This window comes from Mastacembelus armatus, chromosome 18 (genome assembly GCF_900324485.2).
Source record: "Mastacembelus armatus chromosome 18, fMasArm1.2, whole genome shotgun sequence".
Taxonomy (NCBI): Eukaryota; Metazoa; Chordata; class Actinopteri; order Synbranchiformes; family Mastacembelidae; genus Mastacembelus; species Mastacembelus armatus.
Window position 1 is genome coordinate 19,339,921 of NC_046650.1, and position 60,948 is coordinate 19,400,868.

Below are 60,948 nucleotides of genomic sequence, written 5' to 3' on the forward strand. Positions count from 1 at the left end.
GAAGCTGTGTGGAAATGGATGAAATGCTGTAGTTTGTCTCTGTGTTGAGGTGGAGCAGTGATCCTGCAGAGTCCTGTCCTCCCTGTAATGGAGGGAGAAAACATCACCCTGATCTGTAGAACCCAGACATCCTCCGACCTCCCAGCTGATTTCTATAAACACGGCTCCCTCATCATCGATCGGCCTACGGGTCACGTGACCATCCTCCATGTTTCCAAGGCCGATGAAGGCGTCTACAGGTGTAACATCAGGGGCCATGGGGAGTCTCCACCCAGCTGGATCTCTGTCACAGGTCAGCAGCTTCACTTTGATTGACACTCTGATTTCAGCTACATGTTCACCTGACCAGGTGGGCTTCTGTCTGCAGGAACACCTACAACCACAGCCCCGCCCCCTGAACCAACTACGGGCTCTTCTGCAGACCCCGCCTCCCTCCAGCAGGTATTTAAATACTGAAAAACTTTTCTTTACCTGTAAAATGCAAAGTTTTGTTTTGATGTTTAAAAATACTCAAATTTACTTAAAGACAAAATTCTTAAGATTTTTTAAAAATTTTTGTCATTTAATGAGAAAATACAGCAGAAAATGACTAAATTTAAAGGTTTGAGAAGTAATTTTAAAACCTTTTCCTACAGACACATTCTGCTTTTATAATGTTTCTACAATTTAATATTATAAAATATTAACGTTCCTTTTGATCAGTTCCCTGTTACCAACATTGAACTGATCACTTCATCTGCCAATGTGATCAGATAACAATACTTTGGTGTCGCTTATAGAACAGATTTTAATATTTTTAAACCATCACCTGTTCTGACTGCAGGAGATGGACTACCTGTCTCCATGGCAACGCTCCCACCCACCTGTAACCAGGCACAGAAGGACTGTGATGAAGTCAGGTAAAAACTTGCAAAGTATTTTCTACTATATATAATATTTTTCTGCTCCCAGTCATGTCTCTGCAGGTAAATAAGTATTTTTTATGTTTCTGTCTGCAGAAACCCCCCTACAGGTGTTCACAGTGGTCCGTTACCTGGTGGTGTTCTGTCCCTACGTCATCTCCACTGTCCTCATGGTGTCTCTGTATTGACACAGACCCACAGGTAACACTCTGAATCAATCAATCAATCAATCAATCAATCAATACCAGCTGTCTCTGACTCTTCTTGTGTCCAATGTTGATAAATTCTCCATTTTCTTTCTCACCTGCTCTGACTGCAGGAAATCACCTGTCTGTCTCCATGGGGATGACCCCGCCCACCCATGCTGAGCAGGGATTGGACGATGATCATGATTATGTCACCACAGAGCATCAGTTCTGAGTAGTTCTAAGTACTTTACTGCACAATAAGTACTTTTACTTTACCGCTCAATAAGTACTTTTACTTTACCGCTCAATAAGTACTTTTACTTTACCGCTCAATAAGTACTTTTACTTTACCGCACAATGAGTACTTTTACTTTACTGCACAATAAATACTTTTACTTTACCGCACAATGAGTACTTTTACTTTACTGCACAATAAATAGTTTTACTTTACCGCTCAATGAGTACTTTTACTTTACTGCACAATAAATACTTTTACTTTACCGCTCAATAAGTACTTTTACTTTACCGCTCAATAAGTACTTTTACTTTACTGCACAATAAATACTTTTACTTTACCGCTCAATAAGTAATTTTACTTTACCGCTCAATAAGTACTTTTACTTTACCGCTCAATAAGTACTTTTACTTTACCGCTCAATAAATACTTTTACTTTACTGCACAATAAATACTTTTATTTTACCGCTCAATGAGTACTTTTACTTTACCGCTCAATAAGTACTTTTACTTTACCGCTCAATAAGTACTTTTACTTTACTGCACAATAAATACTTTTACTTTACCGCTCAATGAGTACTTTTACTTTACTGCACAATAAATACTTTTACTTTACCGCACAATGAGTACTTTTACTTTACTGCACAATAAATAGTTTTACTTTACCGCTCAATGAGTACTTTTACTTTACTGCACAATAAATACTTTTACTTTACCGCTCAATAAGTACTTTTACTTTACCGCTCAATAAGTACTTTTACTTTACTGCACAATAAATACTTTTACTTTACCGCTCAATAAGTAATTTTACTTTACCGCTCAATAAGTACTTTTACTTTACCGCTCAATAAGTACTTTTACTTTACCGCTCAATAAATACTTTTACTTTACTGCACAATAAATACTTTTATTTTACCGCTCAATGAGTACTTTTACTTTACCGCTCAATAAGTACTTTTACTTTACCGCTCAATAAGTACTTTTACTTTACTGCACAATAAATACTTTTACTTTACCGCTCAATGAGTACGTTTACTTTACTGCACAATAAGTACTTTTACTTTACCACTCAATGAGTACTTTTACTTTACCGCTCAATAAGTACTTTTACTTTACTGCACAATAAATACTTTTACTTTACCGCTCAATGAGTACGTTTACTTTACTGCACAATAAATACTTTTACTTTACCACTCAATGAGTACTTTTACTTTACCGCTCAATAAGTACTTTTACTTTACTGCACAATAAGTACTTTTACTTTACTGCACAATAAGTACTTTTACTTTACGGCTCAATAAATACTTTTACTTTACCGTTCAATGAGTACGAGTTCCAGACAGATTCAGAGGAAGATAAGAGATGTTCAGACTCTCAAGATCCTCTTGCTCTGAGGAGAAAGACTCTCAGAACCAGCTACAGGAGAACCATGAGGTAGAGATTGTTTTCCTGCCCAGCAGAGGAGAAGCAAAGACATCCTCCCTGCATGTGGCTGTCCTCCAGCCGACCATCTCGCATCAACCAACTCCATGAGACGACCCTGCAGCGGCCGAAGGAGGGCGAGAAAAGGCGACGAACGGACTCAGGCCCGAAGCCCAAGACTCCGGGGAACATCTACTCTCTCCTACTCCTGCCGGCAGACTGCAACCGGACCAGCCGATGGACAAATGGACCGAGTCTCAGTAAACCCGAGGTCAAACCAGTAACCTGTGGCTGTGCTGGTTGTCTCACACTGATCTCAGCTGGTCTCCATAATTACTAGAGTTTCCTCCTAAACTGTGTTTAGACCTCAGACTAAATTAATCTCAAGATCTCTTTTCCACCCTGCAAACCATCTAGTGTTCTAGTGTTCTAGTGTTCTCATGTTTTATTGGTTAATTCATCTAGTTTCTCTGCTCAGTTCTCCCTCTGTTCCCCCTATGTAAACATCCTGTATCTACCATGGAAATAGTTGAATAAATCTTAAAAAGCATCTGTGACTGGCATCATTGATGTTATTTCACACAGTAAATATGTCCCTGAATCTGGAAACTGTCCCTCAGATTGTTGACTGGTTTCCTGTGTTACTCATCAACTGACTGGTTGATCTGCCATCAGAGGATCTGGTGCCCTGAAATGAAGACGGTCTATGATGTTCATAATTCATAAACTAGACATAATAAACACATGACCCATGTTTAATACATGTATATGTTTAAATTCACTACAATGCTCAATGAGGACTTTTAATTTACAATAAGTACTTTTACATTACTGCTCAATGAGTACTTTTATTTTACTGCTCAATAAGTACTTTTACTTCGCTGCTCATATAAGTACTTTTACTTTAAACACAATAAGTACTTTTACTTCTGTGGAGTTTTTCTTTAAGATCATTTTTACATTCTTGTACTTTTACCTCAGTAAACCTATTCCAGCTCTGTCTCCAGGCTCCAGCAGGGGGCGCTGCTGAACCAGAGTAACTTGTGACCTTTGACCTGAGCGTCCTGCAGCGTTTCTTCCCCTGGGACATTTTGGTTCCACCTGTGTGTCTGCACATAAACACCAGCGATGAGACTTGAGGCTTTTATTTTGCTCCCACAGACACAGACTCCTTCAGACTCACCTGTCCACACAGGTACGTGGACTGCACCACTGGTCTGTGTCCATCAGCATCTTCATAGTGTTGAAGCTGAGCTGCAGCATCGTCCTGTCAAACATAACATGGACTACAGACAGTGTCAGTCCTGGATCACAATGAAGTCATGAAACTGGAGGCTTTTAATTTGAAGGACTAATGAGGAGCTCACCTGTGATTGATGAGAGGAAGCAGTGAAGAAGAATCAGCAAAGATGGTTTTAATGTGTCTTTGCTCACTGTGCTGGTCCCAGAGCGATGACTGGTGACAGTGAACTGGTTCCAGTGTGGGGTCACAGGAAGTGGTGTCAGCACACAGAGACTGTGTTGGAACCATAGGCTGCTGCTCTGACTTTGAGTCCACTTCAGTCTGACACACGTATCACTTTAAAGACACATTAAACCACATTTCCAGGACCAGTCCACAGGCTGGACACGGTGTATCTCCTGTGTCGGCTGCTCTACACAAATCTGGTATTTTCTGAAGAATTACGCTGCTTGGATCCAAGATTTCAGCCACGATGGACAGGACTGAGGACGGAGGACAGGAGGAGTCTGGCTGCGTTAGTTAATGTCAGATGGTGCAGACCAGGACTCTGTACAGTGAGGGAGCAGCTGTGCAGCAGAGACATTAGCAGTCAGCATGTGGACACACTACCTGCCACGGGAGTTTACGTACGTCATTGTGACAGCAGTGTACGTGCCCCCTCTGCTGACGCAGACACAGCACCCACAGGCCCTGTTCCTCATCCTCTTCCTCATCTCTGGAGACTTCAACCACGAGTCTCCCTCATCTGCTCTGCCCACATACACACAGTCACCTGCCCCCCCAGAGACCATAAAATACTGGACCTGGTCAATGCCAACACCAAGGAGGCATATTCTTCATCTTGGGGTGAAGGGGGCACTCCTGAGGACCTTCTATGACTCTGTGGTGGCATCAGCCATCCTGTACGGTGTGGTCTGCTGAAGCAGCAGCATCACGGAGAGGGAGAGGAAGAAGCTGGACAAGGTCATCAAGAAGTCCAGCTCTGTCCTGGGCTGTCCTCTGGACTCAGTGAGGGAGGTGGGGGACAGACGGGTCCTGGCTAAACTGACATCTATGCTGGACCATGAGTCTCACCCCCTGCAGGATGTCCTGCAGGATGCTTCAGTGACAGACTGACTCACCCTGGCTGTGTGAGGGACAGAGTCCACAGGTCTTTCCTTCCTGCTGTCAGACTCGACCATGATCAGACTAACACTGTCCATGTGTCATCCATCTGCTGTGACCATGTCCAACACTGTATTATAAGGTGAATCCCATCAGAGCAATATACTGTAGTCACTTTACCTGCTATTTATTTATTTATCCATAGATGTCCATATACTGGACAGACCCATAGGCACATATTGGACACACTTAGAGTTTTTGTAGCTTCATACTTTTATTCCACTTAGTGTTTTAATTCAATATTTCAACAAGACAATTTCCTCATTGTGGGACAAATAAAGGTTTTTTTATTCTTATTATTCTTATTCTGTTCAGTCCACATCTTTAACTACAGATTTCTCCCAGGTGCCTCAGGACTCGATGCCTGGGGGGGCACAGAGCACTGACACATTTCATCACAGTAAAAAACTGCTCAACACACCATGTTAATGTGTCTGCAGCATGAATTCAGTGTGTCCATCAGTCCTGGTCCCAGTCTGGTCTCAAGTCTCTAGGCTGATTGTGTTGGACTGGTCCCTGACAGCAGCAGGACCAGAGGCCAACTGGTCCTGGACGTGACGGAGTTCACTTTGGGTTTATTGGTGTTTGTTCAGAATGTGGGTTTGGATTTTGGTCTGTGGGTCTGGATCGTTTTCTGTGGAACATAAAACCAACAACAGCAGCAAGAAGAAAAATACCAACTGTCAGACCCACAGCCAGTCCAACATGTCCATGACCTGCAGGAGAGAACAGGTGTGAGGTGTCAGGTAGGTGATGACTGAAGAACAGAACAAACTCCTGTCAGACATTATCTCCTGCACTTTGACCACATCACTCATCCAGCTGTTTTCTACAAAGTCTCATCAACAACATCTGGAGAAAACACAAACATCTGGTCTCACATCAACAACCAGGAAGCAGCTTCAGCTCTGCTGCTCAGACAAACACACACTCACCTGCTGAGACTCTCAGGTGGACGATGCTGATGGGTTCACGTGTTCTCTTCATGCGCTTTGTTTGACTCTGGAAGACATGACACTCGTATGTCCCAGTGTCAGTAAACGTCACATCCTTCAGAGTCACAGACACGTCTCCATCCTTCATGTGTGAGTCCTTCAGCTCCACCCGCTCCTTAAAAGATGGATGCTGGTTTTCTGGAAGAGACTGCCCGTTCTCGTACACAAAGAGATATTCTGGATCCAGATCAGGTCTGGTCCACTGTAGAGCTAAGATCTTTGTGCTGCTGGGAGCTCGACATGTCAGAGTGACAGTGTCTCCAGGTTCAGCTGTGATGGTTCTCTGACCTAAAGAACAGAGGAACAGACAGAGACCAGAGAGGTTAGAGGGTCCGGGTGTAACTTCCACAATCAGAGTGAGGGGCTGTCAGAGAGGGGACACTGGTCTCTGCTGAAGTCACGGGGGGCAGCAGGGACTGGATCTGGATCTGCATCATTCAGTCTGACCTAAACACCAAACCTGATGCTCTCACTCCTTTTACAGGTGTGTGGTGGAGAGCACCCTCGCCTCCTGGAAGGCTCTGGAATGCTCTGGAGCAGGTGGGGAAGTCTGCTTGTGGATGATTGGCAGCAGCTGCAAGACTACGGCCTCATGTTTCAGGGCAGATGTCACCCTGCTAACAAACTGTCAGCCATCAGCATCCAGACCTGCTGTGTGTAAATGTTACATGTAAATCCAGCTTTAGTGTAACACCTGGACACAGCTGTCCTAAAGAGGCCCACCTTAGGTAGAATACTAATGCTAACAGCTATACCTACATAAGTGGGGCCTGGCACAGTACATCCTGGTTGGATCCTTTTATTCACATACGTCTAGTAGGTGAATTCTCTATGGGTCAACCTTATCTGACCATGTAGGTGTTGGCAGCAGGGTTTAAGTAAAGTCGAATGTTTACTGGCTTTATCCAGGAACATTATCTGTGACAGAGCTGTTGAACTGTTCCTCTCTGACACTGGAAAAAAATCCATGGTTCCTGTGCTTCTAGAGACAAATGTCTGAGTAACAGCTGCTAAGAGATGCTGGTGAGTGTAGAGACATGAACTGTTGCAGGGGAAGGATCTCTGCTCTATGAATGATGCTAATATACGGTCTCTGATTGGAGGCTGGAAGCCCCATTATAGGCACGGAGGTAGGACATGAGGCCTGGGTGTAGCTGGGTTTCATGCTCAAGCCACTGACCTATGGAAATAATGTCTGGTAGCTGGAAGACCTGGACAAGGCTCCGTGTTTGAGTATGGGAACGGTATCAGTGCAAAATATAGCTGAGCTGGTTCCTTAGCTAAAAACCTTAATGGAGTCAGAAGTGTGAATAATTCAGAGAGTCCTTACCAGGAACTGTGGAGCCTGTTTCAGGTGTTGACAACACAGCAGCATCATTACTCATTAAAAAGTTACGTTAGTGGCCCTTCGACACAAAAATGTGCAGAGGTACATCAAAGGGTTAATTACATTAAACTTACTGAGGATTTTATTGGTAATTAATGCACAAAGTTAACAAGCTCTTAAGAAGCCAAATAACAAGCTGCTGGCTTGGATCATCTCCCATGAACATCTTAGAAACTCATCACTCCTCTTTCTGCTTTACTGGCTGTTCTAAAGGATAAGTCTCACAGGCTTAGCAGCCTAGTTAACTATAGACCCATAGCAGTAACCAGCATAATGTCTAAAGTTCTGGAAGGAATTCTGCTTGAGAACCTGAAGGGAGTCATTGATTCTACTGACAATACGTTTGGCTGTAAATCCAAACTTGGCACAGATTTGTGCATATTTGCATTGAAGGAAGTAGTAAACAGATCAAAGTCATCCCGTGTTTTATCGAGGCACCCTGGGAACCTACTACCCAGCTTGGGTGCTGTCTGGACCAAGAACACCCTGTTCTGTTGAGGAACCAACATCTATCTATCCATCCACTGTTACCTGAAAGTCTCTGTTTGATTCCAGGTGAGCCTTGCATGTCTGCTGCTGAAGATGAGCAGTGCTGCAGTTCTATGGGTCATCAGTGAATGTCCAACATGTCCAGGAGGTAACTGATCTGTCCTGGTGAAACTCTGAACCCAGAAACCTCCAGGGGCGTTTTTCAGTGTTAATTCACTACTGACGTGGAGCCTGATCTCATGTGTTCCTCAGGTTACTTCACGAAGAAGTACTGCACTAGAAACCTCAGCAGCATGGTGGGAATCCAGTGCCAGTGGACTGCTCAGGTAAACATCCATCATCTAGACCCCCTTAGTCCTAACCAGGGTCCCAGGGATCTGCTGGAGCCTATCCCAGCTCTCTTTGGGTGAAAGGCAGGGGTCCACCCTGGACAGGTCCCCAGTCCATCACAGGGCCACATAGAGACAAACAACCTCACACACTCACACTCACTCCTATGGGCAATTTAGAGTCACCAATCAACCTGACATACATGTTTTTGGACTGTGGGAGGAAACCAGAGGACCTGGAGAAAACCCACACAAGCACAGGGAGAACATGCAGACTCCACACAGAAAGGCCCCTGATGGGTTTCAGACCAGCATCCTTCCTGATGTGAGGCAACAGTGCTAACCACTATTCCACTGTTCTGCCATGGAACCAACATTCTAAAATTATTTACAAAAACTGTTTTCCAGCAGCTCAGATTGTAGTATCCCAATAAACCAAGACAGATGAGTACTGTTTGTGAAAAGTCCTGTCTGACTAATAATAAGGCAAAGAGTAAAGTCCATGTGTGGATCGTCCTTCAGGGCTGCAGGACTGAACCGGACTCACCTTCAGTCACACAGACCAGGATCCAGACTGAGACGCAGAGACTCAGCACTGACGCAGCATCTTTAACAGACATCTTGTCTTCTGTCGTCCCGTTGATCCACAGACGGTCCCTGATACCGACGCTCTGAGCCTGGACAGGAAACACTCGGGTTTATGTTTTTATGGTTAATCCGAGTCTGTGGATGAACCTTTGGTAAAATCCTACAGCAGGGAATCAGGGAGGGACCGCGGACTGATGGAATGAACCACTTGGAGACAACTGGTCTGAAAACGACTCGCTGCTCTGACCCAGTCAGACAGCGACACCTGCTGGTTGTGTCTGAGACCTGCATGGGGATCGTCCTGACGAGGATTAATGGCTTAAAGGCTGTAGTGGATCTCACCATCCCATCTCTCTCTGAGATCAGTGACTCAGACCTTTTAAAGTCTTGACACGTAGAAACCTCCAGCTCCCTCTGCTGGACCCATCAGACCAGTATGAAGCAGCACAGACTAAATCCACCTGACCCCGTCTGGGGCAGTGAAATGACTTTGGTACCTACAGATTTACAAAACCCTGCCAGGGTCAAAGGTTACCCTTGCATTGACTTACAGGTGAAACATGTTGAAACTGTTTTGTGTTTTTAATGAAAGTCACTGTATTTCAAAATAAAAGCCTAATAAACCCTGATCAGTGTTTCATGTCTTTAACGTGTCTTTAATATGGGATTAATAAAGTTTATCTTTTCAAATATGCTCAGGCCAAATGAGGCAACAATATATAATATAATATAATATAATATAATATAATATAATATAATATAATATAATATAATAATGAGTTTATTATATGAGCAGTCTGACTTAGTGTCTGTATGATGTAATATTTGACTATGAGCTGCTACCAGATGCTTTGGGCCATTGGACTGTACTTTAATGTACTTCAATGTACTTTGATGTACTTTGATGTACCTTAACGTACTTTGATGTACTTTGATGAATAGAAACTTCAGCTTCATCCAGCACTTTTCCATCTGCAGCCTCCTGTTAGAGAAACACAGTGTGGTCAGTGTGCAGAGTGAAGCTGGTGTTTTGGGAAGATTTGGTGTTTGTACCCGGAGAAGAGAAAAGGCCTGAGACACACAGGAAGTGGGCGGGTTCCCCTGGTGTCACTGAGACAAATGTAAAAAGCTGATCAGTGATCAGGGAACAGGACGATGAAGGAGACGTCTCTGCACTTTCTGCTCTGTAAGTCCAGACTTTGTCTGTTTTACCTTCTGCTGCTCACAGCTCGGCTGCTGCTGCTGCTGATAATTATTGTCATTCTGACAAACTCAAGGCGTCACAGTGTCGTCTCTGTTAAAGGTCTGAAATATTCAGGTCAGTCTTGATGTTTCTGGGTCAGTTTGGAATAAACTCGTCTGTGTTGTTGAGAAGGACGTTCAGACTTTAGGAAGATGGTGAAACCGGTTTGTCTGTGAGTTCAGTTCATGTCATGACGTTGTCCCAAACGTGGAGACCTGGTCACCTTCAGACCAGCAACATTTAGCAGGTCTGGACTTTTCTACTGTTCAGTTGGATCAGAAAGAAACTGATGAGTCGACGGCAGGAAAACAGGTTTTGAACGTTGGTCACTTTGATTCAGCAGCATCATAAAGCTGCTTCCATCTGACTTTGGTTTTGACCCGGGCTCTGTGGAGTCCTGCTGGGTCTGAGACCTGATCCAGATCACTGAAAATAATTCACAGTAGGTGCTGATAAACTGCAGCCCGACCGCACAATTTCAGCTGAGAAGATGGAGTCAGCTCTCTCCACCTTCAATACCATGACTGAGGTGAGACCCTTGAGCAGGGCACCGAACCCCCAACTGCTTCCTGGGCACCGCAGCACTGGCTGCCCCCTGCTCTGGGTGTGTGTTCATGGTGTGTGTGTGTTCGCTTCAGGTGGGTTAAATGCAGAGGGGAGCATGGGTCATCATACTTGACAAAAATAGTCACTTTCACTTTCGTCTGTTGACACGAGTCAGTAGAAAATGTCTCAGTAGCTTTTTGTCTTTTTGTCTTTGAGGTGTAGCAAAGAGACAAAGCTGCAGTTTCCTCCAGTCTCAGTGTGACCCCTGTACACAGCCATGTTGACTGAGGCTGCTCTGACACACAAACTGGTTCTTCATGCTGGATCATGTTTGTGTTTTTGTGTTTGTGCAGAACTGACTCCCACTGACCTGACTCTCATTTCTCTGCAGCTGTGCTGTCAGTGCTGAGCTGCACAACAGACCAAGGTCAGTGAGCTGGTCCCTTCTGTCTGATCCTCACAGGTTTCTCCTCTATTTCAGTTTGACAACAATAAAAAGGATGATCAGTGTTTGATTCTCACCCTGACAGCTCGTCTGACTCTGAGTCCCAGCAGCTCCCAGTTTTTTGAAGGAGACTCTTTGTCTCTGAGCTGTGAGGAGGACGACAGCTCTGCTGGATGGACCCTGAGGAGGAACACAACCAGACAACAGAGGACTCAGTGTGGACCTGACTGGGGAACATCAGCTGGTTCTTCCTGCACCATGAGCTACGTCTTCCCCTGGGACAGTGGAGTTTATTGGTGTGAGTCCAGAGAGGGAGCAACCAGTCAGAGCATCAACATCACTGTCAGTGGTAAGATGAGCCTGTGGAGTTAGTATTGATGAAGCTGTGTGGAAATGGATGAAATGCTGTAGTTTGTCTCTGTGTTGAGGTGGAGCAGTGATCCTGCAGAGTCCTGTCCTCCCTGTGATGGAGGGAGAAAACATCACCCTGATCTGTAGAACCCAGACATCCTCCGACCTCCCGGCTGATTTCTATAAACAGGGCTCCCTCGTCATCGATCGGCCTACGGGTCACGTGACCATCCTCCATGTTTCCAAGGCCGATGAAGGCGTCTACAGGTGTAACATCAGGGGCCATGGAGAGTCTCCACCCAGCTGGATCTCTGTCACAGGTCAGAGGTCACAGACTCCTCATTCAGTTCAGGTTCCTGCTGATATTTTAGCTAAATTCAGACCAAAAGAAGTGTTTTCAGTTTCTCACTTTCTAAATGTCTGAACAGTTGATTTACAAATTGATTTTCATTCATATTTTTGGTTTGTTTTAGAGAAACCAATGACTGCACCTCCACCCACCTCTCCTCCTCCTCCTCCTCCTCCTCTTCTCTATGTGTTGTTGCCTGTAGCATCAGTCTGTGGTCTGGTTCTCCTGGTGTTTCTGGTTCTACTGGTGAGACGACATGTTCAGAGGAAACCTAAAGGTCAGACACAAACTTCTGGATTTTCCACTGAAGCTTTTGTTTTTCAAAATAAAACATGGACGTTGTGTTTAACATGTTATTTATGTTCCTCAGGTTTATGGTTCTTCCTGACTGTGTATGAATTTTTCCACTGAGCTCAAATGTCCATAACAATGTTAGTGAGTAGATGATGATGTGGATCATTGTGGTTGGTTGCAGCTGGAGAAGATCAGATCAGTGACGTCCGAACGTGTCAGACACGTCAACAACAGCAGCCCGTCAGGAGGATCACGGGTGAGTCTGTATTTGTGTGTGTGGCTTTGGATCTTATCAGAACCTGGTTCGGTCCTGAAGCGTCACAGTGAGTCCAGACCCCAGGACTCCCCAGCAGGATGGATTATACAGTGGATTGTTAGGACGTAATAAAACTGTGACGGTGAAATGTGTCGTATTTAAAGCAAAGACATTGGACTCATTTGATTTGACGCTTTACGACCTTGACTGATGCTTTAACATCAGTGTTGTGATGTTGGTGAACCAGCCTGAAGCTTCTCTTCAAACCTGTTGTTCTGTTCTGGTCTCACTCTGGTTTCTGACCATAGCATGTTCCACTGTGGGGGATGATTCTGTGAACATGGTGTGACAACAGGTTTTTGTTTTGAATCATGTGGTGAAAAGTGTCAGTTTATTTTAACACCAGTGAGCAGCTCTGTGGTCGTACAGTTTCCTGTTTCTGTTCAGTTCCCTCCACCTCTGGTTGGTCTCACTGTGTTTCAGCAGAGGTGTGAAGAACAAACAAATACTTAGACCCTGCTGCCATTTATGAAGTAGTACTGCATCTCTTCATATCTGTACCTGAGAAATAACTTCATGTTCCTGCATGAGTCATGTGACCTCCATGTGCTCCCTGTGCAGACAGAGATCCAGCTCCAGTCTACTCAGCAGTGAGAACTGAAGACGTCACTTATGGACAAATCGTCATCAGACCAAACAGGAGCAGAGGTAACTGTGGACAGAGCCAGGCTAACACTTTCCCCCTGCTCCCAGTCTTTATGCTAAGCTAAGCTAACTGCATCCTGACTCCAGCTCTGGACTTCACACACACGAAACCCGTGTCCCGTCAGTCGTCTGGTTTCCATCCACCTGAAGCTCAAATTGGAACCAAAGTCAGAGAAAATCAGCAAAACCAAATGTGGATCATTCAGGTCTTAATGTGCACGTTGAACAGGTGGATAGTGGCTCAGTCCAGCCTTCACAGTGACGTGTGCAGTGAGTAGTGACTGGAGTCTGGACAGTTCACTGGAATCCAGTTTGTTAAAGGAGCCTCTGGCCCATAGACCAGACCCAGATACACAGAACACATGAATGAAGGTGAGGACACATTAGGACGCTGTCTCTGATGGTGGATATGGTTTGAACTGTGTGTGTGTGTGTGTGTGTGTGTGTGTGTGTGTGTGTGTGTGTGTGTGTGTGCAGAGTTTCAGGCAGATGTCGTCTACTCGTCCTTGAGGTAGAGCTTCAGACCTTCAGACCTTCACACCTTCAGACCTTCAGACCTTCAGACACCAGTCCACCCACTGACGTCCTGCTGGTCTGTAACTGGTCCCCAGAGACTCTCACACCAGACTCCATTCATTTTTTCAAACATTTTACAGGTTGTGTGTTTTGTTGTTGTTGTCTCTTATTTTTGGAAACGTTTAGATGCATTTTTCAGCACAAACCACTGGAACTAAAAACTAAACCAAAGATTAAAGAAACTGGTATAAAGTATTTTTAAGTCCCTCAGCCTCTTTCAGTTTTAGTTTGGTGCACGACAACATCAAGTTACTTGTTTTGTCAGACTTTGATTCATATGAGCCTGTTTAACAGAATCTGATGATAAAATCCAGCTGTTTTGTGGATAATGTCCTCAGTGACTTTACTGTTATTTATATTTTATTCATGGTTTTTGGACCATATTCTTGTTGCTGCAGCAGCGATCTGGTTTCTCTGCAGGATCATTAAACTTTGGTCTGGTCTCGTCGTTGTTCTCGTGTGGTTCTGTGGGTTTCATAAAGGTGTCAGATGGAAAATTTGACTTGTACCTGTTTGGTTGTGTCTAACTGATCCACACCTCTCTGCTGTGGACAGACATAAAAAACACGACCACAGACTGATCTTACCAAAAGTTACTGTGGCCACTTTGAAAACGAAGCTGAAGACGTCTCTTTTTTTTTTACAGCGTCACAACTAACAGGCCCCTTTAAATTCTGAACGATGTGAAGATGAAAACATGACAATTGTTTTTCATTTTAAACTCATTTCCATCTCTGTATCTGTAGTTTTATTTTACATTTTATCTTTTATCCTACATCATTTTATCTTTTTGTTGATTTGGTGATGTTTATTCTTGCTTTATGTGAAGCTCTTTGAATTGTCTTTGTCTGTGAAATAAATCAACTGCAGCATTTTGTTGTTAGACAGGTGAAATAATGTGCAGAGGAATGTCTGCCAGCTGTGGTGCTGGTCCAGCTCAGCTCACGTCAGCTCTGATGGTTTCTCCTGTAGCTCCAGTGGTTCTGCTGTGGTGTCAGGGGAGGTCCAGTCTGGTTTTCTGTAGTTTAAGCCTGATAACAAAGCACACTAAAACATACTGCATTAGCACAGTAAAGGGGACCAAAGACTCAGGACAAAGTCATTTTATCATGTAGGGACTGAGACCAGATGTTAGAGTGTGTGCAGTCACCTGGCAGAGACACATGCACCTGTTCCAGGAGGCCGTGGGTCGTTGGACACACGATAGAAGAGAGAACACGGCCGACAGTGTGGAAAAGACCCAGAGTGTCTCTGACCTCTGCAGGACAGTTACTGTCAGTACAGCAGCACAGAGCAGGACTGAGGGATCCAGGCTCACAGCAGGAGACTTTGATCCAGATTCACCTTCAGACCAAGAAGATCCCAGTAATCAGCTGCACACATGTCCAGAGAGGTGCTGTGGGCAGGCTCAGGTCACATCCTCCATCTTTGTGGCAGCTGTGTGAGTGGGTTGTCAAGCTGCCTCATCTGTGCAGGGTTTAGTTTTATATGTTTTATAGTTTTAGTTCTTCTGATGTTCGGCACTTTGGCAGCAGCTGCTGTTGTTGCAGGTCCAGAGTGACAGGACCAGCAGGACAAAGACATAAATGTTCTGTTTAACAGGTCAAACAAGTCGCTCTCAGCAGGATGAGGAGAAGTGAGTTGTCTCTGGGCCACAAGTCTCCTCTGCTGCCCCCCAGTGGCTGGGCCAGAATCCAGCACCACACAGTCCACAGTTACACTAATCCCAAGGTGGATTTCACATTAGAACAATGTTCGTACACAAACACAAAGTGACTAGATTCTGTGTGGATCACACTGTGTTTAGAGTCGTCTCTGTTTACAGGTTTATGTGTTTGTTTATATGTTGAACCCACAGCTGGTTCATTTGTGCTGAAATGTAGTTTGAATTTATTTTTATGGGAATATGATTTTCCTTTTGTTGTTTGGTCTTAGGAAATAGAAGCACGTGCACATTCAGACTGGACTTTGAGGATTCACTGTTGGTTTTGGTCCTGGTTCTTATGACATTTAAAGAACAGTACGACTTCTCACTACATGAACCGTTTGTAGGAGACACTTTTTCATTCTTGGTTTGGATGAGCAACAGGAAAACCTGGAGACAAACTGACATGATTCACCTGAACGCAGCCGCAGAGTCAAACACAGGTGACACCAGGTGGTTCTTCAGGACAGGACACTTGGTTTGGACCGTCCTCTAACCACATGTTCTTCCACCTGGCCCACCGCCTTAGGACTGAGAGAGAAGCTGCCTCCTGGAAAGATCCAACCCCAGTCGGCCACGTCCGGACTCCTAAGGAGCCTGAAAACGGGTCCAGATTAAGGTGAGAGGTGGTTTGACCTTTAGAGGCGTCAGGTGTTAGTTGGTACCTGTGGCGGCTCAGGACCCAGTTTAACCATGAAGCTTGTTGGTCAGGAGATCGAGTCAGACCCGTTTTCATTGTTTCTGAGCCAACATGGCCGTTATGACAAAGAAATGTGTGACCTGGAAACTGGACTGGTTCTGGTTCTGGTTCTAAACAGGTGTCCATCATGAGCTCAGGGACTTTGTCTCTTTCTATTATTAGTTATGACAAACAGTTGGTTTCTGTATTTTCACTGTTCTCAGGTCAGATTCCAGCTGCTGTCAAATAAACCACCCTGCTGGACTGTTTCTGAAATCAGAACCAGAACCAGAAAGACTTTATTAATCAGTTGCAGGAAAATGTTAAATAAGCTGCAAAAGGAAAAAACAAAAGTGAAGTTAAAAAAATAAAATACAATAATAAATAAAAGTCACATGAAACGAGTTTAAAGTCCGATCTGTTCTAACCAAACAGTCTCTGGACCATCAGTCTCTGGACCATCAGTCCATCAGTCTCTGGACCATCAGTCTCTGGACCATCAGTCTCTGGACTCCTGAGAGAAACCACAGGTGCAGCTCGTGTGGACTCACCTGTCGACCAGTTCTAGTAGCTTTAGATGCGTTTACCCATCATGCTCAGCAGCATTGATGAGGGGGAGGAGTTTGTCACAGGGCGAACAGGCCTCAGGTCTGTCTCAGGATTTATCAGGTCAGTCGGACTGTGGGTTAAATCAGGGTTTTGTGTTTGCTGCCTGATGTCACAAACATCTGATGAACTTTGTTTGCACAGGAACATAAACATGTGAGGAACCACCTCCCTGCCGGTTCTTCGGTTTAAGGGGCTGCTCTGGTTCCTTGTTGTTCTTAAAATCCATGTTTTTCCTATGGACTTCTGTGTGTGTGGCTGCCTGACAGTAAATCTGTCCTCCTCCTGCTTGTGCAACGTGTTTACTGTCAGCTGCTGTGTTGTTGTTGTGTTGTCCCCACAGAGCCATCAGTCTGACTCTCTGATAAACACGTCGCACACGGACAAAAGTATGTGGACACTGGGACAGTCTGGAGAACACCTCAGAACAGGTAGTCCTGTATTCAGGTCCATGTCAGGAGATAATGGAGACCTTTGACCCCTGACCCTGGTTCCTTCAGTGAACGGTCTCGGTGTGTTTTCCACAAACACATTCCTCACATTGTTCCCCCACGTCCGTATAAATCAGCTTGTTTGTGTTTGCGTCAGTAGGTGGGGGGCGGGGCTGACAGGATGGTGACACTTCCTGCTGAACTGACAATAAAAGACACGGACCAGAACCTTCAGGACCCCATGACCAGGAACCAGGACCGACCTGCTCCTCCCGGTTTGGACCAGTGTATTTCCAGGATGTGGATGTTCGTGGTGCTGCTCGGTCTGCTGCACCGGAGCCCGGCCGCTCCCGTAAGGACGGGTCCTATTGATCAGCTGATCAGTTATTGATTAGGCATGTGATCGATGACTGACTGTTGTATGTGCAGGTGACAGGTGAACACAGCGGCAGCCTGCAGCTCGTCCTTCAGCCTCAGCTGGACCAGCCCACGGTGAGTCCACCTGGTACACTCTGCAGTACTTTGTACAGTAAATCAGACTCTGCAGTACTTTATACAGTACACCACTCTGCAGTACTTTATTCAGTACACCAGACTCTGCAGTACTGTGTACAGTACATCAGACTCTGCAGTACTTTATACAGTACACCAGACTCTGCAGTACTTTATTCAGTACACCAGACTCTGCAGTACTGTGTACAGTACATCAGACTCTGCAGTACTTTATACAGTACACCAGACTCTGCAGTACTTTATTCAGTACACCAGACTCTGCAGTACTGTGTACAGTACACCAGACTCTGCAGTACTTTACTCAGTACACCAGACTCTGCAGTACTTTACTCAGTACACCAGACTCTGCAGTACTTTATTCAGTACACCAGACTCTGCAGTACTTTATACAGTGCATCAGACTCTGTAGTACTTTATTCAGTACATCAGCCTCTGCAGTATTTTATTCAGTACATCAGACTCTGCAGTACTTTATACAGTACACCAGACTCTGCAGTACTTTATACAGTACACCAGACTCTGCAGTAGTTTATACAGTACATCAGACTCTGCAGTACTTTATACAGTGCATCAGACTCTGTAGTACTTTATTCAGTACATCAGCCTCTGCAGTATTTTATTCAGTACATCAGACTCTGCAGTATTTTATTCAGTACATCAGACTCGGCAGTACTTTATACAGTACACCAGACTCTGCAGTACTTTATACAGTACACCAGACTCTGCAGTACTTTATACAGTACATCAGACTCTGCAGTACTGTGTACAGTACACCAGACTCTGCAGTACTTTGTACAGTACACCAGACTCTGCAGTACTTTACTCAGTACACCAGACTCTGCAGTACTTTACTCAGTACACCAGACTCTGCAGTACTTTATTCAGTACACCAGACTCTGCAGTACTTTATACAGTGCATCAGACTCTGTAGTACTTTATTCAGTACATCAGCCTCTGCAGTATTTTATTCAGTACATCAGACTCTGCAGTACTTTATACAGTACACCAGACTCTGCAGTACTTTATACAGTACACCAGACTCTGCAGTAGTTTATACAGTACATCAGACTCTGCAGTACTTTATACAGTGCATCAGACTCTGTAGTACTTTATTCAGTACATCAGCCTCTGCAGTATTTTATTCAGTACATCAGACTCTGCAGTATTTTATTCAGTACATCAGACTCGGCAGTACTTTATACAGTACACCAGACTCTGCAGTACTTTATACAGTACACCAGACTCTGCAGTAGTTTATACAGTACATCAGACTCTGCAGTACTGTGTACAGTACACCAGACTCTGCAGTACTTTGTACAGTACACCAGACTCTGCAGTACTTTATACAGTACACCAGACTCTGCAGTACTTTGTACAGTACACCAGACTCTGCAGTACTTTATTCAGTACATCAGATTCTGCAATACTTTATACAGTACACTAGATTCTGCAGTACTTTATACAGTACACTACTCTGCAGTACTTTGTACAAAAACTACAGACAGTATGTGTTAACAGGCTACAGGTTAAGTGTTTTCAGCTCAGGTGCCTTCTCATGTGTATTACAGTACTTTTCATAGATATACTCTGAATACTGAGTTATACTGTATCAGTAATTATAGAAACCTACTTTTCTTTCAGAAGAACAAACTGGTCTGTTTGAATAAATCAATAAATCAGTGCATCAATTATTGAGTGAAGTTATGATTGATGGAATAATTCAACTTTATTGACAGATTTAAAGGGACATGATGGATCATAAAGTTTTATCACAGTCATGGCAGTAACAGCCTGATGTGTCTGTGAGTCCTGATGTGTCTGTGAGTCCTGATGTGTTTGTGAGTCCTGACGTGTCTGTGAGTCCTGATGTGTCTGTGAGTCATGATGTGTCTGTGAGTGTTTGTTTGACTCACTTCAGATAAAAGGTCAGAGTGAAGCTCATGAATCTGACATGACTGTGGTTTTTAGACCAACTGGGAACCATCAGGATCAGTGTTGGCTCTAATAACGTTCTGTGTTGACAGCAGGGCAAAGCTGGATTTATAGTCCTGAAGAAAGACTGACAAAGTACAAAAGCTTCATGTCAAAGTTCAGCAGTCGTCACTGACAACACACACACACACACACACACATATAACTCCTTACTGTGTTTGTGTCTGCAGCCTTCAGCCACCACTGATATGAATCAACAGACTACATCCTCCTCCTCGTCATCATCAGACACCTCAGAGTCCAGCCAGAGTTCAGAGGTCAGAGGTCACCCTAGGGACTGCATTCATGCATTCATGCTTAATTTGATGAAAATATAAGTGAAGTCTGGTGCTGTGGTCTCACTCTCTCTCTCTCTCTCTCTCTCACACACACACACAAAATGTTCTGGTTTATATTAACCAACAAACTACATTACCCATCAGTCTCTACATATTCTCACTAATCAGGATTTTAGACCAGAACTGTGTCCTCAGTTATTCTGTCTAAAATGTTGGCACCATCACATTCAGAACTTTTACTGACTTTTCTTTCACTTTAAATCTTTTACTTTCCAGACCATAAATACAAAAACCTGTCATTGTTTTCCTTTAATATTTAATTCATACAACAATTATTCTTTAATTCTGCTGCATCAGAAGAAACAGTGAGTCTGTCCAACTTCAACCGACTCAAGTTCCTCATTCACTTCAACCCAGTCTGATCACAGCAGCTCCTGGTGGACGTTAGAGGAACTGCAGCTCAGGCGCTTTAAATCTGAGGCTGCTGATTGGCCAGAACATGTGACATAAAAACGTCATGACGTCATTGCACAAAATCAGCTGTGTTACATGACGCCTGAGACTGATTCTGATTGGTTGGTTTTTATCAGGGTCCTCAACAGGTGAGAGAGCGACTGAACCTGGAGAACACGGTAACACACACACACACACACACACACACACACACACACACCAATCAGTGTTTTCTGACTGTGAATTCTACAATTGTGTTTGTGATGTCATATCCTGTGTGATGTCACTTCCTGCAGGCCGTGGAGCAGGTGGAGTCGTTTGAGGACGGCAGCCAGGAAGTGAGCTGTCTTTTTTTAAATAAAGTTGTTTTAGAGAATTGATTCGGTTTAAATAAAGTTTGAAACACACTCATGGGTTTGAACTGTGTGTGTGTGTGTGTGTGTGTGTGTGTGTCAGGGCCTGGAGTTCCTCCAGCCTCCCAGTAACAGCAGCACCAGTCTGTGGCTCAATGAACTGGTTCTACTGGGGGAGAGAGCAGCCGAGCGAGACCGAGAGAGAGAGACTGGAGACGACAGCACGGACAGCGGCCGACAGAGGGTGACATCATCATGACGCGACATGACATCACAGCATGACATCATCACGTCAAACCAAATATTTATAATGTTCACTTCTCTAACTGCCCCCCCCCCACAGGCTCTGTTGATGACCTTTCACCCCCTCCTGACTCGACCTCGCACTGAAACGGGCGGACCATCAACACAAGAGGGCGGAGCCGAAGGGCTGATGGGCGTGGTCACAGAAGAGGGCGGGGTCAAAGAAGAAAAGGTGGATGCTGTGTTTCCTCAACTGGTGCACACAGAGCCAGGTGACGGGCCCACATTTGACTACGCCCACTACAATGGTTACCATGGAAATGAGGCGGCGCCAGAGTTGGGGCTGTGATAGAGGCCACGCCCTCTGTATTGTTGACAATTAATCAATTATCTGAAGTTCATGTTTTACCATATAAAACATGTAGTTTATCATCTGTGTGTTTTAGTGTTTAACAAGCTATGAAACAAACAGCTTCCTCAAAAGATCAATAGATCAGTGATCAATAGAAATAAAAGGTATAAGTTGATAGGCCGCAGTGAAAACATGTCAGTGACAGTAAACATGTTTTAAACTAAACCTAAACACAAAAAACAGATTTTATTTACTTTTATACTTCGTAAACGTTTTAGATTAAATCCACTTGGTCTGAACCTGCTGTTTTGTGTATCTTTAAAACCTGGTTCTACATTTAACGTTTTTACTGTTTAATGTTTAGACTCAGTAATTATCTGTCTGCTTTGTTCCATCAATGAATATCTGGAGTTGATTCATCTGTAAAATGTTTAATCAGTTTAGTGAGAACAGAAACACAAAGTCTGGACAAACTGAATAAAGTGATTGATTATTAATGTTGACAAATTATTGATTGTGTAATCACTTCATCGTATCAGGTGAAGCATAAAAGACACCGCCTGTTCTCTTCTTCTGTGTTTCTGCTCTTAACCTGATCAGTTATTTGTGATCAATAATTCTGATGAATCAGATATTTTCTGTTCCCTGTCATTAAACTGAATCTCTGATGTTGGACTGTTCAGTGTTTTATGACATTTACAAACTAAAACAGTCAAACTATGAATCAGTGATATAATAATCAGTAATAATCGATAATTACAGAAGAATTAAAGCAGCAGCAGATCAATTCTCTTTATTGTAACAAAAAACTGAAGCAGAAAAACAAATATTTTGAAAAGTCACTTCCTGTCTGTCCAATCAGGATTCATGAAGACGACAGTCACCCACAATCCTTTGCTTTGATGTGCAGAAACCCTGCTGTCCAATCAGATCAGTTTATATCTGTTATCAGACCAATCAGGGCCAATCAGCTGTGAGCTGTCAGTTGATCGGGAGCGACAGGTGAGTGTCGTCCTGACGCCACCAATCAGCTCCTTCCTGTCCATCCATCACAGTTTAAAGCTGTTGCCATAGAAACAGAAAGCCTCAGAGGTCAATGTGTTACAGCCTGTCATGGTGACCTCACTTCCTCTGGGCGGGGCCTTTGTGGAACAGGTAGATCGGCCGTTGGTTACCTGGAAACACAAACACAATCCTCAGATCAGCCTCACCTGGATTGAGTCACAGAAACACTTCCTGGCTTAAGGAGACTCGGCGTTAGCGTTGGTGGCGTGCTGCTGAGAAATAATGAATGAGGTGTGTCGTTGGCTTGTGTGTACCTGTGTGTGTGAGGAGTCTGTATGAGGTGAAGCCCACGCTGTCGGTCAGGTACGAGGTGAACTGTTCCGGCCTCAGCCTCAGAGTCCGGTAGTTACGATGCGTCGTTTCCTGAAACACAGGTACAGACGCAGACGCTCAGTAATTGGCTGAATCATTAAACACATGGTGCGACCTCACCTGTGTGTGTGTGTGTGTGTGTGTTTGTGTGTTAGTGCCGTACCGACGCCCTCTTGCTGTGGCTGTAGCTGCTCCACGGTTGTGGCTCCAGGAGGAACAATCCGCCCGGCGACAGGCTCTGATAGGCTCGTCTGAACAGTCTGACCACGCCCCCATCACCCCACTGCAGCTGCACCCATTTGGTCACGCCCAGACACATGATGACATCATACTGACCCTGGCCAGGCCACGCCTCTCGCTCCGACACGTAGTCGCCCTGTGTGATGTCAGCAGCGTGATGATGTCACAGGGAATATAAGCATCAATCAGGTATTGACCATGTGACACGGAACAGGTGGGACTCACCTGGATGAAGGTGACATTGTTGGGGAACCTGGAGGAAAAGGAGGATGGCGGGTGGAGGAGAGGAGGAGCAGAGAGGGGGCCCCGACTCACCCTGAACGAGAGGGGGAAGGAGAGGAGGGAGAGGGCCTGCTGAAACTCCTCCATTACCTCCTCATCATCGTTTTTCTCCTCCATCACCTTCTCATTGTTTTTCTCCTCCATCACCTTCTCATCGTTTTTCTCCTCCATCACCTCCTCCTGTTTCTCCTCATAATCGTTTTTCTCCTCCATCACCTCCTCCCGTTTCTCCTCCTCATCGTTTTTCTCCTCCATCACCTCCTCTTGTTTCTCCTCCCCCTCCATCTCTCCTCCCCGTCCTCTCTCCTTCTTTGGAGGATATGATGAAACTGTCGTTCCTCTGCTCCTCCTTCTCTCTTCCACCACCAGATCATGTGACAAGAAATGTCTGACGTTCTGATTGGCGGCGTGCACTAACCATTTGTCAAGCTCCACCCCCAGGATGTGTGCCGGATCGAACCTTCGGGCGACGGCCAGTGTCATGTGACCAGCTCCACAGCCCACATCCAGCACCGTCTTGTCTCTGAACCAATCCGCTTCCAGGAGGCGGAGCCGAGGGTCTTCCTCCGCCCCCACCCTCCCCTCCAACCCATCGCCATAGAAACCATGGTAGCCATAGTAACAACTGTGGTTGCCATACTGGTAGCGGTATTTGTCCTTCTTCCTCTCTGGTGGAGGACCAGAGCTAGACTGAGGACCTCCACACCTGCAGGTGGCGTCACACAGGGGTCAGGTGACTGCAGCATCCAATCACATTACACTTCAGCTCACAGACATAGAAACTTACCTGGTGGCTTTAGATCCTCCCATTAATGGCGTCTGAAATTTGGTTGGCGGGGCTGTGGTTACTGTGGCAACTGCATTTATGGTACCATCTGCCGACCTTATTGAGGTGGTGCGCCGCCGTCTCCGCTGACGACCATCACCTTGGTTACCAGGCTTGGCAGCATGGCCTGGCGGAGGATGGGTGTGTCTCCTGGGGAGGATGGGAGGCGGGGCAACATCATCACGACAGGTGATGGCTGTGTTGAGTTCACAGGGGAGAGGAGACGGAGGAACACTGCCCTCCCTGGTCAGCAGAGGTACTGCAGAGGAAAACCCACAATAACTTATTATATGATTATGACAGTATGTTTTTCTAAACACCTGCAGGGTCCAGGTGTACAGCTTCAGGTGATCCAGTCTCACCTGTGAGTCCACCTGTAGAGGGGAACAGTCGAGCAGGTATCACCTCCTTCTCTCCGTCACCTCCTCCACCTCCTCCGTGGTGTCTGTTCCTGTGTCTCCTCCTGGACTTCAGAGGAGACAGCAGGATCCCCTCTCCCCCCTCCTCACCCCCTCCCTTCAGGTTCAGGGGGTCAGTGATGTCACGGGGAACCAGGATCTCTACAGGGTCTCCACCCCGGGATGGCAGAGGTGAGCACTTTGGTGTCTCCTGATTGGTCGATCTGTGGAGGAGAATATAAAGTTTCAGTAACTGTCACAACAGGAAGCCGTCACATGTTTCCTGTAGGCCCTGAAGCTGTCAGATCAGAGTACAGTACCTGTTCAGATCAGAATACTGTACCTGTTCAGGTCAGAGTACTGTACCTGTTCACTTCTTCGTCCAGCAGCGAGTTCAGGTTCAGTGGGTCAAAGATGTTCCCGCCCAGCAGGAAATGACTTGGCAGCACGGACTCTGACTGACTTTCACTGTTGGCACGGCGACGGCGCTTGGCCATGCCCTTGAAGCCGACGCCCACGGAATAGCGCCTCTTTCCCATTCGCTGAGCCGAGGGAGGGGGGGCAGTGAGGGTGGGCTGGCTGCTGCTGGACAGCTGGAGGCCATTTTTTGCACAGAGGTGGCCGGTCCTGGCCTGCTGTGGCTGCTCTGATAGGGTGACGGCGGAGGTGTAGGTGGGGCTGACTTTAATGGGGACCTCTTTGTCCAGTGACATCATCTTCCACCTGTGGATGTGACCTGAAACATAAAGCTGCAGTGAAGTATTCATTTTTTCCTGCCACAGTTATTAACTAAAGTCTGCAGACATTAGATTTAACAGAAACTGCATCTTTAAAGTCTGAAACTTCTAAACTCCACCCAACTGCCACACGCTGACGCCTAAAATAAACAGGCTGCTTTTGATGGATGCAGCGACGGCTCTCCTGGAAATAAACAGCCAAAGATGTGCAGTGTAGTTTTCAGGTGGTCGGCTAATGATCAGCTTCATGATCAATTACTGCAGCAGTTCTTTGCTCAATCCCTGATGAATCCTCTGACCTATAAATGTCCTGCAGCTACTTCAACACGTCTGCTCTGTAAATCCAACTATTATAATTTATTATTATCATCACTGCAGTGTCCAGACTTCTGACCTCTGGGTCTTCACCAGTTCAGCACCAACATATAATGATCAGAACCTGGACCAGGTGTTCACAGGTAACTGAACCCAGAATTAAACCTGTGCAGCCCAGGACCAGGTCACATGATGCATGTAAACAGACGCACTTTATTGCAGCAAGAAACACAAAGTTGTCATTAGCAGTTATCAATCACTAATCAATGACTAATCATACTCACTGTGTCTGCAGAGGTCCTGGCGTGATCACACAGACCTGTTTATATTTTATATACCATAGAAAATCAGACCTGACCCCGCCCCTTCCGCTAGCTCCACCAATCCCGTGGGGTCGTCATGAATAATGAGCACGAAGGTAAACAGTTAGCTCGTCCAGCTAGCCACGGCTAATACACAGGAAGCTGCTAGCATGGAGCTAACGCACACACCCCCCTAAACAAAAACAACTACCACAACATCCCGGAAACCCGCTCTTTGCATAAAAGCGCGCCACCGCCGAGCTCTCCGTGCATGTGTCAGTGCGTGTGTGCGGGCTGATGACTTATGACTTGAACTAAAAACGAGCTAATTCAGCTCAGAGTAGCTGCTAACTGTTAGCCGCTAACTATTAGCTCCTCATCGTGTTTCCCAACAGCAGCCCGCCATTTTATAGACCAGCCGCTGACTCACATGAGTGACAACAGCGCTGACCAATGGCGTGTCGAGATGATCTCCCGCCTATCACAAGTTGGGACCAATCAGCCCTAGGCGGTCTTGTGATTGGTCGCAGCTCGGTGGGGGCGGGAGAATGTCCTGACGAAGAGTCGCCCTTAGCGGTGCCTGACTAAAAACTAAAGGCTTGTTTTTGTTAATCAGCTGCGATAAAAACATAAACTCTGACTGTGTCCAACAACTTTTATCTGATATATTTTATACATATTTCTCTGTATTTCTGCGTCTTTTAGCTGCACGCAGTGAAAACTCACCCACAATATTTGGACATTTCACCTGAGTGGACCCGAGTTTTTTCAGGTGAGACCAACTCTGGCTGCTCGTTAGTTCCTCTTTGAAACAAATACTGAAATATTTTAGTTCACTGAAGTTTTTAAAATTGGCCCATATTTAGATTGTTAAAGTTTAAATTGAGCCTGAGGGCAAACATAATTAAACCAAAAATAAGTAATTTAATTAATATGTCTGTTAAATATGGCAAGAACTTTTTGTGTTAAATTTTGGTTTGAATTATTGATCTTGTCATTCTGGACTGTTCACATTGGCTCATCAATTGGTTTGTTATTGACAGTTTTCAATAAGAGGTTTTTATACACGTATAATTTAAAGTGAGCTATAGCTCTCTATATAGTTCAGAGGTCAGCTGACCCTGTAACTCCAGTTTGTACCACATGTTGGGATCCTGTCTGTGGTGATCGTCACAGTTGACCACAACACGTCATCAGACTGACTGGACTCTGACTGTGGACCAGTTTGGTTTGTTGGGGAGTTCCCCGTAAGTCCACATTAATTAATGACACAATGTGACTCAAACACATTTTATCATCAGCTTCATCATTTATTAGAGAATTCTGCAGTTTGAAAGTGTCGGACAGTGACTGGACATGTTTTATCATCAGGGTCAACATTTGTTTATAAACACAGTCTGCAGCTCAGAAGTCATGCTCAGTGGTGACATCAGCAGTGATGTCATCATATTCTTCATCCAATCCCTGAGCTTCTTCAACATGCTGGGTCATTTCCATGGAGACGACCGGTTTGTTTCCCATGTTCCTGCTCCAGCAGATCGACACCATCAGACCAGTGCAGACGCAGAACGGACAGAAGACCAGAAGGTGGCAGACGAGTCTGACCACAGGCACACAGGAGGCTGCAGGACGAGAGAGCACAGGGTCAACTACAGCCAGAACCTCTGACCTCGGACCTGTACCTACAGCTGTGACCTCTGACCTGTACCTACAGCTCTGACCTCTGACCTACAGCTCTGACCTGTATGTGGAGTAAGTGTTTTTATCTTCAGTTGTACTTCTGTACTGCTCAGGTCTACTCCGCTCCTGCGGACGGTGCAGGTGTAGTTGCCGCTGTCAAAGATGTTGGGTTTTCTCAGAGTGAGGCTCAGGTCTCCAGTGATCAGAGCGTCAGTTTTCATCAACGTTCGGTTTCTGTAACGCTGGTTTTGTCTGGTCAGATCGTCACCGCTCAGCAGACGTGCATGAATAGACGAGTCCCTGAGGTCCTCGCGGCTCCACGTGACCTTGGACCCTTCAGAAACAGAGACACTGGCCTGGCAGGGCAGCAGAACAGACTCCGCCCCCTCATACACCTCCACACCTGAGGCATGCTGGGAAACTGAGGACACAGAACCAGGAATCAGTGATGTACAGACACAGTCACAATGTTACCTCATGAATCTTTCAGAGAATTCATTAGATGCTCATCCTAGCAGGTCTTTGGTTTATGGACCTGGATCACGTCTGTAAGGACCCATGACCCTGATCACTTGGAGGTTAAACACAGACAGAAGCAGCTTAAAGGTCCCTGTGGAATTTGAGGGTGTAGAAGTCAGAGCAGAGGTTTGAAATCTCTGTCCTGCTCAGGACACAGGAGTCACAGATGTGATCCAGAATCTGAAGGTCTGAGTGGGTCCACTGATCAAGGCTTGATGGACATGATGAGTTTTAGTCTGATCAGTCGTGTTTTCAGCAGCTGTTCATGTGTTTGACTGTAAAGGTTTCATCAGCTCACCTGGAGGAACAATGAGTCCATACAGCAGCACAGCCACACCTGTAACAGAGGGACAGGTGAGAGGTTACTAAAGGGCAGAGGTCACTAAAGGTCAGCGGTCAGCAGACAACTCAATCAGCTCACCTGCAACAGGCAGCACCGTCACACCTATAAAAGTAAAGAGGTCAGAGGTCAGCAGAGTCACTTTGTGGTTTAAAAACAGTGGAAAATGTCACTGGACTTTCAGCAGCATCTCATGGTCTTCATCAATAAGGGAAGGTGACTTACGTCATCATGTGACCTGCAGGTACAGACCTTCAGTCCCACCTCCCACACCTGAAACCAGCTGCACATGACGATACCTGAAGCTTCACCACAGACACTAAACTCCATCAGCTGATGAAGACCATGAGAGGCAGCTGAAAGCTCTGGACAAGTGGACTCTGAGTGAAGATTTCAGGATGAAAGTGTGATGATGTGTGATTGTGGCGCCCCCAAGTGTTGGTGACAAACTCCACTGTGTATTTGGAGAAACTTACAGCAGAACAGAGGACGGCGTCTGCACCCTGAAAGGACAAAAACAAGAGTCCAGCTCGTGTTTAAGGTTCAGGTGTGTTTCATCATCACAGCAGATCATGTGACTGTACCTGCAACGTGTTTCCTCAGAGCACCCAGTCCTGGGCCTGGACCTGCAAACACACAGTCATCAGTCAGTTTACTGGATCATTGTGGTGGATTCACTCAGGTTCAGTCCAGATGAGAGAGCTGGGAGGACTCTACGAGCAGGGTGTCCTGGGGACGTCCCTGATTGGACAGGAATCACAGGTTATAGATTCTGTACAGACCTGAAGCTGATAGTTTTCATACCTGTTCGTTTCCTCCACAGCCACAAAATTAGAACCAGACCCAGAACCAGAAAAACCAGAACTGCAGGGAGAACCAGGAGGAGATAGTGGAGAAAGGAGGTGGGGAAACCAGAGGAGGAGTCTGTAGAATTGGAGAGAGAAGAAGAAGAAAAAGGAGCAGACGGTGTAGAAGGAGACGTGGTGGAGGTTGGAGGGTCAGAGGTCGTAGTAGGAGGATCTGTAGAGAGGGGAGCAGAAGCTGGTTCAGTGCAGTTTATCATCAGCTCATAAACAGGATGTGATGTCACAGTCCTGACCTTTGACCCTGAGGCGGCTCTGTTTGCACTTTAACAGTGAATCAGTAGAACAGGAGTAGAGGCCTTCATCAGACTGGTTGACATGATGAAGTGTAAACTCTCCTTTAGGTCCAGATCCAATGAAGACATCGTCCCTGAAGAAATGAGCTTTTACTTCAGAACGATCTCTGTGTTTACAGCGCAGAGTGACATCACTTCCTGTCAGCACAGGACGAGCAGGAACCTCGATGATCAGAGGACCACCTAAACACAAGAACCATATATGGGCAGAGTTACACCAACAGACCAGAGACATATATGGACAGAGTTACGCCAACAGACCAGAGACATACGTGGACAGAGTTACACCGACAGACCAGAGACGTATATGGACAGAGTTACACCAACAGACCAGAGACACAGGTGGACAGAGTTACACCGACAGACCAGAGACATATATGGACAGAGTTACACCAACAGACCAGAGACACAGGTGGACAGAGTTACACCGACAGACCAGAGACACACGTGGACAGAGTTACACCGACAGACCAGAGACACACGTGGACAGAGTTACACCGACAGACCAGAGACACACGTGGACAGAGTTACACCAACAGACCAGAGACACATATGGACAGAATTACACCAACAGATCAGAGACATATATAGACAGGGTTGCACCAACACACCAGAGACACATGTAGACAGAGTTACACCGACAGACCAGAGACACACGTGGACAGAGTTACACCGACAGACCAGAGACACACGTGGACAGAGTTACACCGACAGACCAGAGACACACATGGACAGAGTTACACCAACAGACCAGAGACACATGTGGACAGAGTTACACCAACAGACCAGAGACACAGGTGGACAGAGTTACACCAACAGACCAGAGACACAGGTGGACAGAGTTACACCAACAGACCAGAGACATATATAGACAGAGTTACACCAACAGACCAGAGACACACGTGGACAGAGTTACACCGACAGACCAGAGACACACGTGGACAGAGTTACACCGACAGACCAGAGACACACGTGGACAGAGTTACACCGACAGACCAGAGACGCACGTGGACAGAGTTACACCGACAGACCAGAGACGCACGTGGACAGAGTTACACCGACAGACCAGAGACACAGGTGGACAGAGTTACACCGACAGACCAGAGACACACATGGACAGAGTTACACCGACAGACCAGAGACACATATGGACAGAGTTACACCGACAGACCAGAGACACAGGTGGACAGAGTTACACCGACAGACCAGAGACATATATAGACAGAGTTACACCAACAGACCAGAGACACACGTGGACAGAGTTACACCGACAGACCAGAGACACAGGTGGACAGAGTTACACCGACAGACCAGACACACGTGGACAGAGTTACACCGACAGACCAGAGACATATATGGACAGAGTTACATCGACAGACCAGAGACACACATGGACAGAGTTAAAAAGACAGACCAGAGACACAGGTGGACAGAGTTACACCGACAGACCAGAGACACAGGTGGACAGAGTTACACCGACAGACTAGACACACGTGGACAGAGTTACACCGACAGACCAGAGACATATATGGACAGAGTTACATCGACAGACCAGAGACACACGTGGACAGAGTTAAAAAGACAGACCAGAGACACACGTGGACAGAGTTACACCGACAGACCAGAGACACACGTGGACAGAGTTACACCGACAGACCAGAGACACACGTGGACAGAGTTACACCGACAGACCAGAGACACACATGGACAGAGTTACACCGACAGACCAGAGACACACGTGGACAGAGTTACACCGACAGACCAGAGACACATATGGACAGAGTTACAGCAACAGACCAGAGACACATATAGACAGAGTTGCACCAACAGACCAGAGACATATATAGACAGAGTTACACCAACACACCAGAGACACATGTAGACAGAGTTACACCGACAGACCAGAGACACATATGGACAGAGTTACAGCAACAGACCAGAGACATATATAGACAGAGTTGCACCAACAGACCAGAAACACATATGGACAGAGTTACAGCAACAGACCAGAGACATATATAGACAGAGTTACACCAACAGACCAGAGACATATATAGACAGAGTTACAGCAACAGACCAGAGACATATATAGACAGAGTTGCACCAACAGACCAGAGACACATATGGACAGAGTTACAGCAACAGACCAGAGACACATATAGACAGAGTTACGCCAACAGACCAGAGACAGTGACAGTTACTTTTTTTATCTGAGACAATGATGGTGACGTCATCGCTCCTCTGTCCAGATGTGTGTTCACAGAAGAAAGTTCCACCAGAGGAGCTCAAGAGATCCAGACCACAGAAGGAACTATTGAACCTTCTGGACCCTGAACCAGCTGCTCCACAGTCCTCAGTCTGGTTTCCTCTGGTCCTCTTCACTGTCCATCCACCACCTGTCTGTCCATCTTCAACACAACTCAGAGACACTTTAGAGTTTCCACTGAAGAACTGCTGAAGGTTTGGACTGAGACGCAGAGAGACTGGAGGACACAGACAGTCAGTTAGTCAGTCAGTCAGTAAATGTATCTGTATTATTGTTTCAGTGTCTCTGGTTGTTCTCACCTGCAGAAACAGTCAGTCCAGACAGCAGCAGCACAGACACACCTGCAACAGGAGGTCAGAGGTCAGTGAAGGTCAGAGGTCAGTGAAGGTCAGAGGTCAGTGAAGGTCTCCCTGGATAAATGTACCAAGTCCAATAAAGATGAGTTCATTAATGGCAGGATGTCTTTAAGCAGTCTAGTCGGGATGGGGTCTAAGAGACACGTTGATGATTTCGATGAAGCAACTACTGATGTAAATTCAGAGAGATCTATAGGAGAGAAGCAGTCTAAACATAACTGAGGTCCTACAGATGATTCAAGAGCTACTGTAGTAAAAGATTCATTTATTGCAGGTATAGGAAGCACCTGCTGAATTTTATCTCTAATAGTTGTGATTTTATTTGTAAAGAAACTCATAAATTCATCACTGCTGAGAGCTAAGGGAACACTGGGCTCAACGGAGCTGTGACTTTTTGTCAGCCTGGCTACAGTGCTGAAAAGAAACCTGGGATTGTTCTTATTTTCCTCTATTAGTGATGAATAGTCTGCAGTTCTGGCTTTACGGACTGTGGACTGGACTTAAACTAACAAACTAATGCAGGTTAACTTCATTAAAATAATCAGGAACAGGGTGAAGCTGGAATCCAAAACAGGAACAAGTCAGGAAATGTAAAAATAAAAGGGTAAACCAGGAAGTCATTTGAAGCAGATATAACAATGTGACGTCCTGCTCACACTTTGCTCAGACTTTATTATTGATCATCTGACACTGAGCTGATCACATTCTACTGTCAGTGGCAAAATAAGATGCAGCTCGGCCTGTGCACTTTGTGGTCGTGAAGCTTTTTCCTCAGAGACAGAAACGATCAGAAAACCTTTGTGTTCTCAGTGTGACAGTTCACATCAGTGGTGTTTAGTTCAGTCCTCAGGTTATCGTCTGCAGTGAACAGGGAGAGGACCAGTCCGTGTTCTGCATTAATCATTTCTAAAATGTGGAGAATGTTTTTTCAAACACAAACAGATGCTGGAAAGTTTCTCTGCAAAGTCTGATAAAGCTGAGCAGAGAAGAGAGAAACAACCAACACAGTTAAACTGCTGCTGTTTGTTGTTGCAGACGTGTCTCCTTTAATCCAGTCAGACTCTGCAAAGCTCCATTTAGTTTTAAATCAATACTTTCAATCAACGAATCAAAGTATCAGCTCAGTGTGGACTTACCCAGCAGCAGACTCACAGCTGGAGGCTTCATGGTGTCTGGATGGAGACTGGTCTCTGAGCAGCAGAGCGACGCCTTCACTGTCACCACTTCCCTGTTGACACTCAGGACGTCACTGGTCATAAGTGTAAACACTGGAGACACTGGTGTTACTGGGAGCACTGGACTCATTGATGTTAACTGGTTTTGTCACTGGTGTGTTTGACATGTCAGTGTTTTTACTGGTTTCCATCAAAGCACTGATGTTAATGTAACTGGTGTTACTGGTGAGTCAGTGGTGTTCTCGCATAGTGCTGGTCCACTGGTGTCACCTCCAGTTCAGGTGGTCGAGGATTTTTTCAGGTTATTAAAAGAAACTGTGTCTTTGTGACTGTTTGTCTGTGCAGAGTTTTCAGAGCAGCTGAATGTGGAAGTTTGAAAACAACCAGAAGAAAACACATCCGCTCAGTGAAGACATGGAAAGAAGAAGTTGTGTTTAAATTAGTTCCAACATCTTCACACGATCTGAGACCGGACTCACTGTAACTGTCGTCTCAGTGTGCTGGCTCCATCCATCCATCATCTGTACCCCCTTATTCCTAACCAGGGTCACGGGGACCTGCTGGAGCCTATCCCATCTCTCTCTGGGTGAAAGGCAGGGGTCCACCCTGGACAGGTCCCCAGTCCATCACAGGGCCACATAGAGACAAACAACCTCACACACTCACACTCACTCCTATGGGCAATTTAGAGTCACCAATCAACCTGACATACATGTTTTTGGACTGTGGGAGGAAACCAGAGTACCTGGAGAAAACCCACACAGGCACAGGGAGAACATGCAGACTCCACACAGAAAGGCCCCTGATGGGTTTCAAACCAGGAACCTTCTTGCTGTGAGGCAACACTGCTAACCACTAACCCACCATGCTGCCCATTGTGCTGGTTCCTGTTTCTGTAAAAACTTCTTGACTTGTCGTCTTTTAATGACAAATGTCAGTTTCAGTTTTCTGCAGCTCATTGCATTTACTGAAAGGAGAGATCCTGAAACCAGTTCTCCCAGTCCTCCTAGTGTGAACCAGTCGTCCAGCTGACATAAATCCTGTGTTTCCAGGGATGAGACAGATAAACACAAACTGAGCAGCACAGTGTTGACGTTAGTCCAGAACATGAACTCCAGGGTCTCACACCTTCTTTATTTCCTCCACAGCTGGAGAACCAGGGAACTGGATCTGCTTGGACTGACGAGGACAGCAGGCGGAGGAGGAGGAGAGGCTGTGAATCTGAATCCTCAGTGTGAGTTTGTAGCTGTTTGTGATTGAAGCTGAGTGTCAGCAGGAAAACAAGGAGACAGAGAATCAGACAAACAGCTGGAAAAGGCTCCAGCCTGAGCCCGGTGAGAAAATGAAGTGAAGACACCAACAAAGTTCTGCAGCTCAGGTGGGTCGGTTTCAAATGTGAGGTTTCTCCACAGGGGGGCGCTGCACACATGTACAATCTGCACATGATCCGGCAAACATCAATAATTCTCTATTGGTTTGTTATTGACACCTTCAATAACAGGAAGTATAAATACTTTGAGGTGTTTTTATAAATGATTCCAAATGGCATCTTCATGTTCTGGTTGTTGTTTATTTTCACCCACACTCATATAAACAGGGTTGAATTAGACCTGATCACAACAATAGACAGTTATATTGTCTCATTGGAAACTCTCAGAATTATTCTAGTTTGTTAGTTCTGGTTTTTATGGTTTGTGTTATAAACTTTTACTTCTAACTGCATTTACTATTAAATTTTTCTTTATTTCTGCTTCTCTCTGCTCAGTTCATGTTGTTTTGTGTTAATGAATTTCTTCTTTTATTCAATTGTTTGTTTTTTTCTGTTTGTTGTTTATTTCCTAAATTTTCCTCTAATGTTAATCTCACACCCACAGCTTCGTCCAATCCCGTGATCCGAACAGGGGAAGTGGGTGGGACATCTTTCTCGACTGGAGTGGAGGGATTAAGACTTCATTACCCAGCATGCAATGTGTGTTTGTAAAATCCCTAAAGAGGATTTATGTGGATCAGAGACGACATGCCCCTGAAAAGAGAAGGTGAGACGTTTTTATTGACGGTTTATCAGTTTCTGACTGTATGTGTGTTTGTGGGTCAAGTGTGTGTGTTGTTGTGTATATGTGTGTGTACACGTACATCAGTTTGTGTGTTTGTTGTGTGTCCACTCTTGTCATCTGTCCTCTACGTTCTCAGCTGGTTCTTTCTCTTCACGACCTCCGTCAGCAGGAATGTTGGTCAGATAATCACCTGCTGACCTTTGACCTCTGACCTGCAGTTACACCTGTTATCATTAAAATACAATGACCAGATTCTTTTTACTGCTTTGACTTCAGAGGGACCCTGCATCATGTGACCTGCACTGTACTGCTGAGTACTACTACTACTACTACTACTACTACTACTACTACTGTTAATACTGCAGTTAGTGCTGTGCAGCTGTGGAAAGTTACTGAGGAATCATTAAGGAGTACTTCATGACCAACCCAGACAATGAAGAGTTAAAACTGAAAACATGTCACACACACATATTTACAGTGTTTCTCATGTCCAAGTCTTTTTCTGCAGCTGTGGTTTAAATTCAATGTAATAAACAGAGAATGTGTCAGGAAGTTAAAGGTTTTAATACAAAGTCTGTTCCAACGTTTACACGTCTGTGACAGGAACAACAAGAAATTAGAGCAGAGTAAGTCCCGACTAGTTCATTTCATCCTGATGTTTAACCTGGAGTGAAAACTGATTTGGTAAAAATGTAAACACACTGAACTCATTCAGAACCTGGAAAACAGAGTAACACTCAGAGAGATGCTGTTCAGTGGAGTCCAGTAAAGTCTAGTAGAGTCCAGTAGAGTCCAGTAGAGTCTGGTAAAGTCCAGTAAAGCCGGTGCTGGTTGTCTTCCTCAGATACTGAGCGTGCTCTGCAGGTGATGGAGGCCTGTCAGGCTGGAGCTTCTGAAGGGGTCAAAGGTCGTGCTGAGAAACTGCTCAGCATCTTCCAGAGCGACCTGTTCCAGGCTCTGCTGGGTAACGCACATGTTCAACACACACGTATTTACCACACACACACATTAAACATAGAGCAGGTTCCTACTGTAGAAACACATCAGGTCCTCAAAACGTCTCAGGTCAGATCCCACAGTCTGAACCTGTAGATTTAATCAATATCAGTAAATCTGATCGATCAAACTGATTATTTCAATGTTCATTTGAATTTAGTTTTTATGTCGTGTTAACGTCCGACGTGCATTTATGTGTTTTGGGGACATGTTGAATTGTTTTTACTCTGGTCCTGAAAAAATCCACTCAGATCCATTACAAGGGGGACAAATCCAGTCCTGGTTTTGCATCGAACATCTGAAGCAAAAACCACTGAAACTTTATCAGCTTCAGAGAAACTGGGACCATGTTCGGCTGCAGAATGATGGAGATCAGTGCAAGCAGTACAGTACAGACAGTAATATGTTATAATAACATTTAGCTGGCACAGGATGAGTTTTAAAAAATACGTGTCCCCCATAAAAACCTCTGGGCCCGAGACCTGGTTCCTGGTCTGACGTCCAGACTGTTTCTGAGCTCAGTTCAGGATCGAAACCAGAATGACGTCCTCAAACAGAACTTCAGTTCAAACAGTAAAAGGAGGGAAACAGGCCTGAAGGACGAGGCAGGTGCCTACAGGACTGATCTCAGGTCTGCTGTCTCCACCTTAATCTGATTTTAGTGCCGTCACATGACACATCAGGGCAGGGATTGGACGAGAGTCTCTGTGCTGTGATTGGTTGGTCTGATTAAGCAGGTGCAGTGTTAAAGGTGAGAGCAGACGAGTTCATGTGACGTTACATTTAAACCACAGCCACACGAGCTGAAAACACTTATCAGTGTTATCATGTTCTTATTTTGTTACAACATATTGATTATGTGATTATTGATTTGTCCATCAATGATACAAACCTTCAAAATGATTCAACATCATTTACATTTATTAGAATAATGAAAAAAGCAGCAAATAATTTCAGAAGCTGGAAACATGAAATATTAATCAGATGATCAAATTAGTTCACAATACACTTATTGATTAACAAACATATTGATTCAATAAATAACTAATTAGTTTGTGAACACCTGAAAAATAAAAGTACAAGGAGCAGCATCTGGATAACTAGTCAACTACTCCTTCATTACGAGGGGCGGAGCTTCACCTGAGTGATGTCACACACCTGACGCAAAGTTAACGTGCCTGTGTGTGTCTGTGTGTGTGTGTGTGTGTGTGTGTGTGTGTCTGTGTGTGTGTGTGCAGATATCCAGGAGTTTTATGAGTTGACTGTGTGTGAGAACCAGACGAGTCAACCGCACACACCTGGGCAGGTATGAACACACACACACACACACAGTGTCTCTCTACCTCTTTCTCTAATCCACATGGCAACACCCCTCACTGTTACCTAGCAACAGCTGCAGCAGCATTACCGGGGCAACAGCTGCATAACACTATGGCAACAGGAACCCAACCCCCTCCTCTCTCTCCCTCTCCCATCGAGTGACTCAAGGAGGTGTACGCCCCCTCCCCCCTCCAAAACAACACCAGTCTTCTTCTTCTTCATCTGTCTCGCTGCTCGCTCGCCCCCTCTCTCTCTCTCGCTCGGTGCTGACAGACGGAGGGACAGCAGAGGCGAGAGAGCGGGCGAGAGAGGACAGACTTACAGACAGAAAGGAGAGAGAGAGGGAGAGAGAGGGGGGAGGGCGACAAAGAGAGAGAGAGCGACCGAGCATGAGTGTGTGAGTGTGTGTGGTAATGTGTGTGTGTGAGTGTGTGTGTGTGTGAGTGTGTGTGTGTGTGTGTGTGTGTGTGTGTGTGCGTGTGTGTGTGTGGGGATATGGACTGCCTCTGCATTGTCACCACCAAGGTAAGACCGCGGCATGCATCCTCCAAACACACACACACACACACACACACACACACACGTCCTCATAAACCATGTGTGTGCATGTGTCCTCACAAACCATCCAAGCCTGTGTTTTCATGTGTGTGTGTTTGTTGCATCCATCATGTTTTCATTCAGCGTCTCATCACGTGTGTGTGTGTTTGTGTGTGTGTATGTGTGTGTGTGGTTAGCGCAGCCACATTAGCGTGTGTGTTAGCTCCAGCCTGTAGCTAGCTGTTAGCAGGGCCATAAGAAACGTGTCATGTGACAAATGTGTTTCAGACCTTTCACATCCTCCAAAAATCTTTTTCTCAAATTTGACCAAAAAATCAATATTTGATCACTTCCTGTTTCAGCAGAGTGCAGTGGGTCATGATCATCTCGTTAAATGTTCTCGTACATTTGTTGTCCCCTTAATTTACCTGGTTTGGCCCAATATTTCTTGATGTTTAGTCCAGTTTGTACTTCTACATCCTGGAGTTTTAGTCTTGGTTTGGACCTGTACATCCTGAAGTTTTAGTCCTGGTTTGGACCTGTACATCCTGGACTTTTAGTCCTGATTTGGACCTGTACTTCCTGGTGTTTTAGTCCCTGTTTGGACCTGTACTTTCTGGTGATTTAGTCCTGGTTTGGACCTGTACTTCCTGGTGTTTTAGTCCTGGTTTATACCTGTACTTCCTGGTGTTTTAGTCCTGGTTTGTACCTGTACTTCCTGGAGTTTTAGTCCTGATTTGGACCTGTACTTCCTGGAGTTTTAGTCCTGGTTTGGACCTGTACTTCCTGATATGGTAGTCTTGGTTTGGACCTGTACTTTCTGGTGTTTTAGTCCTGGTTTGTACCTGTACTTCCTGGTGTTTTAGTTCTGGTTTATACCTGTACTTCCTGGTGTTTTAGTCCTGGTTTGGACCTGTACTTCCTGGTGTTTTAGTCCTGGTTTGAACCTGTACTTCCTCGTGTATTAGTCCTTGTTTGGACCTGTACTTCCTAGTGTTTTAGTCCTAGGTTTAACCTGTACTTCCTTGTGTTTTAGTCCTGGTTTGAACCTGTACTTCCTCGTGTATTAGTCCTTGTTTGGACCTGTACTTCCTAGTGTTTTAGTCCTAGGTTTAACCTGTACTTCCTTGTGTTTTAGTCCTGGTTTGAACCTGTACTTCCTCGTGTTTTAGTCCTTGTTTGGACCTGTACTTCCTCGTGTTTTAGTCCTGGTTTGGACCTGTACTTCCTGGTGTTTTAGTCCTGGTTTGAACCTGTACTTCCTCGTGTTTTAGTCCTTGTTTGGACCTGTACTTCCTCGTGTTTTAGTCCTGGTTTGCAACAGTATGTCCTGGTGTTTTAGTCCTGGTTTGGATCTAATGTTTACTGTTTTCTGTTTCCAGATCCCTCTGACATTTCCTGCTGTGAATTTGGTCTGTTTTCAGGTGGATGAGTCTGGTCAGAAATAGCTTCTTCTATCTTTAGCTACTTCTGCTAATGGACCCACACACATTGTGTTTATTTGTGTGTGTCAGACCGACACTCTGCTCACTCCTGATCGAATGATTTTTAAATACAATCCTGGTTATAGATCAGTTCAGACATGGTCCTGCACGATGTTACTCTTTGGTAGACCAGTTTAGTCCAGTGAATTCCAGTATGGACGGTCTTAGATGTGAGTAAACCAGTCTAGACGTATTTCAATCAGTTCTTGGACACGTTCATTAACTGCACACCAGTTTAAACTTATTTTGACCAGTGCAGTTAAGCTGAGTAAGTCTGTATTCACACAAATAATACTTAACCCAGTCCAGAACAGCCTTTTCTACCAAAGGTCCTGGATTTAGACGTGATTTAGTCCAGTTTGAATTTCAGTTTAGAGCTGTGGACGATTTAATCCACAATTAAAGCAGCTACATCAGTTAAGGGCTTTGTAACAACTGTTGAATGAGCGTGATTTGTTCCGATATTTCCTGGTGTTTGGTCAGACATTTACAGCTGTTTCAGGTCTGTTTCAGGCCTGTTTCAGGTCTGTTTCAGGTCTGTTTCAGGCCTGTTTCAGGTCTGTTTCAGGCCTGTTTCAGGTCTGTTTCAGGCCTGTTTCAGGTCTGTTTCAGGTCTGTTTCAGGTCTGTTTCAGGCCTGTTTCAGGTCTGTTTCAGGTCTGTTTCAGGTCTGTTTCAGGTCTGGCCTGGTGTTAATAGAGATGTTAGACGAGGTATAGTTGACGTTAATGAACACACCTGTTTCTATTAAGGACCGTATTGGTGACATGTTTATTCAGAGTCATACGGGTGTTGAGTTTTTGGATGAACTTGTTCCTGTTGGCCTGTGTGTGGTTTTACATCAGTGTCTGAGCAGTTTCATTGATAACACACTGAACCCTGAGGCCGACAGTCGAAGCCCAGACCCTCAGTGATTGACGTGAAGCGTAAATAAGCAGTAAATAAACTGCACATGTGTGACAGTGAGTAGAGTAGCGTGTGCGGCGCTGCAGCCACATGTCACTCAGACACACGCGTGTAAACACAGAGTGGAATTATCAGCCAGGCAGATTTCCAGCAAACTCGTCAACACATTTTACCCAGGGAGGTATTTATAGACTGCAGTCAGTCACAGAGCTGCTGCAGTCCTGACGCTCATCTGTCGGGGTCTGTGTCGACTCAGGTGGTCATATGGTCTGGGGTCAGGTGAGAGACTGTGACCAAGGGGTTAGAGGTCAGGAATCAGGTCTCTGGACTACCAAAGAGTATGTGTTGACTGGTCCTGGTCAAGTTACTTTTTACTGAATTGTGCTGATTTTTAAATGACTGTCTGTTTAACTAACTGTCTGACTGACCGTCTGACTGTGTCTGTCTGACTGACTGAGTGTCTGTCTGCCTGTCTCACTGGCTGACTGTTGACATGTCTGCTTACCTGTCTCTCTCTCTGTTTATGAATCAACGTTGGCTCCTCCTCCATCCAGTGATGTCAGTTGCCGGGCAATGGAGGCACTCAGGGCCTTCTCGTTACTATGGCAACTGCATCACTGTAGCCGTCTCTCACTCTCAATGTCTTTTCCTTGTTTTTTCTTTTGTTTCTGCCTTTTCTCCTCCCTCTGTTCTTCTTCTTCCTCCATTTCTTCTGCTTCTCTTCTTTTATCCTGCTCTCATTGTTTGTATATTCATATATTTGTTTTTTTGATTACACATTTCTTTACTTCTTTCAGTCATCTTTCCTGTTTCCTTCCCTCTCTCACTTTGTCCCTCTTTCATCCATCACGTCTTTCTTCCTTTATTCCCTCCATTAAACTCTGTCTGGTCTGGGGGAGGTCTGGAATAGAAATGAGTCTCAGGTCACCTTGATGTGTTTGTGATGATGTCATGGATTATTAACCAATCAGATCAGTGAAACATACCTAACCCTGACTGAATGATATTTTAGTTTAAGTGAAACTAACTCATCACCTTAACCTGTGGAGAGGATCATTAAAGTTCAGGGTCTATTTTACAGATTTGGACGGATCATTTCCACCAGTTTCAGAGGGTAGAGACTTTTTTTATAATACACTTTAATGAGGTTTTTATGATTTAATATTTAATTTTGGACAAATAGCCAATATCAATATCTGCTATACATAGATACTGATGTGGGCTCATGCTAACATATGTACGTATGTATTTCCTATAGGGTTCAGTACTAATGCTAACAGCTAATGCTAACACCTGTTAATACAGAAATATCGTTACCAAGACGATGAGACTCCGCCTGTCGACCCCAGCCCCGGTCACATGACCCACGGACGCAGCACCGAGCTGAGCCACGCACACCTGGATGGATACACACACCCTGCTGCACTCACCGTAAGTAACACACACATACACACACATGCATGTTGAGGAGAACTACACATCCCAGAATTCAGCTGTCAGTCAAACTGTGTTGGTGGACAGGTGACTAATATGGGTTCAGGACGTTTAAGTGAGAAGGTGTGTAAAGGTCCTTGAGAAGGGTTCTAAGGGTTTATTGAGAATGACTGAGAGGTCCTAGAGGAGGTTCTGAAACAAAAGTTTGGGGGACCAGAGTGTCAATCCAGGGCTTTGAGTTGTTAAAGAGGTTGTGGGGTTCTTGAGAAGCCTTGAGAGATCTGTGAAACGGCTCCAGAGGTGAGTGAGAAAGCCTGCAGGTGCTTGGGAGGATTTTTCAGTGGAATCTGGTGGAAGGTTGGTACGGTTAGGTTCTCTGAGGGTGTTACCAGATACAGAGGGCAAATATTTCAGGTTCTCCCAGAACGGCTTGAGAAGGTTCTTGGTTGCAGTCCTTTATTCCACCAGCAGGAGGCAGCAGCACTGCTAATGAGCATCCGTCCCGACAGACACAGTGAGGTAGTACACCTGTACACTGTGACACACCTGTATGACACTTAACTGTGTGATCTCAGCGTAACGTCTGGTTCTGTCCAGCAGGGGACGCTGTTCTCTGTAAGCTGCCATGAACGTTTATCAAGGTTTTAGTGAAAATGGTTCATACTGCACTGAGGAGCCCCAGCAGGTCTGACAGGTCACCAGAGATTTTCAGGGTTCCTGGTTACCTGAACAGTCAGATCAGGCTTCCAGGTGTGTGTGTCAGTGATGTGAGCAGCAGCAGGTCTGCTTCATGTTTTCACACAGAGGAGCTGAGTTCAGGCCTGGCTTTCCATCATTGTGAGGACCTTTACTTGTAAACTGCTGCCCCCCCAGCCCCTGACACTGAGCCTGGCTCTAACCAGAGCCTGGTTCTAATCTAGACCTGGTTCTAGCCTGATCCTGGTTCTAACCCTGACACAACCCTGAAGGTGTGAGGATCAGGAACATGTCACAGGCGTGGGCTGATGCGTCCCTCTCGTTTTTTTTTTGTTTTTTTTTTAATCCTGCCTGGCCATCACCATGGCAACAGCGAGAATTCCAGGGAGGGGAGAGCACAAGGATGGGAGGGGGCGTTGCCATGGCAACAACATTATTCAGGATGTTCGTGTGTGTCTGAGTGTGTGTGAACTCTCTCTCCCTCTCTCTCTCTCCCTCTCTCTCTCTCTCCCTCTCTCTCTCCCTCTCTCTCCCTCTCTCTCTCCCTCTCTCTCCCTCTCTCTCTCTCTCCCTCCCTCTCTCTCTCCCTCTCTCTCCCTCTCTCTCTCTCTCCCTCTCTCTCTCTCCCTCCCTCTCTCCCCCTCTCTCTCCCTCTCTCTCCCTCTCTCTCTCTCTCCCTCTCTCTCTCTCTCTCTCCCTCCCTCCCTCTCTCTCTCTCCCTCTCTCCCCCTCTCTCCCCCTCTCTCTCTCTCCCTCTCTCTCTCCCGGCCAGCGGCCAAGTGACATCACGTAGGGGAGGGGATTCCTTCAGAGAGCGAGAGGTAAAGGTAGAGAGACATAGAGACATATAGCCACAGAGAGAGAGAGAGAGAGAGAGAGATGTGCAGTGGAGCGTCAGGATGGTCGAGTAGAGAGAGAGAGGGAGAGTGGGCGAGCGGAGGAGGAACGAGGGATGACAGAGAGGGCGAGCGATAAACAGCCTCTCTCTCCTCCTTTTGGCGGACTGGTCTTTCTCTCGTCCTGGTCCTCTTCACCCAGGCCTTTGTGGTTAATGTTCCTCTGGACGAACGGGGGATGGCAGTGATGTGCTGAGCCGTCAGTCATGACCGAGGCGCTCAGAGTCGTCCGCTGTCCTTCCTGCTGAGGTCTCTGTCTTTCTTCTGCCTTGGTGCCGGTTAATTATTCATCCGTCGCTCCATCCCCCGTCTTTATGTAAGAGCCCGAGGGGACAGAGGAGACAGAGGAGTGATGTTTGTGTCGGTGTGGTACGCCAAGAAGATGGGCCGCAGATTCATCAACAACGTGAGGAGAGCGAAGAGACACCGACAGAGGATGATGGTAGGACGCCGTTCATTTGGTCCCGCACTCGTTAACGATCAATCTGACGCTTAATGGAGCTCATTAGCATGTGATTGGCTCAGCAGAGGGGGGGGAGGGGCCTGAGGTCGGACCAATCATGTTGTAACAAGGGGGAAAGTTTCTGCGACCTCTGGGGGTGGGACCAGTGTCACTGGGTTCCTGAAAAGTTCCAGACCAGCACAGGGACTGGAAGTGTTTTCCAGGAATCTTTAGAGGCCATGTATCCCAGAATGCACTGGGTTCCAGGATGTTATATTTTCCATCCTGTTATTCTTATTATGGCACATTAAGATAAGCTGGTGATTCGGGGTTTCAGAGTCCAGATCCCATCCAGAGACTGACAGCAGCAATAACTGTGGTGAATCCAGAACCTGGTTCAGCTTATGGGTCTGAGCCGTAGACCTCCATTGTTGTCCAAAAACCATTAAAAACCCAGCAGGGAGCCACACCGCTGACCTGGCTCACATGGTTCTTCCTCACCAACAATGGGAGGCCCGTCTGTTTCCAAAAACCAGCTCCAGACTCTGAGAACGGCCGTCACTGTTTACAGTCTCTGGTTCTACTGCAGCTTCTCTCTGCACAAAATAACAAAATCACCAGTTTTATTTATGAGTTTTAAAACATTCAGGGTGGACGGACAGCGGTTAATTATCTGCTGGTTCTAGTGGTTTATGTAACTTATGGTTCCTGTTGGAAAGAAATTTGTTGCTGCCAGTTTATTGGAGGTGAAGGTTGATCAGCCTGTGGACTTTGGATCCAGGATTCAAAGTGTGCCAGTGTGAACTTGACTCATCTTACACCTTTGGTCAACTGACCTCAACTGGTTCCTGTTTCCTGCTGACAGACGTCTCCTCCAAACCTCGTGTTCCGTCTAGAGAAGCTGTTTTTATGGAGATGTTTGTGATGATGTGTGGATCACATTTGTAGCAGCAGCAGATTCTTCCAGGACTCCAATAGTCCACTGACTGTTGATTCAGCAGTTTGGACACATGGAGAACACTTTGCTGTTTATTGCTGCAGTTTAAAGGTTCTCCCCGTGGGTGACTGAGATGTTTCCCATGTTGATCCTCTGCAGACTCAGAATCCTTAAACCAGATCTTAGCTGCACTGTTAAACGGGCCCAGCATGTTGGACTGTAATGAAGATGCATGGGGTCTTTGTTAACCTCATAGATAACAGTTAACCTCGTGGTCCAGTTGTGTAGTGGGCTCAGTGCACGTCCGTCCACTCAGCCCTTTGATACATGTGGAGAGGATGTTTCTGACCTTTCTCCACAGCACCAGTCGTTTCTGTGGGGGTGTGGTCGAGAGGCATAGACTCACAGTGGCAGAAACAGAGAGAGAGAGAGCTGTCAGGGGAAATGAGGAATAGCTTTAATTAATTCAGTGCCAACTGTAACTCACACTCTCTCTCCCGCTGTCAGCGAACCTCTCTCGGCCTCTCGGTTATATAACGCCATTGAAGCGCTCTCTGCTCGCTCTCCTGCAGATTCTCCAGAGACACTCGGGCTGAAGTGAACTGTGTGCTGTGCTGCTGACAGCTGCTCAGGCTTCAGGGAGTCCAGATCACTGTGTTACTGACAGACCCAGTCCTCTATGTTGTGTAGATGACACAGTCCAGTCCTGGTGGACTCTCTGGAAACTTGTACAGTGGCACGAGCACGTCAGCGGTAATGCAGCACAGACGAGAGTCCATTAGTCTGAGCTGCGTCTTCAGGTTAAAGCTGCATGAACACACCAGTTGTCTGCTGCTAAAGGTGTCTCTCTGAAAATAAACACACCTGTAGGTGGAGTTTTACATCCCTGTCACCATCGTGGTGTCACCTAGACCTGAAGAAAATCACATATACACATTATCCAGTTTGACGTTCAGCAGCAAAATATGAGGAAACAAAATGCAAATGATCAAAGACCCTAAAGTTAAAATCCTGCTTCAGTCAGTGCAGGAGTTTTACTACAATACTCACAGTATCAGCAGTTAAAGTCTTGATTCTGTCTCAGACCTTGTTCTCGCTCACATTATTAGATTGATGTTTATATACATTTAGCTGGTGGTGCCCAAACTATGGGTCGGGTCCCTCCAAAGGGTCAGTGCTGCAGCAGAAACACATTTAGTGGAAGTGACTGAGAAATTAGTTAAAAGCAGGAAGTAAAAATTCAGAGACAGAACAGATTTAAAAAACCTACAACACAGATGTGATACAGGTGGGGCTCATTACCTGCTGCCACGCTGTTCTCTGATTGGCTGTTTGCTGGTGGGTGTTGGAGGCAGCTTCAGTCAGTCAGTGGAGAAACTGATGAATGTCTGGTTTTTGAAGACAAACTGGGAGATACTGTTTCCTCCAACACTGAATAATAATAAACCCAACACTGTGATGGCCATTATCCACTGTGTGCAATTATAGTACGTTCTGTGTATAATCTTATAGTTTGTTGGTCCCTGCTGCTGCACTTTGGACCTGCATCTAAACAAATCTTCACCATGTAGATCTTCATCAGTAATTTTATCATTATTATTTGTTAGCTGACTAACGGATCCTGACCCCAGGGCAGCAGCCCAAGTGACGAGGTCGACAGGTTAACTGATCAGAGCCTGACTTAGAATAAAGAGGTGACAGCCAAGGTCGTACCACGGCTGAAGAACTCCTGAAGACAGGTTCACTGTGGTGTCAGGAAGTTGTTTAGTTCAGTGAAATTACTGAGAAATATGTTTCACACACAGCTGGGTGTCAAAATTTAAGATAAACTGAAACAGAACCATGTATACAGATAGAATTGGGCCGTGAACAGACCCCTGAGGAGCTCCAGAGTCTCCACTGGCAGGTTTAGTTTTTCATTCATAAACAGGTGAAACTTGACAGTTCCTGATGTTTCTGTGTTTATTTTAATCAAAGTGCAGTTTGTAAAACGATACTGGGTAAATCTGCTGCTCTGACCTCCGAGCCCTGAATGTTAAAGTAACGTTGGCTCAGTGTGTCGGGACCTGGTCACGTTTCTGTTGGTCCAGATTTCTTACTGAAACCGGCTCGACTCCTCGTCTCTGCAGGAAGTGATGTAAGAGCCAGGCTGTATGAGATGATCTGAGAGAGACGTGGTCGCTATAGCTACAGCTACAGTTGCCTGGGTAACCGGCCCCCTGAGGGCCAAACAGCTGTTACCACGGAGTTGCCATGGAGACGAGCAAGGAGAGAGGGATGCTGGATGTGGTTTAACCCTTTGTGTTTGTGTTACAGATGAACGGATCAGAGGGAGAACTGGAGTACGAGGAGATCACACTGGAGAGGGTGAGGGTGCGCACACACACAGTCACACACACACACAGTCACACACACAGTCACACACACACAGACACACACACCTACACACACACACACAGTCACACACACACACAACCAAACAACCATCAGTCTGTGAGGTCCAGAAATAGCCCCGCTCTGCTCTGTTTTTAGAAACTGTCACTCCGTGTTTAAAACTGACTTCACCCCCAGAAATAAACTCCCCTGCTTGACATCAGCGGGTTATTTATGACCGACCGCCTGTTTATTTTAGGAAACATTTTAGAGCTGAAAGCAGCCGACCCTGAACTTTAATCAGCTTCAGATCTGCACAGAAACGTTCACAGAAACCGTTGGAGCTGAAATGTATAATTACATGAGTCACTTCAGCCTCAAACATCACACTCTGCAAAACGTGTCCACGCAGAAAACCAAGTCCTCAGATCATCTGCTGCAGTGAAACTATCAGGACCACAATATTCCAAATGTTACTGCAGTAACAAGAGAAAAGTATCAGCATCCAAATGTACTTGAAGTAGTCAAAGTAAAAGTACTTTCCATACTGCTGAGTATCTTATCAGTTATCAGATAAATGTGTTGAAGTACACGTAATAAGACATTCAGAGTACTAACTAGTACTTTAGATACTTCACCAGGGTTCTGAATTCAGGACACAGAACATTGAACCTGATCTGCTCAGGTGAGATGACAGGTGGGCGTCCATCAGAGCCAAGTGCATTGTGGGTTCAACATTAAACTGAGTCTGTGTTTCAGGGTAACTCTGGTCTGGGCTTCAGCATCGCAGGAGGAACTGATAATCCTCACATCGGAGACGACCCGTCCATCTTCATCACCAAGATCATCCCTGGAGGAGCCGCCGCCCAGGACGGACGCCTCAGGTACCCGACCTTCTGTGCTTGGTCGATATGATGAGTTTGTGAACCTTTCTGACCTTTAACCTCCACCGTCTCCAGGGTGAACGACAGCATCGTGTTCGTCAATGATGTGGACGTCCGTGAGGTCACTCACTCCCTCGCCGTGGAGGCACTGAAGGAGGCGGGGCCTGTCGTCAGGCTGTACGTCCTGCGGCGGCGCCCGCCGAGTGAACGTGTCACACAGATCAAACTCATAAAGGGACCTAAAGGTAGGGAAGGAGGCGAGGACAGGAGGAGGCGTACAGCCGTTATGTGTCATTGGAGTTCTGCTGCTCTGCCGCCCTCTGGTGGACATGTACAGTATTTCTGTTTAGTAAATAGTCCAGTTTCCACGCTCACAGCTTCAGTGGTTCTAACGCTGTAAAGATCTGCTGATGTTCCAGCTGTGTCTCTGTCTGCTCCAGGTCTGGGCTTCAGTATAGCAGGAGGTGTGGGCAACCAGCACGTCCCTGGAGACAACAGCATCTACGTCACCAAGATCATCGAGGGCGGGGCCGCGCACCGCGATGGACGCCTACAGATCGGGGACAAAATACTGGCTGTACGAAAATAAATCTCACTTCATATATAATCCTGTTGGACAACTGCGGCATGTACAGGTGTGTGGTCTAACCTGGTGTACGACCCCCACAGGTGAACCACGTGTCTCTGGAGGACGTCCTTCATGAAGACGCTGTGTCAGCCCTGAAAAACACAGGAGAGGTGGTCTACCTGAAGGTGGCCACGCCCACCGCCCAGTACATCCACCCTGCTGATCGATACAGCCCCCCCGACCTGACCAGCTGTAGGTACACCTGTAACACCTGCTGCTCAGGCCTCTTTGATCCTCTTAAGTCTTCACATGCAACTACATCCATCCCTGTCCCCCCACACCTGTGCAACCTCAAGTGAAACATAAAATACCCCAAAATAGAAAAAAGTCTTCTCCATCTTATTTCACACAGGTTCACTAAACTCAGAGACCAGGAGTCGTTTATTATTGAATGAAAGACTAAACAGTAAAAATACTAAATTTGTTGAGTGTATGTGGAGTTTGATCACATGATCACAGTTTGCAGACTATGTGGTGTGAATCCACATCCCAAGCCAGAGTGTTCCCATCAGACCTGCAGTTTGATCCATGTGTGTCAGGGACATGGACCAGGTGTGAACCCCCTGAGCTCCTAAACTGCCCCCATGCACAGACTGAACTGAAACGTGAAGAACAACAACGTCATTTGTGCACAGTTTCCTCCAAAGCTGCTGGGTTCCCATATGTTCCTTCCAGTTTGGCTCCATCAGAAGCCCCCTCCCCCATGTTGCAGGTTTAGGCGGTCTGGGTCTGCAGATGAATGGAGGCGCCCACAGGATTTTACTCACACATTGTGTATCTGTGTCACCTGCAGCCTACATGGAGCCCGACTACATGTGTGATTACCCACAAGCCCTTCCTCCACCATCACCACGGCGATACTCACCGATCCCCCGCGGCATGATGGGAGAGGACGACTACTCCCGGGAGCCTCGCAGAGTATGTGTGCAGCGCGGGTCGACCGGACTGGGCTTCAACATCGTGGGCGGGGAGGACGGAGAGGGAATCTTCATCTCCTTCATCCTCGCAGGAGGACCAGCAGACCTGAGCGGAGAGCTCCGGAAGGGAGACCAGATCCTCAGTGTGAGTACAAGGCCCTCAGACCAGGTACTAACAAACCCCACAACAAGAAAAGTTAGAATTTGACTTTAAACTGTGGTTGAAAATGAAAATCTGTTTGTTGTTGTTTTTAGTAAAGTGACCGTGTTGAGCCTCAGAGGAAGCTGCAGGTCTTCATGGCTTCACTTCTGTAAAACACAGAGAACGTTCATACCGGAACAGGAACCTACAGCCCAGATCAGTGTTTCTTTGAAAAACCAAAAAGAGAAAACAGGATTTATTTAAATCTGCAGAAACACTGTTACAGAGAGATGTTCACTTTGACCAGCAGGTGGCAGCAGAAACGTGACCACAGTTTACCTGAGCACACTGACTATACAGGTGTGTGTGTCTGTGTCTGTGTGTATCCAGGTGAACGGCGTGGACCTCAGGTACGCCACACATGAACAGGCGGCAGCCGCACTGAAAAACGCCGGACAGACTGTTACCATCATAGCACAGTACAGACCTGAGGGTGAGCATTAACCAGGTTGTCATGGTGATTAATTGGATGTTAATTAAATGTATTAACAGGAAGTGTTTGTGTGTTTGCAGAGTACAGTCGCTTCGAAGCAAAGATCCACGACCTGAGGGAGCAGATGATGAACAGCTCGTCTGGAAGTCTGAGAGCCAACCGCAGCTTCTACGTCAGGTAGGCGGGGCCATCACACCTGGGCAGGTACCTCACCTGGAGTCGACCACATGAGTAAATCTGTAAATAAGAAGAGAAAAGTTATAAAGAGGTTCAGGTAAATTAGTCCAGCGCCTCCACCTGTCACCTCAATATAACCTATAACCTGTGACCTGTTTCAGGGCGCTCTTCGACTACGATAAGCAGTGGGACTGTGGCGTCCTGTCACAGGCTCTGGACTTCAACTTTGGGGAGGTGCTTCACGTGTTGGACAGCGGCGACGACGAATGGTGGCAGGCCAGACGGGTGAGCCAGCAGGGGGAGCTGGAGGAGCTGGGCTACATCCCGTCCAAACACAGGTGAGTACAAACACACACACCCATGTTTCTGCACAGGAGCGACAACACACTGATGTGACACCTGTGTGTGTGTGTGTGTTTCAGAGTGGAGAGGAAGGAGTGGTCACGGATGAAGAGTAAAGGTAACAAAGAAGAAGAACCTGCAGGCAGATATGAACAGACAGAAACACACGTTGATTTCATGTGTTTGTGTTTTTGTTGACAGGGAGAGAAGGATTCGTCCACAGCTACGAGCTGGTCACTCAGATTAAAGGTCAGTTCCCTTTGACCTTTGACCTCCTGCGTCCTCACAGTGTAATGGCGTGTGAGAGTTTTCGTCAGTGAAAATAGACTGGAGGGGGCGTTAGGGTCCTGATATAAACATGACGACACAGAGTTCACATCTAACCTCCGTTTCCAGGTTTGTTTGTTCAGCAGATGTAAATAAAGTTTTACACCCTCTGTTTCTCTAGTGGACTACGCTCGACCCGTCATCATCCTGGGTCCGACCAAAGACCGGGTCAATGACGACCTCCTGTCTGAGTTCCCAGACAAGTTCGGATCCTGCGTCCCTCGTAAGTCTCCGGCTTCAGGTGGTTCAAACAGGAAGTGCTGAGTTAACAAACAGGAAGTCACTGATTTAGACCTCTGTCCACAGACACGACGCGTCCTCGAAGGGACTACGAGGTCGATGGGCGGGACTACCACTTTGTGTCGTCACGGGAACAGATGGAGCGGGACATCCAGTCCCATCGCTTCATCGAGGCGGGGCAGTACAACAACCACCTGTACGGGACGTCGGTGCAGAGCGTCAGACAGGTCGCCGAGCAGGTGAGACGCTGGTTACATGACTGTGTTTCTAAGAGTTTTTGGACAACAATGGAGGTACAGACCAATAAGCTGAACCAGGTTCTGGATTCACACACATTACGGTGAGGACACCACATTCATTGGTGCTGTCAGTCTCTGGATGGGGTCTGGACTCAGAAACACACACACTGAAACCTTGGCTGCTGCCTATAAACATCGTGGTGTGTGTGTTCACCAGGGGAAGCACTGTATCCTGGATGTGTCGGCCAACGCAGTGCGGAGACTGCAGGCGGCTCAGCTCCACCCCATCGCGATCTTCATCCGACCACGATCCCTGGAGAACATCCTGTAAGCCTCTGAGGTCATCTGTGGTGTCATAAATACGTCACATTGTGTAGGTGCATGAGTAATAATGTTCTGTGTGTGCAGGGACCTGAACAAGCGTCTGTCGGAGGATCAGGCGAGGAAAGCTCTGGACCGAGCCATCAAACTAGAACAGGACTTCCTGGAGTGTTTCACAGGTAAAAACACCACCTGCACAGGTATGACAAACATCAGACCTGTTTGAGACGTTAAAACCTGTGTGTGTGTGTGTGTGTGTGTGTGTGTGTGTGTGTGTGTGTGTGTGTGTGCGTGTGTGCAGCCATCGTCCATGGAGACAGCTTCGAGGAGGTCTACCACCTGGTCAAAGCCGTCATCGAGGAGCAAAGCGGCCCTTACATCTGGGTCCTCACCCGCGACAGGCTCTGATTGGCCGCTACCTGCCACAGGTGCTGTCTCCACAGGACCCAACAGGAAGCAGTTTGTCTTTTTATCTTTTTGTTTTCTTTTAGTGGGATGATGGAGAGTGAGTGTTGTGATTGGATGGATGCTGTAACCATGGCAACCAGGAGAGATGTGTTGGTTTAAATGGAGCCTCGTTCTCCACCTGTCTGTGTCAGAGGACAGACACGTGATTGATTGATTCAGTGTTGATCAATAATCCTGTATTATCAGTAAATAATGAATCAGCGACTGTAGAGTTTGGTTGGTATTGAAGTATTTATATCATGCTATTTATTTATCATTTATCTATTTATTTATTGATTTATCTATTTATTGATTGATTTATCTATTTATTTATGTGAAAATGGTGAGAGTGTGTGTGCGTTTGTGTGTAGTGTACATAAAGACTTGTGTGACTGTAAATAAAACGATGGGGCTCAAACACACAGTCTATTCAGGGCTTATCCAACAACCAATGGACTACAACAACCATAATCCAACTGGACTACAACACCTGACACATCCCTCCGTTGACTGTCATTACCCACAGTTCCACAATCTAGACTACATTATCCACAATCCCATTCGGTCTGGACAGTCCATCTCTACTACACCTCATATATCTGGACTACAACACCCTCAAGACCTTTTTGTCTGAACTACAACACCCATAATCCCCTTTTGATGCAGTGGACAGTACGGACAGATTTTAGTAATTGCAGTCTCTCTGGTTGCTTAGCAACAAAAAGGAGGTAAAACTGAAAAAATATTATTTTTAAGCAAAGGATTATGGACTACATTACCCACAGTGCCCTGCTGTGGTGAAGGTTGTGACGACATGGTGTCACACATGTGACAGCGCATTAAGACTACAGTACCCACAAGTCCCAGCTGAAGCTCTTTGAGCCACTGTGATGCTAGTACCCATGATTCCCTGCTTCTGAACAGGACCAGAGGCACTTGCCCTGTGGACTGCACTACCCACAGTGCTTTGGGAGCTCTAATATATTTCCTGGGTGAGGGACCTGTCATGTGGGGTGTGTAACCATGGCGACTGGGACTGATGGTGGATCCAACATGGCTGGTCTGATGTTCCAGTGGTTTGACTGAAAATCAGGGTCATGTGAATAAGAATTATATTAAAAATCATCCTAATTATTGATGATAATTATTGATCATCTCACACACACACACACACACAGTGTTGCTTTCTTTGAGCACTGACACCGACACTTTATAAACGCTGCCGTATATCTGAATATTGATTACCCTGACACTGTCTGGTTCATGACAATGAAATCAATCAGTTATCAATGACACTATTGAAATATTGAAATAAATTCTGTAGAAAAGCTCTGCCTGATCAATCAGTTTGAATATGAATTAATCATGATGTGGTGACGCCTCTGTTCCTGTCTTAATAATCACCTTATTGATTACACATCAGCAGGTTTGTATTTGGTGTCTGTGTTCATGCTGTCCCCCCCTTCAGCCCCCAGGTGTCTCCAGACTTTCCCTCTGCTTCCTGTCACATGACCCATCACACACCTGTTTCAGTCAGCAGGTTCAGACTCCCTGTGTTTCCCTGTGGACTGAACCTCAGCACCTGCCCCCTGTCAGAGGTTCCTGCAGGTGAGTCAGTTTACCTGTCGACGAACTGAGACATGATGTTTGTTGACAAACAGGAAGTGAGTTTGTTGTGATCAGTTTATTGGTACATTCACATTATTGTTGACAAATCCAACACAAGTTTTCTCATGTAGTTTTAATTCATGAAACAGTTTGACTGACGGTTGAACAGCATCATTCAGCTGTACCTTCATGTGGTGATCGATAATTATTCATCAATTAATTACACACTGAATAACTCTTATTGGTCCAATGCGTATTAAAATACTTCAAGTTTTGAGTACTTTTATGCTTCACAACTCAGCCAATCACAGCTCAGTCAGACATGATCTGCCTAGCAACAGGGAATCTGCATGGGATTGGTAAAAAAAAAAAGTTCCATTAGTAATATTTGAATAGTTTGTGAGGACAGACGTGTGTGTGTTGTCTGTCAGTGTGTGTATGTCTGTGTTGTCAGTCAGTGTGTGTATGTGTGTGTGTGTTGTCAGTCAGTGTGTATATGTGTGTGTTGTGTGTCAGTGTGTGTATGTGTGTGTGTTGTGTATGCTCCACACGTCTCCGTTCAGGCCGTTTGCCGCCCCCTGTAGGGTCCAGGTGAACAGGGCTAGTTGTCGTCTGAACCGAGTCTCGTTGAAGCGTCCGGGGTCAGAGGTCAACAGGGCCAGGTGCTCAGTGAGCGCTCCCAGAGTGTGGTCGCCGCGGCCGTGGATCACGTGACGAAACGGCGTCTCCACTGCCGACACGTACTGAGACAGGAAGTAGTACTCCACCTGGAGGGAAGACAGAGAAAAGGGGTTTTATTGTTGCATCATCGCAGTGTTGGCAGTACTTCTACCTTTGTGGTGTGGAGATTGTAGTAGCATGTAGTACTTTGGTTGTAGTAGTGTGTAGTACTTTTTGCAGTACTTACCTTCATGACGCGGAGGTTGTAGTAGCATGTAGTACTTTGGTTGTAGTAGTGTGTAGTACTTTTTGCACTACTTACCTTCATGACGCGGAGATTGTAGTAGCATGTAGTACTTTGGTTGTAGTAGTGTGTAGTACTTTTTGCACTACTTACCTTCATGACGCGGAGGTTATAGTAGCATGTAGTACTTTTTGTAGTACTTACCTTCATGATACGGAGGTTGTAGTAGCATGTAGTACTTTGGTTGTAGTAGCATGTAGTACTTTGGTTGTAGTAGTGTGTAGTACTTTTTGCAGTACTTACTTTCATGATGCGGAGGTTGTAGTAGCATGTAGTACTTTGGTTGTAGTAGTGTGTACTACTTTTTGCACTACTTACCTTCATGACGCGGAGGTTGTAGTAGCATGTAGTACTTTTTGCAGTACTTACCTTCATGATGCGGAGGTTGTAGAGGCGGGCCGTGGCTGGGTCGTGCAGGTCGCTGTAGTCGATGGCTCTCTGTACTGTCTCGGCGGCTCGGCTGTAATCTCCTCTGGCGCTGAAAACCCACTGAGGAGACAAACCTCTGGACTGGGGACAGAGACAGAGACGCTGTGGTGGACCCTGAACAGGACTCTGTCTGGAGTACAACACCTATATGACACCTGAGTGACACAGGTGAGTTACCTGCAGCTCGGCAGAGTGTTTGTTGAGCTGAGCGCTGAACTGCAGCATCGTCTGGGCGTAGGAAGTGATGCGGAGCGGCAGGATGTGGTCATGAGCCAATCGCAGCACCATCTCCCCCACCAGTTCCCCTAAGCCCCGCCCAGTGACCCCCAGACGACCCCCCAGCACTTCCTGTAGGCGGGAGGCGGTGTCCAGTTGTGTGTTGATGAACGGGTACGCTCGCTCCTGAACACACACACACACACACACTCACCTGATTAGAACCTGATGGTACATGCTTTAATGGGATGATGTCATTATAGAGTCACATGACTAACCCTGCACAGGATGTAAACAAACTTACCTCTGTGAATCGTAGCTCCATGGCTGGGACTCCTGCAAACGCCGTGAAACTGTAGGCTCCACTGTTCAGATACAGCGGCTTCATGCTGAGGACAGAGACGTTTGGTCGTCAGGTAAATACTGCTGTCCTGGGTGAACTGCAGTACTACTTCACAGTATTTGTTAAATGCTGATATGTGTTTTCTCACATCCTCCAGCCGCCTCCTTCTCTCTCAGCCTGGCTGTAGATGGTCTGACCTGCATGTTTCGGATGCTCCACCTGCAGACCCGAAGGAAACCAGAAAGAACTGAGGTACGTTGGAACGTCTGTGTCCACACAGAAATAAGACTGAAGATATAGGAATGAGTCAGGACAGTAAAAGTCTTTGGTATTAATAGAGACCAGTGCAGATGTCTTAATGGACTGTGAGTCCAGAGATAAGATAATTTAAATATATTTATGTGTATATTTGAATTCTGGATTTGATAAACCCAGGTCGGATCTTGGAGCATCAGACAAAATGTGACGTATCTTGTTTTGTAAATGTGTGACTTTCTTTTTGTGGCTGATAATTAAGACAGATTTGAGTGATCGTTTGGTGGTTTTTGAGGATGTGATTCAGTGGCAGCAGGTAGTGACTTGGACTGAAGGAACCAGGTGAATGGGGTCCACAGGGGAAAAATAGTCTCGTGGTCCACGCTCACCTGTCTGATAGCAGCATCCAGCAGGTCCACCAGCAGGGGACTAGTGTAGGCCGTCAGGACATCATCACCTGGTTATCAGACACACACACCTGTTTAACCCAACTGGCAGATTAAAGGAGGTCTACTGTGATTGGCTGAGAGCTTTGTGTTACCCATGACAGCCTGGTCCAGACTGAAGTAGGCGACAGCCTTCAGGTGGAGCATGGACAGGTAACCCTGGCAAACAGAGGTCAGTGAATGATCTCAGCAGGGTTTGAATTTTAATGTTTCTGTGGTAACGTCTTCCTGCTCTCTGATTGGACAAACCTCCAGCCATTCAGTTGCTCCAACGTTCCCAAACTCTCCAGCGTCCCAGCTGACAAACAGCAAACTCCGTCTGGGACTGAACCCTGAAAAACACATGAACTCATCCAGGGTCACCAGAAAAAAGAGCACAAAATAGTTCACCACCTGTCAACGACAGTCACAACAAACCGCCACATGCACCATCCTAAAAACAAGAAACCACCTAACAATGTCCTCCAACAGCCCAGTCCAAGTGAAACACACCTGTCTCCAAGTCAGTCTTACCGTTCTTCACCATGGCAGAGAAAGTCCGGGCCAACTCCAGGAGGATCGCTGTTCCAACTCCCGACTTCACGGCTCCTGGACCCAACGAGTCCCTTTGAGCTCCCAGTATGATGTACTGGTCTGAAGAAAGTAGTAGCAGCGTACTATCATTACGAGAGAGACACAGTGTACTCACCTGTCACCTGTGTCTGTCTCAGCTCAGAGACTACCTGGCTCGACTCGACCCTCCAGGGACGAGAAGATGTTGTTGAGCAGGACAGGCGTCATCACATTATGGACGGACATCTTCACTCTGCGTCCGGAGCTGAACTCTGGGCCGACCACACAGCGCACGTATGGCAGCCGACCTCGCCATGATGGAGGACAGGACGGGCCTGACAGCTGGCTGAGATGCACAGAAACCCAGTGAGGTCACAGGAACACCTGAGCAGGTAGCCTGAGGGGGCGGGGCTCACCTGAGTAGCTTGGCGGCTACAGTGGCACTGATTGGCAGAGCTGGGATGAGTGGCAGGCCAGAGGACTGGATGGGTGGGAACTGAGTGTGATTGAAGGAAGGAAAGCCCGGGGTGAAAGGGTCACCTGAGCCCAGGTGGACCTGTGATTGGACGATAGAGAGAGGTGCTGATTGGTCAGGTCCAGCTAGACATGAACATGTGTGTTATGTATATGTGTATGTGTTACATGTTCGGACACAGCCGTGTGTGTGTTCAGTCCGAGGCGGCGGGGGTCCTGTGGTACGTCAGCAGGGTCAGGGTAGATCAAAACTCCTCCTGCCCCATTCCTCTCAGCCAACCACACCTTCTCAGCAAAACTGACCCCGCCCCCGACCCGCACCACCACCACACAGCCAATCACAGACACGCCTGCTGTCTTCAGCCAATTAAAATCCTCTGGACGGCCATAGTTGGCGTAGACCAGACCCCCCTGCAGAGACACAGGTGAAGGTGACTGGGGTTGTGGTTACCATGGTGACAAACACTTCCTGTCTCTGTCTGTCTCACCGTGGTACTTCCTGTGGCGCTGTATGGACAGAAGTCTGATGGGTTCAGAGGTATCTGTTCTGAGACCAGTCCAGTGGAGTCCACCAGCCACAGGGAGCTCCTCTGAGACCTCCGAACAAACAACAAACAGCATCTTTAATTCCATCAGGTATAATCATGAGGAGTATGTACATCTTTATTTCACTGTTCACGACGTGGATGTGTCCAGCTGTTTTCTTCTAGTTGCTTACATCTGTAATTTGAAGCTGTTTCATTCTGCCAGGGCCTAAGACCTACCTGTGTGGGCCTAAGACCTACCTGTGTGGGCCTAAGACCTACCTGTGTGGGAACTGCAGTGTGGCATACAAGGACTCGGTCCAGGTGTGGTCCATCGGCAGCTCCCTGAAGCGGCGGAGGATCTCTGTGGCCAGAGACGTCCCCTCTGCAGAACCTGAAGGATGGTTGGCTCTGCTCACTCGACTGGGGGCACACAGAGAAACAGTTCTGGTACCGGCTGTCGGGTCCATCATGAATCATTTCAGAGGATTCAGTTTCTCACCTGACTGTGTTGTGGATATCTTCATCCTGTAGCAGCTTCCTCATCATCATCCTCAGCTCTCCTAGGTAAAGCCCCGCCCCTCCTTCTGCAGGTGGTTTAGCCACGCCCACCGGCTCCTCGTCCTCCCTGTGCCCCGCCACCTGGGAGCAGTGCCCATTGAACAATGCGTAGGCCAATAGGAACGCTGAGAGGGAAACCACACCCACTGTAATGTAATTAAACTAACCATTAAATATGTGTGTGTGTGTGTGTGTGTGTGTGTGTGTGTGTGTGTGTGTGTGTGTGTGTATACCTGTGGTGAAGATGACGACTCCACACACACACAGCAGAGCGCAGGTTCTCCGGTAACCGTGGCGATACCTCAGTAACAATGCTGTGATGTCACTGCTAGGCTCCGCCTCAGTCTCTGATGTCATGAATGTCACCTCCACCCTCTGAGCCCCGCCCACTTCCTCATCGTCAGACACAGAGCGGTGCAGAGACACTGATGAAGACTGGACAAGGACAGAGAAGGGGACATGTAACCACGGTGACAGGTTAGAGGGGGAGGAGCTTGTCTATCTCACCTGTGTCAGTGGAGTCCTGATGGCGTCCATGTTGATCTGCAGAGGGAAGAGACAGAAAATATGATTGATCACATGACTGATCACATGACTGAGGTCAGTGGAATCAACACATATAAGCTATCCACTGTGAAAAGGTGTGTCTAACAAATTCTGAGTCCACAACCCAGAAGTGAGCCTCCTGCTGTTTGATCCATGTCTGTCAGGGACATGGACCAGGCTCCAGTGTGATCACCCTGAGCTCCTAAACTGCCTCCATGCACAGACTGAACTGACATGTGAAGAACAACATCATTTGTGCCGCAGGCAAATTGTTTCTGTTGTTCTGACTGAGCTCACACACTCAGAATCTGGTCCAGGACCACACAGATCTGATCTGAGAACATCTGGTTCGGTCCGTTCACACTGTGGGAACATCTGGACTGACAAACATCAGCTGTCATGTGGGAGGAGCCACAAACTTCAGTGAAGGTCAGAGCAGAGAGAAGAACTAGATCAGAACCAATAAAGTGGTCTCAGTGTATCTGAGGCCTGTCCCATGGAAGCTGCAGCCTGCTGTGATTGGCTGCTCAGAGAGGTCAGAGGTCATCTGTCTGTTTGATCAGGTTAACTTTATTAACAGCTAAGTAAACACACACAGACACACTGAGGCTGCTGAAGTTTATTTTCTGCTCGAAGTTCATTCAAACAGCTGAACATGATTCTGCTTCAGTGTTAATGAGCTAATGAGACCTTAAGATTTAAGGTGGACTGGCAGGAACTGAGGACTGACACCTTAAAATGTGACACCCATGCTGGACGTTTGCTGTCAGAGAGAAGCTCCAGCACTTTCAGACAGACAAGCAATGAAGAAGCTGAAGCAGCAGAAACACTTTGAGCTCCTGACAAATCACAGACGCTGTGAAAAGGATGAACAGCTGCTCACTGACAGACCCGAGTCAGTCGTTACTCACCTCTTTGTTCCTCCTGGTCCTCGTCCCTCTGTCCGTCCATCCGTCTGCTTTGCCTGGATCACTACATGTGTGTTTTTGTGGAATGTCAGAAAGTCCCGTGTTGACCCAGTGACCTGGTTTCAGGCTCCGCCCCCTCCATCCTCCACTCACACAACAGCAGGAACCATGAAAACCTGCAGGTGAATGAGATCTCCACAGAACAGGGGGAACCTTTAGGGAACGTTTAGGGAACAGGAAGTCGGGACGGGCTGAGAAAATAAGGTGAAGAAGAGTTTTAATGAAGGTTATTAGTTAAATCTCAGACAGATTCACTTCCTGTTTTCAGGTCAAACTGATGAACCTTCTGTAGTTTCTGTCTGATCATTGAAGTCAAACCTTGATGAAATGAACCTCCAGTAGTTTTTCATTCTTTGTGTTGACGTCACTGTTGTTTGTCGTCATGGACACTTTGTTTATTTGTGTGAGGTTTGTTTGTTTGTTTGTGTCTTCCTGCAGCAGGTCGACTCCTTCAGCTCAGCACAGACGCAGAACAGACACGAACCAGCAGGTGGCAGCAGAGTCTGAGCGCAGACAGAGGACGAGCTGAATCATGGGAAATGTATTT

The 60,948-nt window shown here is 46.3% G+C and overlaps 7 protein-coding genes across 9 annotated transcripts in view; 4 read left to right on the plus strand and 3 right to left on the minus strand.

The window, feature by feature from the left end:
• LOC113125558 (Fc receptor-like B) overlaps window positions 1–1,241 on the plus strand; it is a 5,247-nt gene extending 4,006 nt beyond the window's left edge. Inside the window, exons 5-9 of the mRNA XM_026299080.1 lie at window positions 50–292; window positions 368–441; window positions 824–899; window positions 999–1,103; window positions 1,222–1,241. Coding sequence (XP_026154865.1) covers window positions 50–292; window positions 368–441; window positions 824–899; window positions 999–1,090 — 485 coding nt within the window. The 3' untranslated portion in view covers window positions 1,091–1,103; window positions 1,222–1,241. The remainder of the gene's footprint in view (window positions 1–49; window positions 293–367; window positions 442–823; window positions 900–998; window positions 1,104–1,221) is intronic.
• A 7,990-nt stretch (window positions 1,242–9,231) lies between these two features.
• Window positions 9,232–14,065, plus strand: LOC113125565 (low affinity immunoglobulin gamma Fc region receptor II-c-like). The gene is made up of 8 exons (XM_026299093.1): window positions 9,232–9,326; window positions 10,104–10,128; window positions 11,213–11,525; window positions 11,605–11,847; window positions 12,001–12,153; window positions 12,352–12,426; window positions 13,048–13,134; window positions 13,609–14,065. Exons 1-8 carry the CDS (start codon window positions 9,232–9,234, stop codon window positions 13,644–13,646), a joined length of 1,029 nt encoding a protein of 342 aa, XP_026154878.1. The 3' UTR covers window positions 13,647–14,065.
• Window positions 14,066–17,337: 3,272 nt separating this feature from the next.
• Window positions 17,338–21,815, plus strand: LOC113140686 (uncharacterized). Its single transcript, XM_026324603.1, has 7 exons — window positions 17,338–17,480; window positions 17,558–17,620; window positions 19,804–19,890; window positions 20,502–20,543; window positions 20,661–20,702; window positions 20,821–20,961; window positions 21,061–21,815. The coding sequence occupies exons 1-7, from the start codon at window positions 17,370–17,372 to the stop codon at window positions 21,307–21,309; spliced, it is 735 nt and encodes a 244-aa protein (XP_026180388.1). The 5' UTR covers window positions 17,338–17,369; the 3' UTR covers window positions 21,310–21,815.
• A 271-nt stretch (window positions 21,816–22,086) lies between these two features.
• LOC113139312 (7SK snRNA methylphosphate capping enzyme-like) lies at window positions 22,087–26,190 on the minus strand. 3 transcript variants are annotated; one of them, XM_026322442.1, is made up of 8 exons: window positions 25,772–26,190; window positions 24,802–25,171; window positions 24,400–24,659; window positions 23,999–24,296; window positions 23,155–23,917; window positions 22,853–23,065; window positions 22,632–22,740; window positions 22,087–22,487 (listed from the first exon to the last, which is right to left on the minus strand). In XM_026322442.1, exons 2-8 carry the CDS (start codon window positions 25,149–25,151, stop codon window positions 22,435–22,437), a joined length of 2,046 nt encoding a protein of 681 aa, XP_026178227.1. In that variant the 5' UTR covers window positions 25,152–25,171; window positions 25,772–26,190; the 3' UTR covers window positions 22,087–22,434. The 3 variants fall into 3 exon arrangements, with proteins under 3 accessions (XP_026178227.1, XP_026178218.1, XP_026178209.1); XM_026322433.1 differs by lacking the exon at window positions 25,772–26,190 and having other exon boundaries at window positions 24,412–24,659; window positions 24,802–25,758; XM_026322424.1 differs by lacking the exon at window positions 25,772–26,190 and having other exon boundaries at window positions 24,802–25,758.
• A 912-nt stretch (window positions 26,191–27,102) lies between these two features.
• On the minus strand, window positions 27,103–33,360 carry LOC113139566 (uncharacterized). The gene is made up of 11 exons (XM_026322870.2): window positions 33,246–33,360; window positions 32,053–32,094; window positions 31,689–31,970; window positions 29,428–29,670; window positions 29,133–29,348; window positions 28,913–28,954; window positions 28,805–28,831; window positions 28,410–28,433; window positions 28,287–28,325; window positions 27,531–27,890; window positions 27,103–27,411 (listed from the first exon to the last, which is right to left on the minus strand). Exons 1-11 carry the CDS (start codon window positions 33,274–33,276, stop codon window positions 27,194–27,196), a joined length of 1,524 nt encoding a protein of 507 aa, XP_026178655.1. The 5' UTR covers window positions 33,277–33,360; the 3' UTR covers window positions 27,103–27,193.
• Window positions 33,361–36,199: 2,839 nt separating this feature from the next.
• LOC113139261 (disks large homolog 4-like) lies at window positions 36,200–53,858 on the plus strand. Its single transcript, XM_026322343.2, is given in 19 exon segments — window positions 36,200–36,302; window positions 37,573–37,640; window positions 41,886–42,011; window positions 47,302–47,352; window positions 48,118–48,242; window positions 48,318–48,487; window positions 48,683–48,819; window positions 48,912–49,062; window positions 49,664–49,932; window positions 50,320–50,422; window positions 50,503–50,599; window positions 50,761–50,937; window positions 51,022–51,113; window positions 51,116–51,190; window positions 51,390–51,491; window positions 51,575–51,747; window positions 51,965–52,074; window positions 52,156–52,247; window positions 52,370–53,858. Coding segments are annotated over 19 exon segments (2,322 nt in total). The 5' UTR covers window positions 36,200–36,205; the 3' UTR covers window positions 52,477–53,858.
• A 685-nt stretch (window positions 53,859–54,543) lies between these two features.
• tfr2 (transferrin receptor 2) lies at window positions 54,544–60,475 on the minus strand. The gene is made up of 18 exons (XM_026326336.2): window positions 60,345–60,475; window positions 59,395–59,430; window positions 59,121–59,322; window positions 58,829–59,012; window positions 58,609–58,749; window positions 58,291–58,399; window positions 57,971–58,213; window positions 57,745–57,884; window positions 57,499–57,674; window positions 57,290–57,409; window positions 57,026–57,108; window positions 56,872–56,935; window positions 56,720–56,787; window positions 56,224–56,294; window positions 56,037–56,121; window positions 55,694–55,918; window positions 55,457–55,597; window positions 54,544–54,890 (listed from the first exon to the last, which is right to left on the minus strand). The coding sequence occupies exons 2-18, from the start codon at window positions 59,422–59,424 to the stop codon at window positions 54,636–54,638; spliced, it is 2,337 nt and encodes a 778-aa protein (XP_026182121.1). The 5' UTR covers window positions 59,425–59,430; window positions 60,345–60,475; the 3' UTR covers window positions 54,544–54,635.
• Between the last annotated feature and the right edge of the window lie 473 nt (window positions 60,476–60,948).

What these genes read in the sequence shown, in the direction of transcription:
- LOC113140686 (XM_026324603.1), top strand. Translation starts at nt 17,370, where the DNA reads ATGACCAGGAACCAGGACCGACCTGCTCCTCCCGGTTTGGACCAGTGT. An exon ending in CTCAGCTGGACCAGCCCACG is followed by an intron (nt 17,621 to 19,803) that starts GTGAGTCCACCT and finishes TTGTGTCTGCAG; the next exon opens with CCTTCAGCCACCACTGATAT. An exon ending in GACTGAACCTGGAGAACACG is followed by an intron (nt 20,544 to 20,660) that starts GTAACACACACA and finishes CACTTCCTGCAG; the next exon opens with GCCGTGGAGCAGGTGGAGTC.
- LOC113125565 (XM_026299093.1), top strand. Translation starts at nt 9,232, where the DNA reads ATGGGGATCGTCCTGACGAGGATTAATGGCTTAAAGGCTGTAGTGGAT. An exon ending in AGTGACTCAGACCTTTTAAA is followed by an intron (nt 9,327 to 10,103) that starts GTCTTGACACGT and finishes AGGACGATGAAG; the next exon opens with GAGACGTCTCTGCACTTTCT. An exon ending in CATCAACATCACTGTCAGTG is followed by an intron (nt 11,526 to 11,604) that starts GTAAGATGAGCC and finishes CTCTGTGTTGAG; the next exon opens with GTGGAGCAGTGATCCTGCAG.
- LOC113139566 (XM_026322870.2), bottom strand. Translation starts at nt 33,276, where the DNA reads ATGAAGCCTCCAGCTGTGAGTCTGCTGCTGG. An exon ending in AGCTGTGAGTCTGCTGCTGG is followed by an intron (nt 32,095 to 33,245) that starts GTAAGTCCACAC and finishes CTCCTGTTGCAG; the next exon opens with GTGTGTCTGTGCTGCTGCTG. An exon ending in TCTGAGGAAACACGTTGCAG is followed by an intron (nt 28,832 to 28,912) that starts GTACAGTCACAT and finishes TTGTCCTTTCAG; the next exon opens with GGTGCAGACGCCGTCCTCTG.
- LOC113139312 (XM_026322424.1), bottom strand. Translation starts at nt 25,202, where the DNA reads ATGAATACTTCACTGCAGCTTTATGTTTCAGGTCACATCCACAGGTGG. An exon ending in CTCTACAGGTGGACTCACAG is followed by an intron (nt 24,297 to 24,399) that starts GTGAGACTGGAT and finishes TTTCCTCTGCAG; the next exon opens with TACCTCTGCTGACCAGGGAG. An exon ending in GGAGGATCTAAAGCCACCAG is followed by an intron (nt 23,918 to 23,998) that starts GTAAGTTTCTAT and finishes CGCCACCTGCAG; the next exon opens with GTGTGGAGGTCCTCAGTCTA.
- tfr2 (XM_026326336.2), bottom strand. Translation starts at nt 59,424, where the DNA reads ATGGACGCCATCAGGACTCCACTGACACAG. An exon ending in GATATCCACAACACAGTCAG is followed by an intron (nt 58,750 to 58,828) that starts GTGAGAAACTGA and finishes GTGTGCCCCCAG; the next exon opens with TCGAGTGAGCAGAGCCAACC. An exon ending in TGGAGCTACGATTCACAGAG is followed by an intron (nt 55,919 to 56,036) that starts GTAAGTTTGTTT and finishes GTGTGTGTTCAG; the next exon opens with GAGCGAGCGTACCCGTTCAT.